Source organism: Arachis hypogaea, chromosome 6 (genome assembly GCF_003086295.3).
Source record: "Arachis hypogaea cultivar Tifrunner chromosome 6, arahy.Tifrunner.gnm2.J5K5, whole genome shotgun sequence".
In the NCBI taxonomy this organism is placed as follows: Eukaryota; Viridiplantae; Streptophyta; class Magnoliopsida; order Fabales; family Fabaceae; genus Arachis; species Arachis hypogaea.
This window is the reverse complement of record NC_092041.1, coordinates 24,049,467-24,121,555: the sequence shown is the minus strand read 5'-3', so window position 1 is coordinate 24,121,555 and position 72,089 is coordinate 24,049,467. Positions and strand designations below refer to the sequence as shown.

Below are 72,089 nucleotides of genomic sequence, written 5' to 3'. Positions count from 1 at the left end.
TACATCCAGAGCTTTCCAGCAATATATAATAATTCATACTTTATTCGGAAATTGACGACGTAACTTGGCGTTGAACGCCAAGTACATGCTGCTGTCTGGAGTTAAACGCCAGAAACACGTCATGATCCGGAGTTGAACGCCCAAAACACGTTATAACTTGGAGTTCAACTCCAAGAAAAGCCTCAGCTCATGGATAGATCAAGCTCAGCCCAAGCATACACCAAGTGGGCCCCGGAAGTGGATTTATACATCAATTACTTACTCATGTAAATCCTAGTAGCTAGTCTAGTATAAATAGGATAAGTTACTATTGTATTAGACATCTTTTGACAGTTTAATCTTTTGGACTTTGTAGTATTTGATCATTCGGTCTCTTGATCATTCAGGGGGCTGGCCATTTGGCCATGCCTGAACCTTTCACTTATGTATTTTCAACAGTGGAGTTTCTGCACACCATAGATTAAGGGTGTGGAGCTCTACTGTACCTCAAGTTTCAATACAATTATTATTACTTTCTATTCAATTCTCTTTTATTCTTATTCCAAGATATACGTTGCACAACACTTTGATGAATGTGATGATCCGTGACACTCATCATCATTCTCACCTATGAACGCGCGTGACTGACAACCACTTCCGTTCTACCTTAGGCCGGGCGCATATCTCTTAGATTCCCCAACAGAATCTTCGTGGTATAAGCTAGATAGATGGCGGCATTCATGAGGATCCGGAAAGTCTAAACCTTGTCTATGGTATTCCGAGTAGGATTCTGGGATTGAATGGCTGTGACGAGCTTCAAACTCCTGATGGCTGGGCGTGATGACAAACGCAAAAGAATCAAGGGATTCTATTCCAACCTGATTGAGAACCGACAGATGATTAGCCGTGCTGTGACAGAGAATAGGAACGTTTTCACTGAGAGGATGGGATGTAGCCATTGACAACGGCGATGCCCTACATACAACTTGCCATGGAAAGGAGTAAGAAGGATTGGATGAATGAAATAAGAAAGTAGAGATTCAAGAGGAGCACAACATCTCTATACGCCTATCTGAAATTCCCACTATTGATTTACATAAAGATTTCTATCCCTTTTATTTTCTTTTTATTATTAGTTTTCGAACTCATCATAAACCAATTTAATCTGCCTAACTGAGACTTACAAGGTGACCATAGCTTGCTTCATACCAACAATCTCTGTGGGATCGACCCTTACTCACGTAAGGTATTACCTGGATGACCCAGTACACTTGCTGGTTAAGTTGAACGGAGTTGTGGAAAGAAAAAGCTTCTCTAACAGTGCCTAGAACTCTTGTATCACAATTTCGTCCACCAAGTTTTTGGCGCCGTTGCCGGGGATTGTTCGAGTATGGACAACTGACGGTTCATCTTGTTGCTCAGATTAGGTAATTTTCTTTTCAAAATTTTCTTTTCTTTTTCGTTTTTTCAAACTTTATTTTTGAAAAATATAATAAAAATACAAAAAAAATCATAAAATCATAAAAATCAAAAATATTTTGTGTTTCTTGTTTGAGTCTTGAGTCAATTTTTAATTTTGGTGTCAATTGCATGTTTTTAAAAAAATTTATGCATTATTTTCGAAAATTCCATGCATTCATAGTGTTCTTCATGATCTTCAAGTTGTTCTTGACAAGTCTTCTTGTTTGATCTTGATGATTTCTTGTTTTGTGTTGTTTGTTGTTTTTCATATGCATTTTTCGTTTGTTAGAGTCCATGCATTAAAGATTTCTAAGTTTGGTGTCTTGCATGTTTTCTTTGCATCAAAAATTTTTCAAAATTATGTTCTTGATGTTCATCATGATCTTCAAAGTGTTCTTGGTGTTCATCTTGACATTCATAGTGTTCTTGCATGCATCTTGTGTTTTGATCCAAAATTTTCATGTTTTGGGTCATTTTTGTGTTTTTCTCTCTCATCATAAAAAAATTCAAAAATCAAAAAAATATCTTTTCCTTTTTTATCTCCTAATTTTCGAAAATTTGAGTTGACTTAGTCAAAAATTTTAAAAATTAGTTGTTTCTTACAAGTCAAGTCAAATTTTCAATTTTAAAAATCTTATCTTTTCAAAACTTTTTCAAAAATTAAATCTTTTCCTTTTTTCTTATTAATTTTCGAAAAAATTTTTTAAAATATTTTTCAAAATCTTTTTCTTATCTTTTACATCATATTTTCGAAAATTAGCTAACAAGTAATGTGATTGATTCAAAAATTTGAAGTTTGTTACTTTCTTGTTAAGAAAGGTTCAATCTTTAAATTCTAGAATTTTATCTTTTAGTTTCTTGTTAGTCAAGTAATTAATTTTAATTTTAAAATCAAATCTTTTTCAAAATATCTTTTTTATCTTTTTAATCATATCTTTTTATCTTATCTTTTATATCATATCTTTTTCAAAATTTTATCTTTTTCAAAAGATTTGATTTCAAAATATCTTATCTAACTTCTTATCTTCTTATCTTTTCAAATTTGATTTTAATATCTTTTTCAACTAACTATTTAACTTTTTGTTTGTTTCTTATCTTTTTCAAAATCAACTAACTACCTATCCCTCTCTAATTTTCGAAAATATCTCATCTCTTTTTCAAAAATTCTTTTTAATTGTTTTAAATTTTAATTTTAATTATATATTATCTTTAATTTTCGAAAATCACTAACCACTTTTTCAAAATTATTTTTGAAAATTTTCTATCTCTCCTCTTCTTCTATTTATTTATTTATTTACTAACACTTCTCTTCACTTCTCTTCATCTCAAATCACCACCTCTATCCTTACCCATTCTTCTTCACTCTTCTTCCCTTTCTTCTTCTACTAACATAAAGGAATCTCTATACTGTGACATAGAGGATTCCTCTTTCTTTTCTTGTTCTCTTCTTCCCTATATGAGCAGGAACAAGGAAAAAGACAAAAGCTTCCACCTCTGAGTCATGGGAGATGGAAAGACTCATCTAAAGGGTTTATAGCTCAGTGGTAGAACATTTGACTGCAAATCAAGAAAATCCAAAAGGAGAGTGCAAGGCCATTGATGTAATCAATATGGCCGAATGCACAAGGGAGGAGGAGGACGAAAATCCTAGTGAGGAAGACCTCCTGGGACGTCCCTCAAGCAAGAAGGAATTTCCTATTAAGGATCCAAAGGAATCTGAGGCTCATATAGAGACCATAGAGATTCCATTAAATCTCCTTCTACCATTCATGAGCTCTGAAGACTATTCTTCCTCTGATGAGGATGAAGATGTGACTGGAGAGCAAGTTGCTCAAAATTTAGGAGCTATCATGAAGCTGAATGCCAAGTTGTTTGGTAATGAGACTTGGAAAAGTGAACCTCCCTTGCTCATTAGTGAACTAGATACTGGGATTCAGAAAACTCTACCTCAAAAGAAACAAGATCCTGGCAAGTTTTTAATACCTTGTACCATAGGCACCATGACCTTTGAAAAGGCTCTATGTGATCTAGGGTCAGGGATAAATCTTATGCTACTCTCTGTAATGGAGAAGCTGGGGATCATTGAGGTACAACCTGCCTTGTTCTCATTATAATTGGTAGACAAGTCATTGAGACAAGCTTATGGAATAGTGGAGGATGTGTTAGTAAAGGTTGAAGGCCTTTACATCCCTGCTGATTTCATAATCTTAGACACTAGGAAGGAAGAGGATGAATGCATCATCCTTGAAAGACCTTTCCTAGCCAGAGCAGGAGCTGTGATAGATGTCAATAGAGGTGAACTAGTCCTTCAATTGAATGGGGACTACCTTGTGTTTAAGGCATAAGGCCATCCCTCTGTGACAAAAGAGAGTAAGCATGAAGAGCTTCTCTCAGTTCAGAGTCAAGAAGAGCCCCCACAGTCAAACTCTAAGTTTGATGTTGTGAGGCCACAACCAAACTCTAAGTTTGGTGTTAAGATCCCATATCCAAACTCTAAGTTTGGTGTTGGGACTATACAACATTGACCTGATCACCTTTGTGGCTCCATGAGAGCCACAGTCAAGCTATTGACATTAAAGAAGCGCTTGTTGGGAGGCAACCCAATTTTATTTATCTAATTTTTATTTTATTGTTATTTTGTGTTTTATTAGGTACATGATCATGAGGAGTCACGAAAAAAATCATAAAAATTAAAAACAGAAGCAAAAAATTCGCACCCTGGAGGAAGCACAGGCTGGCGTTCAACGCCAGTAAGGTGCATCTGGCTGGCGTTCAACGCCAGAACAGAGCATCAATCTGGCGCTGAATGCCAGAAACAAGCAACATTCTGGCGCTGAACGCCAGGAATGTGCCTGAGAGGACAAGCTGGCGCTGAACGCCAGTAACAAGCATGAAACTGGCGTTCAACGCCAGAAACATGCTTTACATAGGCGTTGAACGCCCAGAATGTGCACCACACGGCGTTTAAACGCCAGAATGGTGTGCAAAGCCAATTTACATGCCTATTTGGTGCAGGGATGGAATTTCTTGACACCTCAGGACCTGTGGACCCCACAGGATCACCTCAGGATCTGTGGACCCCACAGGATCCCCACCTACTATATTCCTACCTTACCTCCTAATCCTATTTTGTGATTTCCCCATGTCACACTTCCCAACACTCTTCACCAATCACCTCAATCCCTCTTCCCAATCACCTCCCTCACCACTCACATCCATCCACTCTTCCCCATAAACCACACCTACCTTCAAAAATTCAAAAACATTTTCCCACCCATTCCCACCCTAAATGGCCGAACATTCACTCCCCCTCTCCCTATATCTACCCTTCCATTCTACTTCATTTTCACACAACACAACCCCCTCTTCTTCACCTTGGCCGAACCTACATCTCTCCCTCTCTACCATATTCTCTTCTTCTTCTTCTTCTCTTCTTTCTTCTATTGCTCGAGGACGAGCAATATTTTAAGTTTGGTGTGGTCAAAGCACAATCTTTTTTGTTTTCCACTACCATCAATGGCACCTAAGGCCGGAGAATCCTCTAGAAAAGGAAAAGGGAAGACAAAAGCTTCCACCTCCGAGTCATGGGAGATGGAAAGATTCATCTCTAAGAGCCATCAAGACCACTTCTATGATGTTGTGGAAAAGAAGAAGGTGATCCCTGAGGTCCCTTTCAAGCTCAAGAAAAATGAGTATCCGGAGATCCGACATGAGATCCGAAGAAGAGGTTGGGAAGTCTTAACCAACCCCATACAACAAGTCGAAATCTTAATGGTTCAAGAGTTCTATGCCAATGCATGGATCACTAGGAACCATGATCAAAGTATGAACCTGAATCCAAAGAATTATCTCACAATGGTTCGGGGGAAATACTTAGATTTTAGTCCGGAAAATGTGAGGTTGGCGTTTCACTTGCCCATGATGCAAGGAGATGAACGCCCTACACTAGAAGGGTCAACTTTAATCAGAGGTTGGACCAAGTCCTTACGGACATATGTGTGGGAGGAGCTCAATGGAAGAGAGACTCCAAAGGCAAGCCAATTCAACTAAGAAGACTGGACCTCAAGCCTGTGGCTAGAGGATGGTTGGAGTTCATTCAACGCTCCATCATTCCTACTAGCAACCGATCTGAAGTTACTGTGGATCGGGCCATCATGATTCATAGCATCATGATTGGAGAGGAAGTAGAAGTTCATGAGGTCATCTCCAATGAAATCTACAAAATAGCCGACAAGCCCTCCACCATGGCAAGGCTAGCTTTTCCTCACCTTATTTGCCATCTATGTTACTCAGCTGGAGTCATCATAGAAGAAGACATCTCCATTGAGGAGGATAAGCCCATCACCAAGAAGAGGATGGAGCAAGCAAGAGAGATCCCACACGGTTCTCAAGAGATGCATGAGGAAGCTCATCATCAAGAAATCCCTGAGATGCCTCAAGGGATACACTTTCCCCCCAATAACTATTGGGAACAACTCAACACTTCCTTGGAAGATTTGAGCTACAATGTGGGACAATTAAGGGTGGAACATCATGAGCACTCCATCATTCTCCATGAAATAAGAGAAGATCAAAGAGCAATGAGGGAGGAGCAACAAAGACAAGGAAGGGACATAGAAGAACTTAAGGACATTGTTGGTCCTTCAAGAAGAAGACGCCACTAAGGTGGATTCATTCCTTGTTCTTATTTCTTTCTGTTTTTCGGTTTTTAATGTTGTGTTTATCTATGTTTTGTGTTTCTACTTCATGATCATTAGTATGTAGTAACTATGTCTTAAAGCTATGAATAAATTCCATTAATCTTTCACCTCTCTTAAATGAAAAATGTTTTAATTCAAAAGAACAAGAAGTACATGAATTTCGAATTTATCCTTGAATTTAGTTTAATTATATTGATGTGGTGACAATACTTTTTGTTTTCTGAATGAATGCTTGAACAGTGCATATTTTTGATCTTGTTGTTTATGAATGTTAAAATTGTTGGCTCTTGAAAGAATGATGAACAAAGAGAAATGTTATTGATGATCTGAAAAATCATGAAATTGATTCTTGAAGCAAGAAAAAGCAGTGAAAAAGAAAGCTTGCGAAAAAAAATGGCGAAAAAAATAGAAAGAAAAAGAAAAAGCAAGCAGAAAAAGCCAATAGCCCTTAAAACCAAAAGGCAAGGGTAAAACGGATCCAAGGCTTTGAGCATCAATGGATAGGAGGGCCCAAGGAAATCAAATCCAGGCCTAAGCGGCTAAATCAAGCTGTCCCTAACCATGTGCTTGTGTCATGAAGGTCCAAGTGAAAGCTTGAGACTGAGTGGTTAAAGTCGTGATCCAAAGCAAAAAGAGTGTGCTTAAGAGCTCTGGACACCTTTAACTGGGGACTCTAGCAAAGCTGAGTCACAATCTGAAAAGGTTCACCCAGTCATGTGTCTGTGGCATTTATGTATCCGGTGGTAATACTGGAAAACAAAATGCTTAGGGCCACGACCAAGACTCATAAGTAGCTGTGTTCAAGAATCAACATACTTAACTAGGAAAGTCAATAACACTATCTGAAATTCTAAGTTCCTAGAGAAGCCAATCATTCTAAACTTCAAGGGAAAACGTGAGATGCCAAAACTGTTCAGAAGCAAAAAGCTACAAGTCCCGCTCATCTAATTAGAATTAATATTCATTGATATTTTGAGATTTATAGTATATTCTCTTCTTTTTATCCTAATTGATTTTCAGTTGCTTGGGGACAAGCAACAATTTAAGTTTGGTGTTGTGATGAGCGGATAATTTATACGCTTTTTGGCATTATTTTTAGGTAGTTTTTAGTAAGTTCAAGCTACTTTTAGGGATGTTTTCATTAGTTTTTATGTTAAATTCACATTTCTGGACTTTACTATGAGTTTGTGTGTTTTTCTATGATTTCAGGTAATTTCTGGCTGAAATTGAGGGACTTGAGCAAAACTCTGAAAAAGGCTGACAAAAGGACTGCTGATGCTGTTGGAATCTGACCTCCCTGCACTCGAAATGAATTTTCTGGAGATACAGAACTCCAAATGGTGCGCTCTCAACGGCGTTGGAAAGTATACATCCAGAGCTTTCCAGCAATATATAATAATTCATACTTTATTCGGAAATTGACGACGTAACTTGGCGTTGAACGCCAAGTACATGCTGCTGTCTGGAGTTAAACGCCAGAAACACGTCATGATCCGGAGTTGAACGCCCAAAACACGTTATAACTTGGAGTTCAACTCCAAGAAAAGCCTCAGCTCGTGGATAGATCAAGCTCAGCCCAAGCATACACCAAGTGGGCCCCGGAAGTGGATTTATACATCAATTACTTACTCATGTAAATCCTAGTAGCTAGTCTAGTATAAATAGGATAAGTTACTATTGTATTAGACATCTTTTGACAGTTTAATCTTTTGGACTTTGTAGTATTTGATCATTCGGTCTCTTGATCATTCAGGGGGCTGGCCATTTGGCCATGCCTGAACCTTTCACTTATGTATTTTCAACAGTGGAGTTTCTGCACACCATAGATTAAGGGTGTGGAGCTCTGCTGTACCTCAAGTTTCAATACAATTATTATTACTTTCTATTCAATTCTCTTTTATTCTTATTCCAAGATATACGTTGCACAACACTTTGATGAATGTGATGATCCGTGACACTCATCATCATTCTCACCTATGAACGCGCGTGACTGACAACCACTTCCGTTCTACCTTAGGCCGGGCGCATATCTCTTAGATTCCCCTACAGAATCTTCGTGGTATAAGCTAGATAGATGGCGGCATTCATGAGGATCCGGAAAGTCTAAACCTTGTCTATGGTATTCTGAGTAGGATTCTGGGATTGAATGGCTGTGACGAGCTTCAAACTCCTGAAGGCTGGGCGTGATGACAAACGCAAAAGAATAAAGGGATTCTATTCCAACCTGATTGAGAACCGACAGATGATTAGCCGTGCTGTGACAGAGCATAGGAACGTTTTCACTGAGAGGATGGGATGTAGCCATTGACAACGGTGATGCCCTACATACAGCTTGCCATGGAAAGGAGTAAGAAGGATTGGATGAATGAAATAAGAAAGTAGAGATTCAAGAGGAGCACAACATCTCTATACGCCTATCTGAAATTCCCACTATTGATTTACATAAGTATTTCTATCCCTTTTATTTTCTTTTTATTATTAGTTTTCGAACTCATCATAAACCAATTTAATCTGCCTAACTGAGACTTACAAGGTGACCATAGCTTGCTTCATACCAACAATCTCTGTGGGATCGACCCTTACTCACGTAAGGTATTACTTGGATGACCCAGTACACTTGCTGGTTAAGTTGAACGGAGTTGTGGAAAGAAAAAGCTTCTCTAACAGTGCCTAGAACTCTTGTATCACAATTTCGTCCACCACCCTCCCTTCTCTGTGTTTGAATTTTTCTTCTTCTTCCTTCATTCTTATTCTTCTACTCACATAAAAAAATCTCTATACTGTGACATAGAGGATTCCTCTTCCTTTTCTGTCCTTTTCTTTTCATATGAGCAGGAACAAGAAAAAATCCATTCTTGTTGAAGCTGATCCTGAACCTGAAAGGACCTTGAAGAGGAAGCTAAGAGCAGCTAAAGCACAGTACTCTGAAGAGGACCTAACTGAAATTTTCGAACAGGAAAAGGATATGGCAGCTGAACCCAACAACAACAATGCAAGGAAGATGCTTGGTGACTTTACTACACCAAATTCCAACTTCCATGGAAGAAGCATCTCAATCCCTGCCATTGGAGCAAACAAGTTTGAGCTTAAGCCCCAATTAGTTTCTCTAATGCAACAGAATTGCAAGTTTTATGGACTTCCATCAGAAGATCCCTTTCAGTTCTTAACTGAATTCTTGCAGATCTGTGATACTGCTAAGACCAATGGAGTTGATCCCGAGGTCTACAAGCTTATACTTTTTCCTTTTGCTATAAGAGACAGAGCTAGAACATGGTTGGACTCTCAACCTAGAGATAGCCTAAACTCTTGGGATAAGCTGGTCACGGCTTTTTTAGCCAAGTTCTTTCCTCCTCAAAAGTTGAGCAAGCTTAGAGTGAATGTTCAAACCTTCAGGCAGAAAGAAGGTGAATCCCTCTATAAAGCTTGGGAAAGATACAAGCAACTGACCAAAAAGTGTCCTTCTGACATGCTCTCAGAATGGACCATCATGGATATATTCTATGATGGTCTGTATGAATTGTCTAAGATGTCATTGGACCATTCTGCAGGCAGATCTATTCACCTGAAGAAAATGCCTGCAGAAGCTTAGGAAATCTTTGAAATGGTTGCAAATAACCAGTTCATGTACACCTCTGAAAGGAATCCTGTGAGTAATTAGACACCTCAGAGGAAGGGAGTTCTTGAAATTGATGCTCTGAATGCCATTTTGGCTCAGAACAAAATGTTGACTCAGTAAGTCAATATGATTTCTTAGAGTCTGAATGGATTGCAAAATGCATCCAACAGTACTAAAGAAGCATCTTCTGAAGAAGAAGCTTATGATCATGAGAACCCTGCAATGGCAGAGGTGAATTACATGGGTGAAGCCTATGGAAACACCTATAATCTCTCATGGAGAAATCATCCAAATTTCTCATGGAAGGATCAACAAAAGCCTCAACAAGGCTTTAATAATGGTGGAAGAAATAGGTTTAGCAATAGCAAGCCTTTTCCATCATCCTCTCAGCAATAGACAGAGAATTCTGAGCAGAGCCCCTCTAGCTTAGCAAACATACTCTCTGATCTATCTAAGGCCACTCTAAGTTTCATGAATGAAACAAGGTCCTCCATTAGAAATTTGGAGGCACAAGTAGGCCAGCTGAGTAAAGGAGTCACTGAAACTCCTCCTAGTACTCTTCCAAGCAATACAGAAGAGAATCCAAAAAGAGAGTGCAAGGCCATAACCTTACTTGGTGTGGCCGAACCTAGGGAGGAGGAGGAGGACGTGAAAAGAGTTCCCAATTGAGGAACCTAAGGAATCTGAGGCTCATCTAGAGACCATAGAGATTCCATTGAACCTACTTCTGCCATTCATGAGCTCTGATGAGTATTCCTCCTCTGAAGAGGTTGAAGATATTACTGAAGAGCAAGTTACTAAGTACCTTGGAGTAATCATGAAGCTGAATGCCAAGTTATTTGGTAATAAGATTTGGGAGGATGAACCCCCTTGCTCACCAATGAACTGAATAACTTGATTAGGCAGACATTACCTCAAAAGAAAGAGGATACCGAAAGGTTCTTAATACCTTGTACCATAGGCACCATGACCTTTGAGAAGGCTCTGTGTGACCTGGGGTCAGGCATAAACCTCATGCCACTCTCTGTCATGGAGAGGCTGGGAATCTTTGAGGTTCAAGCTGCAAGAATCTCACTAAAGATGGCAGACAAATCCATAAAAAAAAGGCTTATGGACTAGTAGAGGATGTGCTAGTGAAGGTTGAAGACCTTTACATCCCTGCTGATTTCATAATCCTAGATACTGGGAAAGATGAGGATGAATCCATCATCCTTGGTAGACCTTTCCTAGCCACAGCAAAAGCTGTGATTGATGTTGACAGAGGAGAGTTGGTCCTTCAATTGAATGAGGACTACCTTGTATTCAAGACTCAATGTTCTCATTCTGTACACATGGAGAGGAAGCATGAAAAGCTTCTCTCAATACAGAGTCAAACAAAACCCCCATATTTAAACTCTAAGTGTGGTGTTGGGAGGCCACAACCAAACTCTAAGTTTGGTGTTGAGAGGCCACAACCAAACTCTAAGTTTGGTGTCGGGAGGCCCCAACCAAGCTCTGATTATCTGTGAGGCTCCATGAGAGCCCACTGTCAAGCTATTGACATTAAAGAAGCACTTATTGGGAGGCAACCCAATTTTATTTATCTATGTTATTTTATGTTTTCTTTAGGATGATGATCATGTGGAGTCCCAAAAACAACTTCAAAAATCATAACAAATTTAAAAACAGCATTAAAAATAGTACACCCTAGAGGAGGAACTTACTGGCGTTTAAACGCCAGTAAGAGTAGCAGAATGGGCGTTAAATGCCCAGTCTGGCACCATTCTGGGCGTTTAACGCCAGAAATAGGTACCAGACTGGCGTTTAACACCATAAAAGGGCACAAAACTGGCGTTAAACGCCAAAAACAAGCAACAGCCTGGCGTTAAACACCAAGAAAGGTATAAAAGCTGGTGTTTAACGCCAGAAACAGGCAGCAGTCTGGCGTTATACGCCAAGATTGCACAATAAGGGCATTTTGCACGCCTAAAAGGAGCATGGATGAAAAATTCTTGACCCCTCAGGATCTGTGGACCCCACAGGATCCCCACCTGCACCACCTCTCTCTCTCCCCCTCACACATCTCTATAACACTCCACCCAAAACACCACTCACCAATCAAATCCTATCCTCTTCCTTATATTCTCTTCACCAATCACCTCCATATATCTTCCCCAAAAAACTCACCTACCTCACTTTCAAATTCAAATACTTTTCCCTTCTAAACCCACCCAATTTCATTTGGCCACTCTCCCTTTCTTTCCCTATAAATACCCCTCTTCACTCTTTTATTTTTACACATCACAAACACTCTTCTACCCCCTTGGCCGACCCTCTATCTCCCTCCATCTCCTCCACTTTCTTCTTCTTCCCCTTCTTTCTTTCTTCTTTTGCTCGAGGACGAGCAAATCTTTTAAGTTTGGTGTGGTAAAAGCATTGCTTTTTGTTTGTCTATAATCATTTATGGCACTTAAGACCGGAGAAACCTCTAGAAAGAGGAAAGGGAAGGCAAAAGCTTCCACATCTGAGTCGTGGGAGATGAAGAGATTCATCTCAAAGGTCCACCAAGACCACTTCTATGAAGTTGTGGCCAAGAAGAAAGTGATCCCTGAGGTCCCTTTTATGCTCAAGAAGAATGAGTATCCAGAGATCCGACATGAAATTCGAAGAAGAGGTTGGAAAGTTCTCACTAACCCCATTCAACAAGTCAAAATCTTAATGGTTCAAGAGTTCTATGCCAATGCATGGATCACTAGGAACCATGATCAAAGTATGAACCCGAATCCAAAGAATTGGCTTACAATGGTTTGGGGAAAATACTTAGATTTCAGTCCAGAAAATATAAGGTTGGCGTTTCACTTGCCAATGATGCAAGAAAACACACGCCCCTACACTAGAAGGGTCAACTTTGATCAAAGGTTGGACCAAGTCCTCATGGACATATGTGTGGAAGGAGCTCAATGGAAAAAAGACTCAAAAGGCAATCCGGTTCAATTGAGAAGACCAGACCTTAAGCCTGTGGCTAGAAGATGGTTGGAGTTCATTCAATGCTCCATCATTCCTACTAGCAACCGATCTGAAGTGACTGTGGATCGGGCCATTATGATCCATAGTATCATGATTGAGGAGGAAGTGGAAGTTCATGAGATCATACCTCTAGAACTCTACAAGGTGGCTGACAAGTCCTCCACTTTGGCAAGGTTAGCCTTTCATCATCTCATTTGTCACCTATGCAATTTGGCTGAGATTGACATAGAAGGAGACATCCTCATTGAAGAGGATAAGCCCATCACTAAGAAAAGGATGGAGCAAACAAGAGAGGCCACTTATGGACCTCAACAAGAGCATGAGAAAATTCCTCAACATAATTCGAATCAGGTGGGTTCAAATTATACACAAACACACGCACACACGCACACACTAATATTTTTTGTGGTATAATTTAAATAAATTTATTAAAAAATATTCATGATAGCTCATTACTCTTCGAAAAAATATTAAAATTATACTACAAAAAATATTTTATTCTATGCAAAATAATTTAAAAAATGGCTTAAAAGATGTTAGGAGTACTATAAAAATTTGTAATGTCCAAATGAATTAGGACATTAAAAAAATACTCTACATAGTCAATAATAATTTAGAAATTAAAGAAAATATATTTTTATCATGTATTTACCTAAATCACTAGAATATTACAAACTTTTATAGTACTCATAACATCTTTTAAGCCATTTTTTTTAAAATTATTTTGTATAGAATAAAATATATTTTTTAATTGTTTTATATGGAATAAAATATTTTCTTTCATTTCTAAATTATTATTGACTATGTAGAGTATTTTATTTAAAATTTGAGTACATGCATGTATTTACCTAAGTCATTAGAACATTACAAATTTTTATAGTACTCCTAATATTTTTAAGCCATTTTTTTAAAATTGTTTTGCATAGGATAAAATATTTTTTGTAGTATAATTTAAATAAATTTATTAAAAAATTTATTAAAAAATATTCATGAGCTATTAAAAATGGACAAAAGAGTATTGTATGAAATTCGAATTGATAGTTCATTAATATTTTAAAGAAGTCTCGTAATTAAATATTTGTTAGCTTTTTTTTAATGTATGAAATAAAATATATATTTTTTAATTTTTAAATTATTAATTTTTTAAATAAATTTTTTAATAAATTATTAATTTTTTTAATGAATTATTAATTTTTTAACAGCATAATTCGAATTACTTGAAAACACGTGCGTGGATGTAGTTTAAATCACCCTAATTCGAATTAATGTGTGTGTAATTCGAACAGGTTGATTCGAATTAGTGTGTGCGTGTGTTTGTGTATAATTCGAACTCAGCTGATTCGAATTATGTAGAAATGGAGTTCGAATTTAGCTAGTTCAAACTACATATAAATGTACATTGGTAGATTCATGAAGTAATTTTCGTTTGGCTGTAATATTTGGCTCCCCTTGGTTTATTATTGTCATTTGTCCTTTTTAATATATTAATAGTTACATTTCTATTCAATTCAATAAATAAATAAAGTGTAAAAAATAAAAATTTAAAATATGTATTAATTGTCTAGAATTTAATTTAACTATAATATTTTATATTTAATTAAAATATGTAAAGATATTTATTTTATTAATTAATAATATAAAATATATTTATTATGTAATACATGCGATACATGTAAATTCATCGTCTAATTTCCAGAGTACGATTAAAACATATTTTTATTATTCTGTTAAAAAAATCAACTATTAATTAAAAGTCATTTAATTTTGATGGGAATCATCCGCTAATTAGTAATTAGAAAGAACCACTTCTGTATACCAAAAAGGAAAAAGAAAGGGCCGCTTCTCAAACGTTCAAAATTTCGAAACCCAAGCCTCTCTCCCTCCTTCCTCTGTTTCCTCATTCTCCTCCCTCTTTTATTCTTCACTTCGCCGCCGATTCGCACCGATGATCTCCGAACCGGAAAGTTCTCTCAGAAAGAGAGATGTCTCTGACCGACGCCTCAGCATCATCGACGTTTCCTCTGCAGACGATTCCCTTCTCGATTCAAATCCCCTCAATCACCATCCTCTAGGTCATACTTTTCATTCTCTTTTCTTTCATCTCTTGTTTTATAACTAATTTTACTTGAAATTCTATTTGTTTTTATCTTCTAAATTGTTGTTTGCTGTGAAATTGAACCAAGCTCGTTGATACTCTTCTTTTGGATTTATCTCATTCATTTTAGAATTGTGTGTTTCAGAAAACCAACAGCACACTGATTTTTTATACACTCCGAACTCCAAAAAGTTTGAGGATGCCGCCACAAAACTCAAAGAGTGGGAGCGAGAGCCCTGTTCGAACGAAACTTCCGATGTGGAGAAGCCGAAGAAGAACAGCAAGTGCAACTTGCGCAAGAGTTTAGCTTGGGACAGTGCTTTCTTCACTAGCGCTGGTACATTTTCTTTAGCACTCTTGAATTTCTTATTCATTTGTTAACTTTTTGGGTGTGCTTCGGTTTCAGTGTGATTTTAAGTGTAAGTGATGCTTCTATTTGATGGATAAATTTGAAGGGGTTTTGGATCCGGAGGAGTTGTCGAGCATTATTGAAGGTGTTGAGAAGGAGGAAAAACACGCACTACCGGGAATTCAAGAGGATGTGTATAAATCATGTGACTCACTCTCCACATTAGGGAGTGAGAGCTTGACATTGGAAATGGAAAGTCAAGAGGGAGATTTATTTGAAGACGTAAGAGCTTCAATTCAGAAGTCTAGTGACAAGAAGTTAAGCCTCGCTAGTGGAAAGAGCAAAGTAACATCAGCGGTATCGGGGTTGCAAACTGATGAGGGCAAGTCTTATCATGCACTAAACCTTTTTGTTTTCTCTCTTTTTGCCTTAGCATTCTTGCAATCTTTTTTTTCCCCCTAAATATTCACATTTAGATATATTGTGGTTTGAGGTGTTTGAAGCCTAAGACATAGAATGAATATATGAGAAATGTTTTTTTTTTTCTCTTGGATTTGACAATTCATGTTATTGCATGTTTTGAATATGGTTTTATTTATTCCACTTTGTTTGTATTCTAGGATATTTATCATGAGTTAGTTGAACTGATTGTTTCTTGATTTTGTTTTCAGCTTCAAAAAGGATTCACATAGCTTCTCGCAACAAGGTAACTTGCACTACTGATAGAGTAGAATAGTATGGGATGGGAAAGTATTAACCAATATAACTATCCTCAGTTACCTCCATTTCAAACATAAGAATGCTTGAGGAGAAATTTGTGCAGTACCCCCAAGCACTTGGTTTATTTCAAGAAATGCTATGTTTGTGTCTATGATTGGCTGTTATCCAATTGCCTACCATATTTCTTATTTCTAAACCTCAAATTAAGTTGTATGTGCCATGAACAAACTCTTAAAGAAGGTTGAGGTTGCTAGGTAGAAACAAATCAATGGCATGATTATTTAACAGTTTGCAATAACTTTCCATTGATTTTAGATAAAGGCTCCACCTACTTCTAAAAATCCAAGTGCAGCACAAGGATTAGGGAAGATTACAAAGAGAAATCCTACTTTTCCACAACTTCCACAGGTATGCCACTAAAGAAAACCATTGAATAGAACTAGTACTTTTTCTTATTGAGAAAAAGAAATGGCTAACTGATGCATTGGCAGAGATAAAAGCTTTGAATTCATGAAATGAAATTTGAGTTTTTTATACCTATTAATTTTCATATTTGAAGAAGCCTGTTGCCACAAGGAGAGAATCATCTATATCGAAGCAATCAAAGGTACCTGGAAAACCTAGTCCAATTTCAACTCTATCATCCAAGAGGGTGTCACTTGGTGAAAATCTCAAGGCAAAACGAATAATTGGTGGTCAGAAATTGCTTCAACACAATTTTTTTAATTTCTCATTTTGGCAAAAGTATGCCTTCTTTCTGAGTTATTGTTCATGTTTTTATTTGATCTCTTCAGGCAATGTCCATTTGGTGCCCAAAGCATCTGTTGTTCGAGATTCTCATGGCATTTTGCCTAAACCCTCTGTATCATACAAATCCCCTTCAGTCCCGTCATTATCATCCAAGACAAAATCAGCAACTTCCACATCTGCTGGAACTCTAAAGCCACCTTCATCTCGCTCAGCTGTTAGTACTCCATCAAAAATTGCTTCAACAAATAAGACTGAGTATGGGCCTTCAAATCTCTCAAGTCTGATGTCTGTGAATAAGCATTCTTCTAGTGTTTCACCTGCTAGCTCTATCAGTGACTGGTCTTGTGAGTCATCATCATCAGCTTCCATGGCTAAAAATGTGTGTAACTCAAGGACCAGAATTGAAAGTAGCTCTAGTAGACAGATCTTATCAGACACTGATGTTGAGCGAACAAATTCTCAGAATCTTCAGAACGATTCAAGCATAGAAGGTTTGAAAATTCAACATACTATGTTTGGCAGTTCAAGTGCTAGGATTGCTCCCGGAGAAACTGTTCTTCCTCCAGCTCCTGTGAAACCTTCGGGTCTTCGACTTCCTTCACCCAAGATTGGCTTCTTTGATGGGGTGAGTTTTGCATTCTATCTGTTTTAGTACCGTTTAGTTGTTGAAATTTATAAAACTGGCATCATTATTATGATGAATATTGTAACATAATTTACTATTGTTATTGCAGTTGCCATACATCACTAAATTATGATTTTTTATCTATTTCTTTTTTCATGTCTGCCTGTTATTGCAATGCATTGCTGAGATTCCCTACCATTATGCAGGTTAAGTCATCAGTGCGCACTCCACGTGGAGGAATGCAACCACACTCTGTTATACCTCGTGGCTTGCCAAAGCATGCAGCAAGAAATCCAAGTGACAGTCAAAAGAAAACAAAAACTGGAAAGCTGCCAGTGGCTAGATCTATCGTGTCAGCTGAAAACAGAGAACCCACTTACCAGCAAAATTCACTTCCAGCTCCTCTTCATGAATCGTTAGATATTGAAATGAAGATATCTAGTGCTTTGCAGAATGTCGAAAGCTCTTCTGAAACGCCAAAGGAAGTTCAATTGGAACCACATCTTACAATTGGGTCAGGTAACTTGAAGGCCAACAATATGGTGGCCAAAGTGCATCTTGTTGGCATACATGACGATGAAATCACTCTTACTAATGGAGGCCATAATACTTGTGTTTCAGGTGCTGTTGATCTTAAAAATGATTTGCATCCACTAGAAGGTGTCCATAACAAGGAAAATGTTCAATGTGATTATCAGATTGATTGTTTGAGCAAACAAGTTGGACTTATGGACATAAATTTCCAGACACAGGAAAAGCTCACTGGTGATTCTCTATCTTCCTCCCAGAATGATACTAGCTTCCAAGATAAATCCAATGGTTTGGAGCTATCAAGTCGGAAGGAGCTTGTTGATTGTCCCAAAAGGGAAGAATCATTAAAAAGTTCAGCTACTCCCTGTCTTTCAGTTTCCCAAACCAGCTTTGAACTTTGATTTTGCGTTCTCAACAAGAGAACTTTTGATGTCAAAGATTCCTTGTGCAATACGGATAGACACTCAACTACAGATTTATATTATGGAAGAAAGTAGCTAATGTGATTTAACGAAGTTGAAACTATTTGAAATTGCTGTTTGTTGCTAAAGGTGCAACTGGAGAAGTATTGATTTATTGATCATTGATGATATGTCAAAGTCATTGATAGAAAGTCTTTTTATCATATTGGCTATATGCTCAACCAACGACTTGAATTTGATGGGTCTCCTCCATGTCTCAAATACAGAGAGAAATTGTAGTGTATTTGTTTACCATGTGCTTTTTGGCAACTTGCCGTAGCAAGTACATCTTGAGCACTCATTGGCTACGTTTGAGTATGCATCTAAGTATCTAACAAACACGTGGTTTTTTTTTAAGTTAATTCAAAATTTCGTTTATATGTATATAGTTTAACTGTATAAGACGTCAAGTTGATTATTTAGACACTGCCGGTGTGCCCATATCCATATCCAATCGAATACAGGTATCCATATCCATGTAACTTGCAACTTAGAGCAGTGTCATGTAATCCGAATTGGATTTCATTTTTTGAATTCGTAGTATGAAATTCTTGTTCTCATTGATAATATGGATCAAAGTCTTATCTTGTTTTAAACATGACTATGTCATTCTAAATTGAAATCATTATAAACTCCGGCACTTTAAAATGGTGATATACTGATGTGTTCAAAATTTTTAAAATCTAGCTTGAAGTACTTGTGTATTTTTTCTTGTCATCAATTTATATATTTTTTTTTCTCGCATCATTTTTCAGCATTCATGTTAGGGTTGTAGACATAGTTGTAAAAGATGAATTGGTGATCAAACAGATCAGGTTATTAGTTTACTGGTTTATTAGTTCAACTGATAAGTTATTGGTTGAACCGATAGAATTGGTCTTACGTAAATAAAAAATATAAAATAATCAAAAGTCTAAAATTAAATTTTAAAATAGATATCTTCACTAATATTTTAAAAACAAATAAGTTTTAACAAATTATAATCAACAAGTTATACACTTATAATCCAGTTATCATTAAATGAGTATATAAAATTTTAATATTTTTCATAATAAAAATTTTTTAATTTTATTTTCATACTAAAGTAACTATTTTTTATTTCAATAACTAACTAATTGATTTATATTTATTATATTATTTTTGATATTTTTATTTATATGTTTAATAATATTTATATTAATAATTATGAATAATAAAAAATATAATTAATTTAAATATAAATGAGTATAAAATTAAAATAATATTAATAAAATTATTGTATATTTTTATTAGATAATTAATAATTAGCATATAAAATACTAAGGGAAGCATGTAAAAACAACGAGGACCCAAGTTCAAGCCACATCTTCAACAATTTCAAAATTTTTTTAGAGCGATTCGGTTGGACCGATTCTCACCGATTTTAAGCAGTTCTCATTGGTTCTAATTTTTAAAGGGTTATATTACTAGGCTGGACCGATTAAGGGTCTGGTTCACCAATTTTCTAGTCGAATCGGTCGATTCGATCCGGTTCTTATAACACTGGTTTTATAGATTTATATAATTGTGAGTATAGTTTAAAAGTTTGTAATTAAATTTTTATTACATAAAAAATCCTAGTTAGATCTTTTTTATTTTTTTTGTTAAAAGATACTTTTTACTTTTAGAATATTTGTTTTGGATTGTAGTGCTAGTTTGGATTGGTTTTTTTTGAGTGAAAAAGTACTTTTTTTTAAATAAAATAATTTTATTCAATTTAAAATCTATTTGAATATGTCTTTTAAAAAAAGCACCTTTATTAAAAAAAATTATTTGCTTGTTCTAAAAATTAACAATATCTTACTTTAAAAAAATAATAAGCAAAAACGTTTTTAATACTTAAAAATTCTTTTTAGAAAGCCTATCCAAATTTAAAATAATTTATGTCGATTAGAAAAATATCTTTTTTAAAAAATGAAAAAATAAATACTTTTTTCAAAATCCAATTGATGGAGGGATAATTGTCGGTCTAGAATTTCTTAATAGAAAAGTACTTCGTTGTAAGCATAGTCCAAACCAACAATTTATCCCCAATTAAAGTTTAAAAAAGTTTGTCACAATACGAATCAAAATAACCGAGAGTATTAATCCCGGGTCATTCTCCCTAAGAATTGCAATGAAGTGCTCAATTATTGGTTATGAGGAGAATCGGGATTTTGAGTTGGCAATTGACAAGAAATGTAAATAACAAAAAAGTAAATGGCAAATTAAATCAACTAACAAAGAAAGAAAATTCAAATGGTGAAAAGGTCTTGGCAAAGGTTGATGGTTAAGTATCTCTATCCTTGTTACCAACTATAATATGATCATTGTAAGGATTAATCCCATTTAGTCATCCTCTAATAATTGGAGGAAAGTCAAATGAGATTCATTAATCCTAATCCATAAGTCCTAGCCATCTCACTAATTGAATTAGTGAAGACTAGTATTAATGGAAGCAAATTATCAATTACTTGGATATTAGTAACTCAAGATCACCCAAATTACCAACCCAAGCTAAGAAAGAAAAAATCTAATCTATAGCTAAAAGAAATATTTCATCAAACACCTAGAATGTAATAAAAGTAAACATCATAAATTGCAAGAATTAATAAAAGTCATGACTAACACAAGTGAGAAATCTAATAGCAACTAAAATAAACAACATGAGACATGAAAATATAAAATTGCATTAAAAGAGAATTAAAATTGACAAGAGAGTTCATGAAATAAAATTGGCAAAATAAGAAAATTAATAAGAGAAATAGATAAACTAAGATACTAGAACATATAAAAGTGATAGAAAACTAAATTGAAATAAGAATAAAATCTAGAACTAAGAAGAAATTGAAATAAGAACCCTAAAATCTAAAGAAAGGAGATAACCCCTCTCTCTAGAATTCTACATTTATCTTAACTAAAACTAATCTAATGTGTGTCTTCTCCCTATCCTCCTTCATTCCTAGTCTCTTATCTTCAATTTGGGCTTGAAAATGGGCCAAAAACTAACTCAAAAATCGCCCTAATGTTTTTCCTTTAGTGAGGCATGCACGCGTACGCGTCGTCAAACTTTGCATGTTTTCATTCTTAAGGCCTAAGAAGCATGTTTTCATTCTTAAGTATAAATTAGGAAGGATTCATAAAACAATGCAATTTATATGAATAAGTGTGAAAATAGTTGACAAAATCTACTCAATTCAATCCAAAATAAAATAGTGGTTTATCACCAATCCAAACTGATCCTTAGTGTTTGACGTAAAATGAATATGAAATATTTTAAAAATAAATATTGATTATTGCGTTTTATTTTTGAAAATAACTAATAAAAATCTAATTATAAATTTTTTAGTTATACTACACATACAAGCCTTTTTGGCAACCAAGTCCAACCAAATTGGCCGAAGCCCAACAAAAATCAACTTCGTAATAGAGAGCGTGTAAACATGCACTCGTGCGATTGTTCAGTAGTGCGAACATTAACATCAAAACGCTTCATCTCTCTCAATGAAAACCGAAACGATCAAATTACAAATGACGCTCAAAATCTTTCAAAATCTTTGCGAAAACTCAAGGGAATCTCGAAGCTACGTTTGAAACCTTCATCAAGAAACATAAGAGAGAACTAGAAAGATTATTGAAGGTACTTTTTGCTAATTATCTAGTTTTTTCACTTTTCTCTTTCGCATTTTTTATCGCGAAACACTATATAATCATATTTCTGTTTATTTAGTAGATTCATTTTATGTTCTTGCATTAAAGTAGATATTGCTGTTCTCGTTAAACTGTTCATTTGGTGATAATTGTGTTATGTCGGTGTAAAAATATTATTGTAGTGTTTCTCGTAAGTTTAACCTAAATTTGCATGTGTTGAGAGATTTGAATGTGTTTTTGTGCATGTTTGAGTGTTTGCATATTTTGAACTGAGCTTGTGTGTAGTAGTCAGTAACTTTTGGTGCATTTCGTTTGAATAGAGGTGCAATTGTTGTTGTTGTCCTCTTTTTGTTGTGTCTAGGCAACATAATATTGTAGTATTTTTTGTGTCTTTTTGTGCATGTTTGAGTGATTTGCATCTGTTTTTGTTCATATTTAAGGGATTTGCATATTTTGAAATTAAATTTGAGGGATTTGTTCATAAATTTATTGTTACTAGCCCATAAAATATTGTTGTAGTGCTTCTATTATCATTTTGTGCATATTTAAATGATTTGTATGTCTTTTTGAACTAAAATAGTGGGATGTAATTAAGAAATACTTTCGGTGTATTTGGTTTAAGTTTCGGTGCATTTCATGTAAATTGAACTGCACTTAGTGATGTTACCTATCAAACTAATTTTTTATTCCTAGAAGAAAAAATGACAATAAAGAGAATTGCTAAGAGGAGCACTACAAAAAAGAAAAGGCCAAAATATCAAGTAAGAATATATATATATATATATATATATATATATATATATATATATATATATATTAGGACAATCCATTTTTGTTTTATAAATATAGTTATGTAACATAATTTTCATTTATTTATAGAAACTCATGATTTGAGGTGCTCAACAAAATCCATTTCTAATATATTCAGCAAGATGAGTGATGGCAAGAATGCTATTGTCGACAAATTGGGATTTGTTGCTTTGAGACATATTCCAGCCTATACTGTGCCGCATAAGCTCCTGAAAGAATTGGCATATTCATTTGATTTATACAATAGCACACTAGACATACGATACGGTGTAATCAAGATCACCCCTAAAAAGATAGGAGATGTCCTTAACTTCAATATATCTCATAAAAATCTACTTTATAATCTATTCTATCAATCAAATTTCGATTTTTTTACATTACTTATGTGTTATTGAAATATTTTTGCTACTGTTGTAGGGGAGTGCTATTCAAACAAAATAATCTATAATGAAATTAATGAGTAGCAGAAAGAAGTTGTTGAAAGCTTCAAAGGTTGTTCTTTGCCACTTTTGACAAAGTCTTTGCTTGACATGAGTGTTGATGGACCAAAAAATCAACTGAAATTCAAGATAACATTCATCCTTTTCATTCAAAGATGCTTCTTGTTGTCAACAATAATAAGCAAAAATTTTTCGGTTCATATGCCACTCATTCTTCATGTGGACACAATACAAGAATGGAATTGGGTTACTCATGTGCTCAACTTTTTCGTTAAAGGCATCAGAGGTCACAAATTGAAAAATAAATTTACAGTTAATGTCTGCTTCTTTGCACTGATGATCATATATTTTAATAAATTCACACAAAAATAGCAGTGAATAGAACTCCTGGACTATCATAAGTGCAACATTGGACTAGGAAGAAGCTGGTTAAAAGAATAGAAAGTGAGACAAAGGATAAAATATTAATTCAACAGAAATAATTCCGTTTAATTTCAGTGCATTTATTTAAAATATATTATGCTAATTAAATATTTTTCCATTTTAGGGCCTTATAAGAAGAGCACGAGTGAGGGACCAATCAAGAAAAGAAAAAAAAGAAAAGAAAGAAAAAAAAGCAACCAAAGAAGAAAAATGTTATACTAGACTCATTCAGAAAGTGAAAGTGATTCTGATTATGAGTCTGATTCTAAATATGAATATGAGGAGACACCAAAGAGAAGAAAACAACTCCAAAGATGGGCAAAGATGTTAGCGTTATTTTTTACTGTCTTTTGTAAATATTTATTCTATTTATTTACTCCAAAAAAGAGGGAATTAAACTCTGTTGAGTTAAGAAATTAACTAAATTAATTGATGATGACAAATATTATTTTATTGGACTAATTACCAAATTAATGTTGATTATTTCTAATTAAGTGTTGCAGGCCAAAGAAAAACAAAAAAAACAGCCCAATAGGATGGAAAATAAAACAAAAGCTGATGGGCTACAAAACAATAACAGCTCGAAGGTGATAAACAGAAAGCAAATAAGTTGAATGGTAAGTGAATATGATCCAAGCCTTAGGTATCCCTTTCAAGCTGATATCTCCATGGTGTAAAGCAAAAAGAATAAGCTGGGCCGAGTTAATCAAACCCACCCTAAACCCAAGCTTCTCAAAGCTGATCCCTCCAAAATGTTGCCTCCAAAGCAACGTTCACTTTTTCTCTTTGGTCAAAACTCAGAGAAGAACGAGAGAGAGCTTTGTTCCTAAGTATTCACCAAAGAAGAAAGAAAGAGAAGGGTTAAGCAAAAAAGGTTGAGGTCTAATCACCCACATCAAACCATATCAAAATAAGTCAGAAGCTAAAGGTGATTCATTTCCTTCTACATGCATTTTATTTTCTTCTCTTCATCTTCAACTTTTTGCCAATCCAATTTGGGATACATGAAAAAGATGATCTCTGATAAACACTGCTGTGAATCAAAGGCCAAAATTATTTCTTGGGGACCAAGTAGTATCTCAAGGGTTCAGATCTGGTTTACTATTGAAAGGCTGTTTCTCTTTGCTTCCTTGAGACTTTCGGTCAAGCAAGAGAAAGTCAGACTCAAATTTCTAATTTAGGGATTAACTGGAAAAAGTGATATGGTAAGTTGGTAGCACACAGCTCAAGGAGTTGATATAAGAGAGAGCAACTCAGTAACATGCAAGGAGATACAAAAAATTTTTTTTTGTTCATATTGAAACAAGGAGAGAAAACCAACGTTTGAGGTTTATGTTCTGAGAAGAGTTCTCTGAAGAAATTCATCAACTTGGACAATGCTTCCTAGTTAAAGGAGTATTCCGCCAGAATGAGGAACTAAATCAGAGGCAAGCAAATCTGGTTTATCACATAGCAAAGAGGCTGTTGAAGCATCAATCTCCTTCATGTTTTACATATTGTAATTTTTTTTAATGTTTATCTTTCTGTAATTTCTTGAGGTAAAAGGCAAAGTGAGAGAGCTCAAGTAAAAGCCTAAGAGTGAAAAGAGGCAGAGAGAAATACTTGAGTGAAAAGCCTAGAGTGATTTCAAATTTCTTTAGGTTGATTTTGTGTCTTGTATCTTGTACCAGTGAGGTATCCCTTTCTTAGTTGGGTGAGCACTAAGAGTGAAGAGTTAGGTATTAGCATAACCAAGTCAAGTTAGGTTAGAACTTGAGAGTGAAAGGATTATGTCAATCCTGTGGAATTGGTGTATGTAATACTTTAACTATAGTAGAAATTTCACCACTGTTGTGGTGGAGAATGGATGTAGGTTGCATTACACAAGGCAACTGAACTAGGATACATGATGGTGTCAGCTTCCCTCTTCCCTTCTCAGTTCTGTTTTTTTATATTCAGGAGACAATGAAATTGTTTCATAAATTTTCTTCTGCTGAGTTCAAACAGAATCAGACTGAAAGTTTAAGTTAAAAGGATTATTTTATTAAAGTCAAAGAAGGTCATAGATTCATCCTCCCTTCTCTAAGCCTTCTACAACCTTCAAACTCCATATATTACCATCAGTGGCCAAAGAATAAAGTATTGATCTTCTTATTATTCTTTCCAATTGTATTGTTATTTCTGTTACTGTCGTATTAAATCTATTTTACTGTGTCATTTTATTTTTGTTTATCAGTTGGAACTGCATAATATATGTGATAAAATGGCTGGAGATTATCAATCCAAAAAAGACCAAAAAAGAAAAATATGAATGAAAAAATTAGAAACAAGTATGTATTAATAAACATAGTTGGTTTCTCTACTTCTAAATTAACACATACTAATAAATTTGTTTCAATTGTGGAAAGAAGTTGATAATTTCAGGCGAGAATATGCTCTTATTCTCTTTCACAAAATATATCAGTTCAGAGACAAAGCAATTGCTGAATCTAAAGCCATAAGACTCTAGAAGATATGCACCGAAAGTTGTTTCACAAAAGAACCGAATTATACCTGAATCAACAACACAGAAGCCAAATAAGATATACACCGAAAGTTGTTTCACAAAACACATAAACCAAAACAGCAAATTACCTATTTGTATTGTAAGTGATATCGAATGAAATAACATCTTCAAAATACGCACAAGCAACCCTACTTCTTACATCAGCCCAAAAAGCAATTTTGATTGAGTGATCATCCTCAAGTTCAAGCTTGAAAAAGTTCTGATTCTTCTCTTTCATTCTTAATTAGTATTTTCCAAATTGTTTGGCATCTAGTTTGGAAACATTACGGACTTCCCTTGTAATGTAATTTCTCACATCTTTTTCAATAAAATTTAATTCACGGTGACTTGATAAACCACTATTTTATGGTATATTTTGGATTGAATTGAGTAGATTTTGTCAACTATTCTCACACTTATCCATATAATTTGCATGTTTTTAATTTTCCTTCCTAATTTTGTGCTACGATTGAAAACATGCTTCCTAGACCTTAAAATCGCTAATTTTTAATCCTCTTTTATTACCATTTGATGCCGTGATATGTGTGTTAAGTGATTTCAAATTTTATAGGGCAAGAACAACTTAGAAGATGGAAAGGAAGCATGCAAAAGTGGAAGGAACACAAAGAATTGAAGGTTTGAGAAGCTGGTACCAACGTGTACGCGTGACTGAAGCGTGCGCGTGACCAAGCCATAGTCTAACCAAGGCGTACGCGTCATGACTCCTTGCTATGGACAAATTATTGATATGTTTTGCTCGGTCTGATTTCAGCTTTGTCGTTATTATCAATTGTACGACATACAAACATGCTTAATTGCCCGTGTTGTAAATGATGCAAAACAACCTTTGAAATAACCCAAACACCAACGTCCTTCAATAGATGTATATAAATTTTTGCAGTACAATTTAATATAGCTGAGGGATTTGTCTTCTATGTTAGAGATATATTTGATTTTCATTTTTCCTCTCTATTACATGTAATCAATTGGTTCTTAATTTCATTTTTCTTCTTATTTGTGTTTCGAATTTTCGTAGAAAAACCTACAAGTTTTGAATAATCTTTGTAGAATTTTTTCGCTTATTCAAGTATGTTAAAATTCATCCCAAATTTTGGCACAAACTGCTCATCAACATCACAAAAAAACTGAAAAACACCGAAAAAATTGTTCTTGATTAAACCAAAATATTTTTTCAAATGCACCAAAACTAGGAATAAAAACAGATTCAACAAAAAAATTTAAAAATCCTACATTGCATTCAAATTCAAATCATCAACCATAAACACCAATTTTCACAAACAAAAATGAAATTATTCAACTACAGGAGCATCAAATACTAACAAACTACATTAATGAGGTCCGAACCAAACCTCATCCACTTGATTCGTTTCAAAATAATAATCCAATTTGCTCTAGTTCAACTAACAGTCTGGACTTGTATCATTCATTGTCTTCGAAAACGAAATACCTATTCAAACCTAATTTTATAGCTTGATTTAAAAAAACTGATCCAAATCTTCAAATCAGATCAAAGAGCATTGATCATGAACGATGAGAATGCATAGAATGAAGGGAACACAGAGAAGGAAGAGAACACAGAAAACGCTAAGAAAATTTGAAAAAGAAAACAAAATCCACATAGAAAAGACAGTTGTATATAGTCACGCGTTAAGTCAAAAGGCTGTTAAAGGTAGTGGCGCGTGAAGCTGAATTAGGTTATAGCAATTTAGTTGGCTAAATGACTTGGATGTAGAACTTGGATTTGGATCCTCTAAGTTTGAATTTCACTTTAGAGAGTAAAGTGTGATCTTCTACCTTTGAATAGTTTCTCTTTCATATTTATTCTTAGTCCCACCTATGAAATTAATGGTGAGAAATCACACTTTACTCTCTAAAGTGAAATTCAAACTTTAGAGGATCCCAATCCGTAGAATTTTATTGTAAATTTTTATCTAATATAAAAGCTTAATTATAAACTTATAAATTGTAAAAACCTAATTAAAAATGGTTAAATCATAGTTACTAGAACCGAACCGATAATTAACATGGCCTTAACTAGGTCATTGGTTCAACCGGTGAGTCACTGATTTACCCGATTGATCCGATCCTAATTAGATAAAAATATAAAATTATAAAAATAAAATTAAAATTAAAAGTTAAATATATATTTTCAAAAATATATTAATAATTAAATATCAATTCTTAGATATAATTTATACTATAAAAAGAGATAATAAATTAGTCACTAGTATAAAATATTTTTTCAATTTAAATGAACAAGAAAAAAATAAAAGATAATATAAGCAATATCAATATATTAATATATTTGTATACCATGTATTGTTACTTGTTTGGTATCCATGTGAATCCATACTTAAAAGGATAAAAAAAATAAAAATTCATTCATGGTTTGTTATATATATATATATATATATATATATTTGTCATATTTATTAGTAAGAAACAAGTTGGCATAGTGACAAAAGGGAGACTGTATGCAAGCTGCCTTGCTGTTGAACCTTACCTTCAACATTTTTGGGGTTGTAGTGGAGGGAGCTCCTACGATGGTTCGGCAGCCCGCGGATGCACCGTGGACCCGCGGTAGATTTAGTGTGGTCTGAAGCATAAACTGACCAATTTTTAACGGATTTGACCACTATTAATCGGTTCGAATACAAATCCGGTTTAATTTACTAACCGAATCGGCCAAACTATCAATTCACCAATTTTCCTATCGAATCACCCGATCTAGTCCGATTCTGATAATTATGTGTAAAATAATAGAGATTATTAGAGAAATTACACCTAAAAAATTGTGCTTATTGATTTTTGAAATTATATTTCTTTTACTTAATTTTTTTTTATTCAGTTACTCAAGGTAATGAAAACTATAACCACAAAACCTGTCCATATTTAAAGAGTAAACTTATAATTGACGTACTAAACAAGAATGCTTTTTCAAAAACTGCTATAAGAAAAATAAATTATGACCAATTTCGTCGGTTTCCAAATATACAAGATGTTGAAGCTTTTTCTTAAAAGAACAAAGAAATAATCCAAGCTTGCAAAGATGGCCAAGTAAATACCCAAGGGAATTACCAAAATGTCAGACTAAGTTAAATTTCATTTTAACAGGCCAAGACCCATGATAAAATATTGGCACACAACTAAATTGATGAATAAAAATACAAGAGCTTTACTTAAATATATGTTCTTGCTGTCAAACATACCTAATGTTGACTTTGGAGCCAACATAATTCCAAGTTCCAGTTTGAGCCCGGATTATATAATTGAAACATCTGTTGGAAAAGGTTGTACTAATTTCAAATATCATTTTTACGAACATATAAGCAGTAATACAACGAGGTAAGTCTCAAAGTGGTCCCTGAAGTTATCCTCGAACCTCATAGTGATCCCTGAAGTTAAAAATTATTCATATTCATCCCTGAAGTTGCACTCCGGGACTCAGACTCATCCTTCCGGCCAATTTCGTCCAGCTGGCGCAACCGGAAAGCTGATTTGGACTTGTTGGTGACACACTGTCCGCACAATGGCTAACTGACATGGCGACATAAACTGTTTTGACTCAATTTGATTCCCAAATTGAGGTTAAAAACCCTAATCCCCAATTAACTCTCTTCTCTTGAAAGCCAAAATTTAATTTATCATTTGTCAAAACCAAGAGCTTCTGCAGCATCACAGACCAGCTTTCTTCATCTTCTTTTGATTTCGGAAGATATGAAAGGCAATATGCAAGTTTCTGGATGTATAATTCCAAGCAGAAGACAGTATACATCAGGATAAGAACATTTTAAATTTGTTGTCTTTATCAGAGAAAATTTTCTCCAACAAGTGCCAACTAATGAACAAAATAGACATTAAACTAGAAAATGAAAATAAATGGGGAAAACACTCATCAAGGAGGGCTCGCCTGCTCGGAGAAATATTAATGCAAAAAGGCTGCTTTTTTCTAAATTGCAGTCATGGCAGCGCCATAACAAAATGGCGTGGCAGATTTTGAACCCGCAAGAAGCTGTCGCGGCAGCTTCGCCACAGCATTGCTTTCACCGCAGTTGACCCTCCTCCGCTCCAAGTGGTTTTGCTTTTCCAACTTTCCCTCTTTTTTCAAGACTGTTCTGTTACAAAACATTAGTTTTTTTTTTCTTTTTCTCTTTGTTCCTCTCTTCCATTCGCTCTCTATGACTCAATTTATGAACCTCTCTTCTTCTATGTCCTTTGTTTTCTGGTGTTTCTTTTGAGTTTTTAGTATTTGACTATGTCATAGTTGTCATTTAACCTCTATATCTTATGTCTTTAAACGTATACCACATTTCTTTCTTGCATTCTTCTACTGGATACCTTTTCTGTACCTCTCTTAAAAACTACAGGACTCTGTTAGGTCACAAAAATGGCTGCAACAAGCATAAGCAGGGAAATACATCCTCTTAAAAATCTTCTGTAATACCATCTGTGCACTGTTATATTTACAATATAATCATATCATAGAACAGGCTCTTTGAAATTTGATGAAACCATTACCTTTGCAATATCAAGACTGCATTCGTTGGACTCTTTGGACGAAAGTTTTATAGCAATAGCACATTCAATCTGCATAATTTCACATCACAAATAAAATCATTAACACGTCAGTAAGAAAACTCTAATGCTTTTCAGGTACAGTTTTTCTACTGATAAAAGCTACAAACTAACCAGAAACGCATACAAATATGACATCACCAATTGTTTTAATCTTTTAAGGCATAGAGATGGCATAGAGATGTAACGATCTTGCATTAGAATAGAAAAATCTAGTTCAACATAAATGCATATGTAGGTGTAAAACACAACCACAATCAACGTCTAAAGGAAACTGTTTAACAATAAATTTAATATGAAAATAAAAATGGATTAGAACTATTTCATAAACATAATTCTATTTGATGAAATCATGTCCTTTTGTCAAAATCATCAAAATTTGAATGCTTACTGGTCAAGTTTTTTCAAGCTACATATACATTAGAATAAAGCATGTAACCAATGTTAGAAGGGAAATAGTAACTTACACTTTCATAATGATTCTAATTAATAGTAACTTACACTTTCATAAATGATACACGAGAAATTTTACAGAAGATCATATCCCGTTAAGGTAATTTGTAATTTTTCATATCCTCATATCCCGTTAAGGTAATTTGTAATTTTTCATATCCTGTTATCGGCTCTAAAACGCGAATATCTGTTTCTATTCATTCTCCTCATGATGCTTCAAAATGATCGTGTGCGCTAATCATAACTTGTGGTTTTTGAAGATAGAGAAGACACTGTAGGAGAAGCAACAGAGAAGAGTCACAACAGAGAAGAGTCACCTCTGGTGCGATAGAGAAGAGAGGAGAAGAGAATCAATTGGGGATTATGGTTTTTAACTTCAATTTGAGGACCAAATTGAGTCAAAACAGTTTATGTCGCCACGTCAGCTAGCCGTTGTGCTGACAGCGTGTCACCAACGAGTCCAAATCAGCTTTCCGATTGCGCCAGCTGGATGAAATTGGCCGGAAGGACGAGTCTGAGTCCCGAGTGCAACTTCAGGGATGAATATTTGTAATTTTTAACTTCAAGGATCACTATGAGGCTCGAGAGTAACTTCAAGGACCACTTTGAGGTTTACCTCGTAATACAACTGCAGGAAATTATTCTTCGCCAACTTTAGATAAAGACCCCAACAATAATGATACGTTCCACTCAATCTGAGATTTCAAGATAATGTTGTTACCAGAAGGGATAGATGGCCTAAGCAGGTTTTTTTTTACAAATAAAATGCGCAACAAGCAAGGAATAACTAACGAAAGACTACGGCTTGGATATGAATCAAATAAAGTTCCAAAAAATAACTATCAAGAGATACAGAATTGTTCATAAACTCATCCAGTCTAATGAAGCAAAATCCATAATCATCTTTGGGAAACTATATAATAAAAAACAGATAGGAACCATCCAACAAATTTAAGACCTTGGCTTCTCCTTCTTCTCCTTGAAAAGAGCAAGGAGTGACACACCAGAGACCTTCACAACCTTGAACCTAACACCGGGAATATCACCAACGGCATGACCTTTTCTTCCGAATCCAGCTATCAAAACTTCGTCCTACACACATAAACAAGGCCCATTATACAATGAATTCCACTTCAGTAACATTGTATAGGATGAAGCAAAGAGGATAATCAATATAGCAAAACTACATGACCATGATTACTCACATTCTCTTCAATGTAGTTTAAGCAACCATCATTTGGTACAAATGCAGCAATCTTCTTCCCATTCTTGATGAGTTGAACCCTCGCACATTTACGAATGGCAGAATTGGGCTGCTTAGCCTCAATACCTCTGGACACAGAACACAGCAGTAATTTCTAAATATCAAATGCTAACTGTAGAATTATTCAAGATGCACAAAACCAAATAAGACTTACATCTTTTCAAGAACAATACCCTTGGCATGGGAAGAACCAGCAAAAGGTTTCTTCCATTCATTACCAAGATGAGATTTCTTGTATGATTTGTCTGCCCACCGTTGCCTTCTGCGGTGGGACTTCAGCTTACGGGCAGCTCCCATTCCACGCGTCTTCCTGTCAAATTAGTAAATAAGGATTTAATTACCCACCATCCATTGATTTAGAAATCAACACCACTGTATCTTAACAAGTTTAAGAGACCACCATCTCCAAGGCTGCATTTGGTTATTGTTTTTAAGCGCATAGGTACATACACAAATACACAAAAGATACATAAACATAAAGATACACAAATTTTGTAATGTGTTTGGTAATAATGTACAAGATACATATAATCCAAATGTCAATTTTCTTGTGCATTGTGTCTTATGCATTGGTAATTTAAAAAATAATTAGGGATAAAAGGTCAGATTTTGTGTGATATGCATTGTGTCTCAGTGTCTTATCTTTAAAGAAGAACACTAAATACATGTATTCTGTGTGTATATGTGTACTACCTACCGTGTCCATCAACAGTGTATGTGTAACAATTAGTGTCCATGTCTCAACAAACAAACACAGCCTAAAAGCATGGATAAATTAAGATAGCTAACGAAAACTCTGGAAATTTATTTCCATTCATCTCTGCACAACGTGCATAAACACATCCCTATACCTTGTTCAAAGCACACTCTTGGAATATAGTGCCACAATAATATAAGGGAAAAGCACCAACCAAAATAAAACATGAAAATCGAATGCAAGAACTGTATCACACTTCAAACTCCCTATATAGCTCCCGATATTTTTATTAAACAAAAAGGTAACATTTTGCATATGGGAACAAACCGTGAGAAACTTGCCGCAATGAAATTCCTATAAAACTGACAACAAAATAAGTAAATGGATCGCACACATTAAAAGCCAATAACTTTCTAATTACCAGATTCATCAGGCTCGCCATTTTGAGGCCAGATAAACAAACAATAAATTTGAAGTACAGTGCTAGCTAAACAAATAGCAGTGATGAACCGAGTAAAATATTTAAAAAAAGAAATAACATCAGTCATGGAAGAAAGCAATTCGTGTAGAAGGTAATAACAAAAACGAGATTGACATTTGTGCGGAATGTATTATTACCCCATGATTGATTGACGGTAGCTTTGTTCTGCTGCTGCGAGGGCGTCGAGAAGAAGAAGAAAATGCAGTTCAAACAGCAGCCGCAGCGATAAACCCTAGCCCTAAATTTGGTGTGTTATGTTTTTATAGAGAGAAACACTTTTGGGTTAGGAACATGGGCTTGTTTTGAAAACAAAAATACTTTATTTTTCTATTGGGTTTCAGGATCTGTCACTTCACTCTATTTCTTAACTTTGAGTCCAGAAGGCTCAAAAAACTATTGGGCCTATCACATAATGGTCCATTTTAGGACTTCAGACCTAGTAGTTGCTAAGTAAGTGCATGCGAGTGTGTTTGTATGAAACAAAAAAAAGTTGGTGCGATCTAATATTTTTTAGTAACTATCTAAATTATTTTAAAAAATTTTAAAAATAAATATTTTAGTTTCTAAAAAAATTAAAATATGACAATATTTTTAAAGTTTTATTCTAACACACAAATCAATTTTTAGTTTATTTTTCGACGGAATAATTATCGAAATCAGTCCCTAATAATTTTAAAAGCAGACATTTTATTCTCCAAAAAAAATTTAATATACAAATCAACTTTCAATATCTTTTTTCTATTAGAACAGTTCTTATCTATTTTTCGACGTAACTCACTAACAGAAAATATAAATTTAACATTTTCTTTGTTAACATAATTTTTGCACATATTATAAATTAAAAAAATATTAATGTGCCACATGAATGTATATGTTAAATTAGTTTAATTATAAAGTATAAATTCAGTTAACTTCTTAAATTAATTGAAAATTAATGATCAAATTAAAATTTAAATAAAAAATAAAAGAATAACTTTAATTATATTTAATTTCTAGCTATCACAGTAATATCAAATGGTTTTTAACCTTGAGTTTTCTTATAGATTAATAATCTCTAGAAAAATTATAAAATACAGATGCTAACTTATAAAGATTTACAGAAATTTCTTCGGCATACATATTTGGTTGACATGTAGATATTTGTTTCCAAGAAGGAAACAGCTTGACAGGCTCTTTGTGAAGAGTGTGGCTGACTTGGAACCTTGGGTGAGCGAACTGACATTATGTGAGAAAAAGTGTAATAGTGTAAGTGTAACTGTCTTGCCTTGGCCTCCATTTTTTCTAAGTGACCCATTTAAGTTTTATTGGCTTGTCTATGGTGTTTTGAACTGCTCTTTTTTTTTAATAAACTCGTTAAGGTGTTATGGTCTATCCTATTCATAAAAAAAAAAAAAAAACTGAAAAAGTTGAATTTAGTTAACAAAAAAAAAATTGAATATACTAAAAATATTGGAATTCTTCTTTCTTTATATACTAAAAGTCAATTTCTAACTAGACAAAGAAAAGTTTCAATATTCACATAATAGGATATTAAGTTTAATATTCATAATTTTATATATACAAGATCTAAAATTAAATATTCAAATATTTTAATAGTAATTAAAAATATAAAATAAAATAGATAAATAATTAAAAAATAAAATAGAATAATTTTAAACTGTTTTGACCTAATTTATTATTGTCTCTCAAAAATATTTTATCAGTGAACAAAATCTTGTGTGTATATATGTTAAATAAATTGATTTATTGTGCAAGTATTAAAAAGTTGACAAATAGCACACCAAATATTATAGTTTCCATAAGCATCAACTTCATTTTGTTGCAAGATTTTTCTGCTCATCCTAGCAGCAAAGTCAATTCCCTGATTTTGAGAAGATTCGTGACATTATGCGATGCTCGTGAAGGATAGAGCTAGTGTTGATTCAGAGAACGACGAATTGTGTGGCTGATTTCTTGGCCAAATGCTATTAAGGAAGGTGTCTATCATGCTGAATGGCTGGTACTGTGAGATGGTCTTTAATTGCTTCTTCTTCTTCTTCTTCAGAACATGATACCTTAATTGTTCTTTGGTTCTTTAACTGCGTTTTTTGCTTTTTCTTTTTTTATTTAGAGTCACAAAAAAAATCAACTTCATTAGTTAGTTAAAATAAATTTTGAATAATTATCTAAATCAGTTTCTGAAATTTTTAAAATTTAACACTTTAGTCACTGACTTAAATTTTAAAATATTAACACCAAATAAATTTAGAAAAATATTTCCAAGTAAACAAGATCTTTTTTCTTGGTATAATTACTAAATGTCGTAGTACAAACAGCTTTTTTCCAACATCACTGTTATAAAATTTTACTCTACTTATAAGAATACCATTAAAAATCAATTTATCAATTCTAGCTGCTAAACTTCTCTATACCCAACAAGAGAGACTACAATATGAGAAAAAATAATATCTCACTTATTAAGTGCAATCCTGTTCGCAGATAGATAATAATCTGTACAAAAATTCAAATAATAACCATGTAACCATAAAAAATTACTAGAAGGCGAAAATTCAAGTACTATGTACTAGCAAGATTACATTAGGTAACACTAACAAATTTTACTATTGTTTGTTATATTGTTGACAAGTTCGTCTCTAACACCATATCACTATATATTAACTATGCTGGTTAAAACAGTGGATTTGAATTTGAGACAGGAAATGAAAAGAGGTAAGGTGCCATCTCAATTTTAGACCGGACACGCGCTATTGCTCTCTTATACAGCACCAATTGTCAAACTCAGAACATAGCGCAGCAATATGAACAAATTCTTTTTCTTTTTCCTTTTTCCAAATTTTTTTCTTCGCAATCATCTGTTTTTGACTTTTTATTTTCCTAAAATAATAAATACTATATTTTCCTAAAAATAATAAATACTAATAAATAAATCAATTTGTTATTTCACATACAAAATATTAGAACATAGCACATTCCATGAACAAACCTGAAGGCTATATCCAAAAGAAGTAACAGGCCAAAATTCTAGTTGCTTCTTACATGAACCAATGAAAAAATCAGCAAAAAGTTATCATGTGAAAGTTAGTTTAGTCATTAACTTCTAAATAATTTCATTGAAAAATAAATAAAACAGAAAGTACTCTACCAGCTTATGAATGCTTTGTTGAGTTCCAAAAAACTCATCATGGTTAGGAGCCATAGAATTCAAGAGATCTTACAAGGTATAGATGTCAACTGATAATTGTATATTCCAATCTGTGTGAATAATTGTATATTCCAAGGGTTACCAGATAAATACAGTTACTAGATGCCAAAGCTAATCAATCGGTGGGCAGAGCAGCTCTTACCTTCGACTCACAAGCACGGCGGACGATGAGAGACGGCAGGCAAAGCACTACTGAACACAGTAACCACGATGACAGGTCGAGGCACCACGACTACGCGACTACGACGAAGAACGGCGATTGGCAAAAGGGGAGATGACCTTGACCACAACAAACAGTCATAAATCTCGAGCGTCACTGACAGCTACATTGACAAGACCGGATGCGGCGCTCGCATTAGAGGAAGCTCGAGTTTGTTTCATGAGAGGAGAAGAGTGACCTAAAAATCCGACCTGCATCCGTTTCATCCATTTCTTTTTTGGAGCGACCAATAAGGCCCAATTTGTGAAGCTGGCACCTATGGAACCCAGCACAATGAGATCCCATTCCAATTAGTCGACCATCCCATGAGCACCCGCAACTTGTTGACAACCTGCTTTATTCTACAAAAGGGAGACAACACGCGTCAACAGGAGATGCACTTTGGGAATAAGACACCATTCCCCCTTGAGAAAATACATTTGACAGAGAAATAAAATTGACACAATCACAACACAAGAATTTAACGTGGAAACTCCAATTACCGGAAAAAAAACTACGGCCGTTGTCAAATGACAACCAGAGAATATCACTATGTGAAAATTGTTACAACACATAAACTTCTTTCTCTCTAACACCGGCACCCCAGTACACCTACACTCTCTCAAAGCAAATATCTAACTACACCTCACAACACTCTCTAATCAAAGAGTATAGAGGAAAAGAAAAGTCAGATACAAGCTTTAAGTGTTTCCGACTGGTGCAAAAACAAATGGAGAATTTAGCCTCATATTTATAGCCTAGGCCACCCACTCCATTTGTTATCCTAAGCAATGTGGGACTAATTCAACCAAATCCTAACAATCTCCACCTTGATTGAAATAGTCACACATCTTCACCTTCCATTGTCAACACCGACAATTCTTTGCTGCCATTGTCTATACCGACAATCATAGTTCAGAGAACTATCATACTCCACCATGAAAGTATACTCACTTGGAATTAGACCACTCCAAGCATTTTGCCTTAGTACAGATCGAAACCTTGCTGAAAATTTATGGTGCAACTTCCAAATTAGCTTTTCCTGGAAGTTCTTCAGCCATCGACCTAACTCCGCCACACACCTTGCATCTCAACGCCAACCAATGCCCGTGTGCAATTGTGGACCCGATTGCCACAACTTATCCTTATCCATGGTAGTGCGGTAATACCATGAGGATACTTCTTGTCTTCAACGCCTTGTGCAAACCTGATTGTATCAACACATCCTTGACTTGTATTTGCCACAAGCCAAAAATGATTCTTCCATCAAATTTTTCTATTTCACGCTTCACAGCATTTGAATATTCTGACATTGTTGCAACTGTATACTAGAATAGTATAACTCAACTGTAGACCGTGCACTAGGAAGGGTCCCCAGGAAAGAGAGGTGGGTCACAATGAACACACTTAAATACCAAGTCTTTCCTTAGCCAGAACCTTTCCAAACTGCACTCTCACAGTGTCACACTGCCTTCCAGTAACAACAACAGCAACCAAATATCAACCTCAAGCGACAGGACAAAATTATTTTTTGATGTGGAAGGTCAAACTAGGCTGCAACCACAGAGCATACTAAGATTAAATCCCACCGAACCGAAGCTCTGATACCACTTTTTGGGAATAAGACACCATTTCCCCTTGAGAAAATACCTTTGACAGAGAAATAAAATAGACACAATCACAACACAAGAATTTAACGTGGAAACTCCAATTACTGGAGAAAAAACCACGGCCGTTGTCAAATGACAACCAGAGAATATCACTATGTAAAAATTGTTACAATACATAGACTTCTTTCTCTCTAACACCGGCACCCCAGTACACCCACACTCTCTCAAAGCAAATATCTAACTACACCTCACAACACTCTCTAATCAAAGAGTATAGAGGAAAAGAAAAGTCAGATACAAGCTTTAAGTGTTTCCGACTGGTGCAAAAACAAATGGAGAATTTAGCCTCATATTTATAGCCTAGGCCACCCACTCCATTTGCTATCCTAAGCAATGTGGGACTAATTCAACCAAATCCTAACAAAAAGGTATATCTATAAATCTGTATGAACTTACATCTGTACAGTAGCGCAACCATATTCTCTAATAACTTTATTCAACAACAGCATCATCATCATTATAATAACCTAATTTTTAGCACCTCATGATCGTACTAAAAGTTTAGATGTTACTTACCTCGTACCTTTTTATTTTATACTATCTTTATTTAATACGGATCCAAATTCTAATAAAAAAAACAAAAGGTTTTTGCTTTAAAACTCTTAATCACAATATATATATATATATATATATATATATATATATATATATACTCACATAACAATATATACATAGACTTATTCCAAGATTCTTAAATACAAGTTCTACCCCTCTAAAAATCAAAGACAATAAATGGTGAAGGAAAATTTTAAGGCTAAACCAACCACAGAAGATGCTGATACATATGTACATAAAGCTCTGGTGTTCAGCCGCGGCTCCGCACTAATGATTCTTGAACCTGTTACTGAAACAGAAGATCTGTAGGGAGTGAGAACGTCATCCTTGCATGTTCTCAGTAGGGAAAGTGAATGCCGTAAAAGTAATGAACAAAATGCGAATAATTGACTTTACTCGATAAAACTATTCTTTTATCAAGCATTTGAAAATACTTTTTAATTTTACTTTTGACAATTAACTGCTTTCATTAAAATTTATGAACTTAAAACAAAACTCATTTACAATAATAATTCTTAAACACTTTAATACATAAACTAATAGTACCAAAGATCTAATTGGACACACAAGCAAGACAGAATAAGACAACTAGTACAATCACAGAGAAAATACAACAAGTAAAATAAAACCAAATGCAAATATGCAAACAATATGATGCATGTCTGTCCTAAGCAGGCCATGAGCTCACACGTCGGTTGTCTACCTGCCACCCGACATTACTCAGAGAAAACTCCGAATATAGTTTCTACCGTGTCAATCAGGCACAATTATCATCATGGGTATGTCAGTTGGGATATCTTGACATCACGGTAGAAACAGGCTATCAGTTAGGCGAATATTCCCGCATTAGCAATCTTATGCTATCAATTAGGCGGGCCCTTTTGCATTAGCAATTTGGCACAAGACCCATTCACATTCCATATGCTATCAGTTAGGCAGACATTCTGCCATTAGCAATCTTAGGCTATCAGTCAGGCGGGCACTTCTGCATTAGCAGTTTGGCACAAGGTCCATTCGACATACACTTTTCAAGATTCATTATCCATTTCAGTTATCTTTGTCATACATGGCTTCTTATTTTCTTTCTCTTTATTATGCCTCCTCTCACCAATTATATACACATATCTTCGCATCACCTATATTATTAAACATGCCTCTGCATCACTGTTTAATCACACATACCTCTGCATCACCAATTAACCTTAAACCTTCCTTACTTGTCCTAATAATACTGATTTAGAACCCAAAACTTGGTGTTGAGGTAATTTGGTCACAGTTTAAACTTGTACTATATTTCTTAAAAAAATGCCGTTATTGTTTGTGAGAAAATACAGAAAAAATAGCAGGGACCATTGTTATCAAAACTAGACCGAACAAGGTAAGGAATCTGTAAGAATCGGTCGAACCCAGAGTGAATCGGTAGAAATCGGTCAAACTCGGTAAAGATCGATTTGACTAAACTGTTTTAATTTCAAAATTTCCTCGAAATGAAACAAATAGAGTTTGAACCCCTCCCTCAAGGAGATAAATGGAAGCCACAACCACCAAGCTAACTTGCTTGTTACTAATATATATACAAATTATAATACATTTTGATATCTTTTAGCAAATAATTTACTTTTATTTAATTTATTTTAAGTTTAAATATAAGCTCACTCATTCTTAAATTAATTATATTTTTATTTAACAGTAATTATAAACTCACTTATTATTTTCTTCTCATAATTATATAATATTTATTAATATTATTTTTCAATAAATAATAGATAATAGATATAAACTAATTAATAATTTATTAAAAAAATAGTTATTTTAATATAAAAATAAAATAAAAGTATTTATGATAGAATAAAATTAACAAAATACCTATTGTTTCTGTTCCATATTGTTTAGAATAGCTAGATATTTTTAAAATATTAGTAAAAATATATATTTTAAATTTTTTATTCTATATTTTTTATTATGTTTTGTTTTTTATTTACATAGGACCGTGTTAATTGGTTCAACTAGTGACTCATTAGTTGAACCAATGACCCAGTAACTCAATAATTTGATCGATTTGATCACCAATTTGATTTTAATAACTATGGTAGGGACAATAAATTTGTTAAATTCACTAAAAATTCAATTCTCTTTGTGAGTGAGGAGAAAAAGGCGGCAAATAACAAAGAAATTGTGAAAAAAGGTGTCTAAGATCGAATTTACTTTACTAATTAGGTTTAGAAAATAAAATTGGTAATTGATAGTTTTTTATCAAAAGGTTAAGCCCAGTAAATTTTGTTTTTTTTTTTTTATTTCTTTATTTATATATAATTTGTATGTTATTCTTTTCTTTTTCTACGTTCTTTATTTCTACAGGATTTTATTTTTTTTATTCTTTTACAACATAAAACTTGTATTTTTAATTCAATGAAATGAATTGAATAAAATAATGGCAGTGGCACTAACACACGTCAAAATCAAAATTTGATTATACTTATTTGTGAGGCATTTTTTAATTATTTTTTATAATAAATTTATACTTATTTTAAGATAATAATATAATACATCTAATTTAAATTAAATATGTATTAAAACTTAAAAGATATGGAATATGCTTATTTATCAAATAAAAAAATAATAAATTAAAATCTATTTAAATTACTAATTTTCTATAGCAATTATTTTTTATTATTCTATAACATAAACTATATAATATTATGAAATTTATATATGTATAAATCTGAATTTTTTTAAATAAATATTTTAATTTTTTTATTTACCAAAATATATAATTTGTAGATAATTTACTATTTTATGTATTATTATTTATCTCATTTACAGTATAAACGAATTAGTAATATATGTATCACATTTACATTATAAATGAGATAAGACACGTACATCGATGAATATGTCATGGGTGCACATGTATTGTGTAACAATGATTATCTCATTCACAATATAAATAAGATACGTGTATGACTAATTCATTTATACTGTGAACGAAATAAACACAAACGGCGTCTATATGTGTGACTCGTTCGCAACGCCTTTTGAATGTCACTTTCATCCATTTCTAACCTCTCTTCTCTCTCTTAGACCATTTTCTTGAGATATTTGAGTGGAACACACTCAATGGCGCGCGTAAAGGTAAGGAATGACGATATCAACCGTTTGAGCACGACGTGACATGATTGACTTTTAGGTTAGTGTTGTTATGTTTTATTTTGAATTTAAAAAATCATAAAATTATATTTATTGTACTAATATGTATGATTAGAGTAGCCTTGTCCTTATTTTAAATTAAAACAATATAAAATTATATTTAGTGGACTATATGCAGCATTCATCAAGTATTGTTTACTCTCTATGGATTTGAAACGAGTTATAAAATTTGCTGACATGTGTCTGACACAGTACTAATGAAAAGCGCTAGGTATCCTCCAACTACTACATTAGCTCTCAATGCAACTTTGATCACTTGAGATCTATCAAATATAACCAATAGTCCTTCTTGTGGTGTCACATGTCTCCTTAGATTATTAATCCTTAGATTGTTAAGGAAGAACAACCACGACTCAATCGTCTCATACTCTACGATAGCAAAAGCAACATGGAGGATATTACTGTTACCATCTTGTTCCACGGCAATTAGTAACACATCGCCATACTTGTCATACAGGTGTGTGCCATGCATCCACAGAGACAAAGGACTTGTAACACTTGAAAGCCTCAACACATAGAGAAAAATCTCAGAATACCTTGTCAAATTGGCTGCAATCGCGCACCAACAAATGGCCATCATAGTACGGTACCACACTCAAAACACTTATCGTGTCGGGACAACAACTTTGCAATACTTGCAACAACCTCAGAACCTTATTGTACGACTCCTCCCAATCACCATAGATCTGGGCAATTGCCTTTTACTTGGTCAACCAGACCTTCCTGTATAATGATTTTTAGTGATAGCTTTGTCTGATTACACCTTGTAAGACAAAGATAGATACAGATGGATTAGACTGTATGACACTGCAAATGAGGTTGTTGTACAATTGTTGATGATCTTGAGGCATGGTAAGGACTAGACAAGTGTGCGATCCTCCAAATTTGCACACTTTCCTATCGAATTTATATAAAATGGGATCATTATACGTCCGTCCTAAAATAATAATCATAAACAAGAATAGTGTAACTTTAGACATCATAAAGCGACTTACCAATATCCAAAATTTTGTCGGAGTACAACATGGAGACTCCAAGAACATTCTGCTACAGATTGTCTGCAATGTACCTAGTACTTTGCTCAATCAGACTCAACAACCCTATACTCGACACTCCTCTGAATGGAGAATGTTGTAATTCTTCACACCTAACATGACATCCTCCCTGCTCTTGAATCTATGCCCAATGCGAAACTCCACACCGTTATCTGTGTTGTAATCATCTCCCCCTGTATTGGAAAATGGAGTATCCGTATACATCGCGTCAAGATTCAATGTGTGATAGTGGCTAGTTACAATCAACAATTCCAGAACTGGTTTCGGGGCAGCAGAAGATACCAAACTATTCCACCGACTGAATTCTCTGGTACAAACTCTTCCTCATCCCCAAAAGAACCATTTTTGTTGCTGTCGGCGACATATTCTTCATCCAACTCCTTACTATCCACTCCCATGTGATCCACTGGATTAGTGGTGTGCGAAATTAAAACTCGCACAACTTCATCGACAAGTGCATTGTGTCGTCCAAGTAATACCTTAGGTGAGTGAAGGTCAATCCCACAAGGATTGTTGGATTGAGCAAGTAATAGTCATCTTGCAAGATTTAGTCAGGAAAATAGAAAAGGAGTTAGTGTTGTTGCAGGAGCATGAAACAAGAAGGTAAAGAAAAGCAATTAAAGATTGGTAAAGAGATAATATATAGAAACAGTTAAGGCCTCGAAGATGCTTATTTTTCCGGATTAATACTTCTTACTGACTATCTTAACAATAAATGATTCATTCCATGGCAAACTGTAACTGATTAAATCCCAATTCCTTAGCAATTTAATCTCTTCTTATTCTCTTCAAAAGTTAGGGTCAGTGATCATTCAATTCAAACGAGGGTGAAGCTTAGCATTCTAGTTTAGCACCACAAAAACCTCAATTACCCAAAGCTAACTGGATTTTATGTCACATATCCAAATTAGTCTAGGTAATTTGCAGTTTAGGAGAAGTGTTTTCAAGTTGTAGCTCAAGTGACCTTGGTCAGAGTATCACAAGAACTCATATAGAAAAAGTGGTCATACTTCCGTTCCACCCCAGATTCATTTAGATGAAGAACAAAAATACATCACAGAATGGAATCAAACATATATTGAAATAGAAAAGTAATAATATTAATCCATAGGAATAAGCAGATCTCTTAACCTTAACCTAGGAGGTTTAGTTATACTCATGCTTTACAGAGAAAACAGAGAAGAAGATCTGAAGTAATTTTGATTCCTCTCCTCTCGGGAGGCATATTTCTCAGGAGAAAGGAAGTCCCCTATTTATAGTAAAAACCTCTAAGACTAAACCTAAAAGATATTAATTTAAATTTAAAAGTGACAAGGATAAGATAAGCTAAGGAGTGCTAAAATCCACTTTGGGGCCCACTAGGAGTAATTTGGGCTAAAGACTGGCATTCAACTTGGATTATGGGCATTGAACTTCGCTGGTCCTGCTCCGTGGCTAGCGTTGAATGCCAGTTTTGGGCGTTCAACTTGGGAGATCAGTCCTTCTTGGGTGTTAAATGCCCAGGCTTGGCGTTTAACGCCAGTTTTGGCAGTCATTCTGGAAGAAAAGTATAGACTATTAAATATTGCAGGAAAGCTCTGGAAGTTAGATTTCTAACATCGTTGAGACCGCATCAATTGGACCTCTATAGCTCAAGATATGCTCATTGGAATACAAGGAGGTCAGGATTTGACAACATCTGCTATCTTTTCTTTGTCTCTGAACAAGGTTCTGCCAAATTCGCCCAAAATTCACCTAAAATCATAAAAATAACACAAAAACTCAAAGTAGCATCAAAGATGAATTTTATACTTAAAACATAGTAAAACTTGAATAAATATACTAAAAACGACTAACAAATGCAATGAAAAAAGATATAAGATGCTCACACATCAACTAGCAGACTACAGAGGTGATGGTGCAAGAGATGGGTTATCTTGGACCAAATTCGAGTGCCCAGAACCACCACCACCTAGATCACCAACCTCCGCAGAAATCTCCATCGCTAGTTGGGCCATGATTCTTCCATAGACATCAAACATCAGGTGCACATGCTCATTGCTATCTAACAAAAAAAATATGAAACCGAAATACTTTATTTTCCATTAGTGCTAACAACCTATACCCAATTCTTCTAATCTCTTTTGTCCCATTATCACCCAAGCTCGTCAATATTAGACTCTTCAACTTAGATAAAGAACTTAATCGACGAGTGCGCAATAGGATAAGACTATCACACTCGAAAATAACCCTATCGTCACTGTTTTTCATGTGACAATTAGAATACACTCACTAAAATATATTTATCACTACATTTTTACTAAACCTAGTGAAAAAAACAAAGAAGAAAAAAGGGTAAGAAGAAGTGAAATACTTGTGATCAAGGCTAATACTTGCGAATTCTTTTATAGTTGAGTTAAATTTGTCATACTATATCTCATTTATAGTGTAAACGAATTTTAGCTACTGCGTATAATGTGTGCACCCATTTTTTTTGTTTTGTTTAAGAAACGTGTCTTATCTCGTTTACAATGTAAACGAGATTCATTTACACTGAAACGAGATAAATAATGATACATAAAATGATAAATTACCTACAAATTATATATTTTGATAAATAAAAAAATTAAAATATTTAATTTAAAAAATGTATAAACCTTGATATTTGATTATTTTCTTTTTAATATAGTTCTTGTGTTATACTTATTTGAGATTATGAAACTTCAATTGGTTTTGTACTTTTAATTTATGTAATTTTTAAATTTATATTAGCATATTTTTATGTTTTTTATATATTTAAAATTTACATATTATTTATTATAATACAATTATTTCAATTGAATTATGATTGACTCGGTTAAACTTCTAAACCGACAACAACTAGATTGATTCGATAACCAATTCGATTTTCAATACTTTGAATTGAATAAAAAATGCAGATATAAGTTAAAGCTCTTGAATGTCGTGAATACATACTAGTTAAAGATTTATTAATCTAAAATTCGAAAAAAAAATCAAAGATAAAAAGGATGAGTACTACCTTTTTCTAAACAAAGAATCTCCCTTTGTTTATTTGACACAGTAAAATCTTTGTTCAGAAAAAAAGTTTTTATTGTACTAATATGTATGATTAGAGTAGCCTTGTCCTTATTTTAAATTAAAAAAATTATAAAATTATATTTATTGGACTATATGCAGCATTCATTAAGTATCGTTTACTCTCTATGGATTTGAAACGGGTCATGCAGTTTGCTAACATGTGTCTGACACAGTACTAATGAAAAGCGCTAGACATCCTCCAACCACTATCATTGGCTCTCAATGCAACTTTGATCACTTGATATCTATCAAATATAACCAATAGCCCTTCTTGTGGTGTCACATGTCTCCTTAGATTGTTAATCCTCAGATTGTTAAAGAAGAACAACCACGACTCAATCGTCTCATACTATACGATAGCAAAAGCAATAGGGAGGATATTACTGTTATCATCTTGTGCCGTGGCAATTAGTAACACACCGCCATACTTGTCATACAGATGTGTGCCATCCACGGAGACAAAAGGACTTGCAACACTTGAAATCCTCAACATATAGAGAAAAATTCCAGAATACCTTGTCAAATTGCCTGTAATCGCGCACTAACAAGTAGCCATCATAGTACAGTACCACACTGAAATCACTTATCATGTTGGGGCAACAACTTTGCAATACATGCAACAACCTCAAAATTTTATTGTACGACTCATCCCAATCACCATAGAGCTAAGCAATTGCCTTTTACTTGGTCATACAGACCTTTCTGTATAATGATTTGTAGTGATAGCTTTGTCTGACTATACCTTATAAGACAAAGATAGAACAGATGAATTAGACTGTATGACACTGCAAATGAGGTTGTTGTACAATTGTCGATCGTCTTGAGGCATAGTGGGGACTAGACAAGTGTGCGATCCTCCAAATTTATACACTTTCCTATCGAATTAATATAAAAAGGGATCATTATATGTCCGTCCCAAAACAATCATTATAAACAAGAATAGTGTAACTTTACACATCATAAAGCGGCTTACCAATATCCAAAATTTTGTCAGAGTGCAACACGGAGACTCCAAGGACATCCTGCTACAGATTGTGTGCAATGCACATGGTACTTTACTCGATTAGACTCAACAACCCTATACCCGACACTCCTCCGAATGGCAAATGTTGTAATTCTTTACACCTAGTATGACAGCCTCCCTGCTCTTGAATCTATGCCTAATGCGAAACTCCGCACCGTTGTCTATGTTGTAATCATCTCCCCCTGTATTGGAAAATGGAGTATCCTCATGCATCGCATCAAGATTCAATGTGTGATAGTGGCTAGTTACAATAGACAATTCCGGAACTGGTTTCTGGGCAGGCAGAAGATACCAAACTATTCCACCGACTGGAGCCTCTTGTGCAAACTCCTCCTCATCCCCAGAAGAATCATTTTCGTTGCTGTTGGCGACGTATTCTTCATCCAACTCCTCGCTATCCACTTCCATGTGATCCACTAGACTAGCACACTGCAGATGTGATGGTGCAAGAGGTGGGTTATCTTGGACAAAATTCGAGTGTCCAGAACCACCACCACGTACGTCACCAACCTCCGCAGAAAGCTCCATCCCTTATTGGGCCATGATTCTTCCATAGACATCAAACATCAGGTACACATGCTCATCGCTATCTAACCAAAAAATATGAAAACGAAATACTCTATTTTCCATTATATCTAACAACCTATACCCAATTCTTCTAATCTCTTTTGTCCCATTATCACCCAAGCTGGTCAATATTAGGCTCTTCAACTTAGACAAAGAACTTACTCAACGAGTGCACAATAGAATAAGACTATCACACTCGAAAACAATCCCATCATTATTGTTTTTCATGTGACAATTATAATATACACTCATAAAAATATACTTACCACTACATTTTTACTAAACCTAGTGAAAGAACAAAGAAGAAAAATAGGAAAGAAGAAGTGATATGCTTGTGACCAAAGTTAATACTTGCAAATTCTTTTATAGTTGAGTTAAATTTGTCATACTATATCTCATTTACAGTGTAAATGAATTTTAGCTAATGCGTATCACGTGTGCACCCGTTTTCTTTGTTTATGAAACGTGTCTTACCTCGTTTACAATATAAACAAGATTCATTTACATTAAAAACGAGATAAATGATACATAAAATGATAAATTACCTACAAATTACATATTTTGATAAATGAAAAATTAAAATATTTAATTAAAAAAATGTATAAACCTTGATATTTGATTATTTTCTTTTTAATATAGTTCTTGTTATACTTATTTGAGATTATGAAACTTCAATTGGTTTTGTACTTTTTAATTTATGTAATTTTTAAATTTATATTAGCATATTTTTATGTTTTTCATATATTTAAAATTTACATATTATTTATTATAATACAATTATTTTAATTGATTCATAATTGAACCGGTTAAACTTTTAAACCGACAACTAGAATGATTCAATAACCAATTCGATTTTCAAAACTTTTGAATTGAATCGAAAATGCAGCTATAAGTTAAAGCTCTTGAATGTCGTGAATACATACTAGTCAAAGATTTATTAATCTAAAATTCGAAAAAAATATCAAAGATAAAAAAAGGATAACAAAGAATCTCCCTTTGTTTATTTGACACAGTAAAATCTTTGTTCAAAAGACAAGTTTTTATGTATGCATTTCTGATGTTACAACCATGCAAGTTTCTCTATCTTCTACCTTTATATTTGTGTAAAAGATATAATATTCAAAACACACTCGATAATACAATACATTATCGCCATAGACCCCACTACCCCAGCATGTTTTAACACTGACATTAGTCTCAGTTAATATTAGGACATTAATTAGTATTGCCTTTCATTCATATCAATTAATCATCTTGCTACTTGCTACATACTATTGAGGAATAAGAATGTCATGACATGAAAACAGACTTGATGACTGCTAGTTCTAGACACAACAAAATAAAATGGGGGGTGGGTCCCCATCAACCACTTAAACTATTAACTGCATCATCATTAATAAGCCGCTTCATTTCATGCGGGGGTTCTATGTATCTACAAAAGAAATATCTTTCACGATATTTTGTCATAGATTTCCCCCAAGGAACTGCTTAACATGGCCATGTCTCAAGAAAAACCAACCAGTACCTGACAAAGGCAAATAAAATAAAATAAAATAAAAAAATGAAAGGAGTAACATGGCATGAAAAACATTGGTGAAAAAAGCTACAAAGCACAAAAACTCATGCAAATACTGATACCATTGTACATGACTTGATATTGTTTAAAAGTTACAAGATACGATATGATTTTAGCATAACTCATAAAATGGGTAAAATAATTAACTAAAAGAGGAATACTAATCTCAGCATTAATGTAAGCTATTGTAACCATAGCACATATGCGGCAACTATTTAGGGTAAAGGTGCATCATAGATTGAATGATGAGAAAATACCCGGAACCACTTAAGCTATTGGTGATTCTTCCTCCATAACACTCCAATCCTCTTCCTTAAGCTACTTTTCTTCTTTGGTGACTCTTCATCAGTGTCTTCTAAATAAGTTGTACTCAACCTGCCGGTAACGGAATTGAAGCTACAATCAAGTGAGCCATTTCTCTCCACAAATTTCCCATTGTTGTTTCCAGAAGCAAGCATAGACGCTGCAGCTTCTGCTGCCTTTCTCCACTGGTCCGACTGAACCTTCAGTCTCCTCAGTTCAGCCTCCAACTCCAAATTCATGACCTGTGCGGCATCCAACTGCTCTGTAACACGTGCCACTCTCAGCTTACTTTTATCAACTTCTTCAGTTATGTAGTCAAGTTTAATCAATGCCTCCTTTTCCGCAACCCTTGCAGCTTCAGCTGTAGCAACAGCCTCTTCAGTAATTCTATTCTTCTCCAATTCCTTTTTTATTTCCATCTTGAGCATACAGTTTTCTGCGGTTATAGTTTGCAACTCAGTGTCTCTGTCTAATATTTTTGCCTTCAAATCCGCAATGTCAGCATCCAATTTCTTAAGCTCCATGGCAAGTTCAAATTCCCTTTCTCTAGTTTGGTTTTCCTTGATCCTAGAGTTGAGCCCTTCATTCTCCTGCGAGATACTCAGCAACCAAGATTCCTTTTCCATCAAGTTTGCCTTTAGTTCTTCAGCAGCTGCTGTAGCTCTCCTCAGTTCCTCACTTAATTCAGCTTCTCGCTGACCAGATTCAGATTTAGAACGTTCAAGTTGTTCATAAGCATTTCTAATCTGCAATGTGCTTTGGATATACTCTTCTTGGAACCTTATCTCGGAGGCATCCAATGCAGATTTCAACTGCTCTACTTCAGACTGTGCAGAGCTAAGCTCAGCTTTGAGCCGGTTTATCTCCTCAACTTCACCGTTTTCCCACACATGTCCTTGTTCTTCAGTTGGACCTAATATAATTTTGTTAGCACCACTAACCAAATTAGCCTCTAGTATGCTCACAAGTCCCTCCAATGATTTTATTTGAGTTCTTGATTGTTCCAACTCTGAGGCAACAGATTCATACTCTTCTGTAGCTTTCATGCCATCTGCTCGGAGTGCTTCCATGGTATTATTTGCAGTTTCCAATTGCATTTGCATTTTGCCAACCAACTCCAAGGCCCGGGATTCCACGACTCTGCAATCACTTACTTCGTTTTTAAGATTTTCAACAACAGAGAGAGCATTGGCAAGCTCCATCCTCAAATCCTGAATCTCAGCATAAGCTGCATCTTTGTTGTTTGACTGAGTAGCTTCGGAGTCTACCCTTTCAAGCTGCGTTTTCAGTTTGTGTATTTCGTTCATGGCAGATAACAAAGCAGCTGAGTCCATTGATTGCTGCTTCTGGACAGCCTCTAGTTCTGACTGCCATGCTCGATCTCGATCTTGAGAAATTTTATGGAGTTCTTGCAGCCGTGCTTCCTCGGAGGCAGAAAGGTCCATAAGCTGCTGATTAGATTCCTCCAGCTCTTTTGACAGGGCTAAAAGCTGCTTCTTTGCCGCCTCGGCTTCCTGTTGAGCTTTTCTCTTCCATAATTCGGATAAGTTAAGTTGATCCTTTGATTTCTTCAGATCTTCTTGAAGCTGAGAAATCTGAGATTCCAATTCCTGGACCTTACTAGATCGTTTTTTCTAGACACAGATGATTAAGAGGGAAATTATATAGTGATTGAGAAAAAATGAAAGCCATCAATGACAAATAATTTAGACTTATATATATACAAGCATAATAGATTAATGAAGAAATCAAATAACATTTAACAAGAACCATAAGACAATTTAGAGTATACTGCCAAAGAAATTATTGATAATGAAAGTTTAAATCAGAATGGCATTTAGACTGCGCCATAAGTCAACTTCAAATACCTCAGTTATTGGACTTTGTGGTGAACGATGCTCGATGACCTTGGGACTCCTATCTTTTAGGGACTTTCTTGCAGGGTTTGGAGAGGAAGAAAGCGAATCGGAATCGGAGTTTGGTGTTTTCAACATGCGAGCAGTCCGAGGGGTGTTTACAGGGGATTTCCTTTGGGGCATTTCGGATGAATTAGTTCTGCTTAAAATCAGCCGTTAGACAGTTAGTATGCATAAATAAAAGCAGAATATGGATCAAGAACCGTCTTGATATAGCACATCAATCTACATGTGTAGTCAGGATATACAAACATAATTTAAACACCACAATTAAGATAAATGTGTTGCTATTTCAAGGATGGACAATAAACAATATAGCTTTTTATTTTTTAACCCAAAGGAACACCAGCTAATATATCTTAACTTTTTTTACATGGCATTAATAAATTTTAAAACGTTCACTCTATTCACAATCCGCATCTAGATTCTGCATGACAAATGTCTAGAAGAAAAATAGAGCTTCACAAGCAAATAATGATACAATCACGGGATAGTAAGAAATACTAAGACAAGAACGATAAATTAATAGCAACTTTTTTTGTAGAAAAAAGGAAAAAGAAATCTTCCACTGAATACCTTTAATGCCGAAACTCAAAACATCCCAAATTGAAAACATTCAAGCCAATTGACAATGTAATATTTTCCATCTTAAGTTAAACTAAAACTTTTCAACACTTGGCCATACTGTATTTTTAACAATATTAAAGAGCCATATATTATTGCCTCAAGAACAATAAGAACTAGGAGAAGTTCATTTAGACGGTTTCATCTTTCTGTCTACCAAAACACAAAGAAGAATCCATTTATAAACATCTCTGGAAAAAAAATAAATTAGTTTGTCAGGGATAAAGTTACATGAATCCATCCAAAATTAGTTTTACTTTCCTTTTTTCCCAGCCAGAGGAACAATCCTTAATCTACATACATAGACTCGTTAATCTTGGGCTACCCAGTACTAATTCCACATTGATACCAAAATTCAGTCATAAGACTGCACAAAAGATAGAAAACAGTGAAAGTGTCAAATGATGACAATCTTACCTTGCTTTTGGTGTATGCATATTTTAACCTCCCAAATGAAAAAGAAAGGCAAATTCAACGAACCCTGACCCACTCTTCCTGCAATACGAATCTGAGTAAGAACAAAAAAAAAAAAAGATGAAAAGGAATTTGATTTATACGCAACAGAAAAAAGCAATAGATCACAATTGAATGGCTAATCATCAGATTCAATAAAAGTAAAATAAAACAAAAAAAAAACTAACAAACAAACAGCATATAATCCCTTCAAAGAAACTCCAAGTAAGCTAACTCCACTACTACCTACCAAATCTAAACACAACCAAATAAGCAAAAGAAAACCAAAACAGAAAACATCACACTAGAGCTTTCAAATAACTGCTATCATTAACAGAAAAAAATCATTTCCAACGCAAACATTTTTACCCTTTGGTCTACTACTGAATGCTGCACCAAAATTGAATACGCTAAGACTTATTAATTACGGGCACACACCAGTGACCACTCAGAAAACCACAGTTTCACATCTCTTTCATGTTTCAGCATTGCAGAAACAGATATTTTCTTCTTCTTCTTTTTTTTTTTTAAATTCTTTCAATCTGCAACTTAGCCACAGGAACAGTGCTCACGTGTTGCACATAGTATATTTTCGGATTCCTCGACAAACCATTTTCAAAGTGGAAGATTATATATGAAGCTCACAAAAGTAAAGAACGGATTATCTGGCTCCATTTTCTTTTCTTTCCTCTCTTCTTTTTGGTTTTTCATTTAAGTGAAACTCCAGTTTGTGGGGAAAAACATAACTTCGAAGCGTTTTATGAATGCTAAGAATGATATCTTCCGAAAAGAAATGAAGAATCCCAGATCTAAAACATGCAGTGTGAAATAAAACACAAGATGCAAGGGAACATAGAACAAACATGTAAAATGCAAAACAAAGCACGGGGAGAGAGAGAGAGAGAGAGAGAGAGAGAAAATGAATGCACAAAGCTCAATGCATAAGTAGTAATAATGATGAAGATGATGATTCTTTCCTAAAAATATAAGCTTGAGAAAAGAGGGGAAGGGGGTGCAGAAAGGAAACAAAAATAAACGAAGGCAATAGCCAAGAAGAAGCAGCCAAAAAATGTAAATGAAAGAGAAGGAAGTTGAGTGAGTGAGACAGAAGTAGAATGGTCTTACAGTGAATGGAAATGGAGGAGAGGGTGTTAGTAATGACTAAGCATTGGAAAATGGAAGGAAGGTGGTGGTGGTGGTGGTGGCCGAGACTGTTGGCGTTCTCGATTGACAGACAGAGTGAGTATGGTGGTTGTATGTATTGTGTGTCAGGTGAGGGAGAGCAGGCAACAGCTAAAAGACGTTTCATGCTGAACCCTCCATTAATGCTACGCATTCCTTTCCTTCCACGCGCCCTTCACTGCTATCTACTCTCTTACATCCAATTGCGCCATTACATCTAACTATCTCGGGTAACCATAGAAGAATAAAACTTTATATGAGGTGAAACCCATTTTGGTCCTGAGTTGAAACCATTTTGGTTCCTGAAATTATAGATCGGCCTTAATTTTGACTTTTTAATTTATAGTTACTCAATTATTATTCTCAAATATTGAATCGTACTCTATGTTTGTTTTTATAGTTATTTTCGTTAATAAAAATATGATGTGACATGTTAAGGTGATAGAGTATGTATCTACGTGACATTCAACTTGTTAGAACAGATGTGTGATGAGTGAATAATGTGACAAAAGTTGAAAGAATTCAATTTAATCCCACCATAAATGATAAAACTCTAATTTGCATCCCTCCTTTCGAATACATTCGAAACTGTGTTGGAGAAATGATGAGTTCAGAAAGCCAAGCTGCAGGAAATTCTGCACGATCACGTTTTCATGGGGCTTCCTTGAGGAACCTTACTCGTGGGAAATTGGGGAAGATTCCTAATTGGTGTGGTAGTGGAATGCGTCAAGTGCTTCGATAGTCTGGGACGAATGCTAATCCTGAAAGACGTTTTTATGGGTGTCCAAATTATAATGTAAGTTCTCAATGTCGTCTTCTTCATCTTTAATGTGTTGCTACTAGTATTTGTGTTTGATGAGTAATCTTAAAATTTTTTTTTGTTAGTTGATGTGAAATTGGCAGAGTTCTGGAAGAATGTGGTGTGATTTCTTTATGTGGACAAATGGCGAAGAAGAACAGAGTTTAGTGGACAAAACACAACCTACAAGCAGTGATGATAGTTGGAAGATGAATTTAGCATGGAGAATTACTTCAATGGAAGTTGAAATTAGCTATTTGAACATATGGATTAGTATTTTAAGGTTGGTTATTTGTTTAGTTGTGTTTGTAACTATTATGTATGGTGTAAGCATGATTAAATTTTGATTAAAAGTGTGGACCTGAAGGTGTGTACTCTGAGGGTGAATGAAAGCATTGTATTCAGATTTCTATGAAAAAGAAGCATGGTGTTAGCTCTTTTGGTACGTATGTAATGTTGCAATAGTGAGGAAGTAAAGCTAAGTATTAAACATACTGGTACCATTCATAAACCTGAAATAAAGTGTCTACATTTAGAGTCCAAAAAAAGGCATGCATAGTGAATATCCAAAAGCATTGCTTGCCAATAACTGAACAAATATCCAGCAAGTCATGAACAAAATACATTAAAAAATTCTTCAACAAAATAACCAAGTATTTGGACACACAACCATGTTCTAGTAACACAAGATAAACATAATTAAGAAAACAACTACCATAACTATAATAGTCCATTACAACTAAACATCATTCATTTCTTCCTAGGAGGTTTGAATGCTGGCTTCACTCCTGGTGTTGGGACAAACTTCATGAATTCAGCCATCCTTGAAGATGTTCCAGTACTTGCTCCTTACAATAGATCAATACTTGATGATCCAGGGGTTGGAGATGCTTTCCTCTTAGATTGTAATTTGTTGGGCCTTGTTGCAAGAATTACCTATAATTGCATAAGTAGAATACAAGTCTCCGTCAATCAAAGTAACAATTAATTTAAACAGATATTTAAAATAAACGTTAAAAACACAAATAATAGAACATATTGGATTCTTACTTGTTCCTGATCTCCATTATCTGGTTGTGAAAAAGGTGTATGTGATAATACAATCTCTAAAGGAGCATTAGCCATTGTTGGGGCTGCAGAAGTGGCAACATCAGTTGCTAGAACAGGGTCACCCTCTGCTTCTCCGTCTTGTGCAGACCGACCCTCTATGGTTTCATTTGTATTAGAACCCTTTTTTTCTCCTTAGCTATTACATCTGCTACAGCAGCAGCAGCAAGGGCAGCTGCAATGTCATCAACTTTTTTGTGGGAACAGCTTTTCTTTGTGTGACCTTTTGTCCCACAGTAAGCACAAGAAAACTCCTTGTACTTTCTAGGTAGTTTTGTTGCATCTGTCTTACTCTTCTTACCTCTTGAAGGCTCTTCATCTACATCCTTCCGTCGTTTCTGCTTCAAAGGACCTGCTTCCTCCGAATCTTGGGAGCCAGAGGCCTACTGTACTGAGACTTCTCCCACATTGCTTGTCTAGGGATGGGATTCAAAGAATGCTTATATGTTTCTCTATATGAGTCCATTGTCAACCACTTGTGACAATAGTCTCAAGATTCCCATTGAGTTTAGCTATTGCAGCATATGCATGGACACATGGCATGCCTGAAATTCAGATTACATCTAATCAGAAAGGATGCTTAGTCACAAGCAGTTTATATTCAATCAAAGAAGAATTTGTTCCAGCACTCCTTCAAGTTGTCATATACTAGAACCTTATAGTAATCTCTTATTGAGAACACGTCCAATGTACCTTCCTCTAATCCAAACAACTGTTCAATTTGATATTTGACATACACCACTTCTCCATCTTCTTTCGTCTCAAAACTTCCTCCATGGTGGATTACAATTGTTATATCATTATCCATCTACATTGCAAAATAACAAAAATCTCAACAATCATTTTAAAAAACAAAACATATTGGCTTAACTGACTTCAAACTCCAAACAGGACAATAGTTTATCATTCATTTTTAAACAGCAAATTTTTTAAACACAAGAAATAACACACACATAATAACATTTATCCAGAGAAAATAAAAGATAAAATTGACATTCTCTTCTTCAGCAAAAAAAACCTAGCATCATTCACATGCAACAACTTCCAATGCCCTAAATATAACCAGCACCTTGCTTCGATAATAGCAATGCAATACAAAAATAGAAAGAAAAGCCAAGAACAGAGTATCAAGAAATTTGTGAAAAAAAATAAAGCTTTACTTCCTAACCTGATCTTCGTCGTTTCTTTCCACGGCAATGCTAGTTGATCAGCAACCTCACCCAACAGTCCAATACACCACGAATGTTATTCTGATTTTCCTTTCTCACAGTCAAGCATGCGAGAAGAACAAAAACGTGGAGAAGAAGAATAAAAGAAAAAAAGAACGAAGAAAAAGGGTCATGTTACGTCTGTGTCATCATCTATATGTTGACCCAACTTTTTTAACCCAACAAAGCCTTTAAACGACGTCGCATTAAGTAAAAATTGGGAGAAAACATAAAACGACGTCGTTTTAGGGTTTCCTACTTGTCAACTTAACGTGCTACATCAGATCTCCGTTAACAGAGATAGCTACAGGGGCAAACGTGGGGCACGATTCAATATTTGGGGGATGTTAATTGGGTAACTATAAATTTGAGGGTCAAAATTGAGGCCGTCAAAAATTTCAGGGGTTAAAATAGATTTCAACTCACTTTATATACTAGCAAAATATATAATTAAATCTAACTAAATTATTATAACTGTTTTTAAATTACACACATTTTCTTTTTTCGTTTTTTTTCTCTTTTTCATCTCCTTTTCATTTTTCTTCTTCTTCTTCTTTCTCTTTTTACTAGCATATTTGTTTGTTTTTTTTCTTTTTCTTTTCTTTTGTTATTGTTGTTACTACTACCATCACTACCTTTTCCTTCTCATCTTCTTTCTTTTCATTTGATTTCTTTTTTTCATTCATTTTTCTCCTCCTTTTTCATCATCATTATCATCGTTATTATTATATCTTCATCATCATCATCATTGTTATTATCGTCATCTTTTTATCATTATCGTCATTATTATTATCGTTATTATTGAATTTTTGTCATATTAGTGACGTTATCTGATCCAAAATTAATTTAGATGTGTTTTTGTTCATGATTAAATCTTGTTTGTGTACTTGTTTTTGAACTAAGTTTATGTGTCGCAATCATTAAGTAATTTGATGTAAAAAACTATGGAACTTTTGTATATTTGTTAAAAACTTTTGGTGTATTTTTATTCTGATAAGTTCTATATAATTCAAAATTCAACACAATGATAAGGGATCCAACCCTTCCTTCTTCAAGGTGAGGGAGAATATTATCTACAATCCAATCAAAAAGCACATAATTTATCCGATTATTCCTTCACATTAACTTGCTAATGAGATGCTGCAGTACTAAAGTGTTAATCATTCCATAACTACTTGGTCGAATTGTTATTCATCAAATTATCATTTACTCATTGACCAGAATTAAACAAGGATATATAGCTTGAAAACGTAGGACAAAAATTTGTTGTTAGGCCATGATAAATTACTCTAAGTCTTACAACTGCTTCTTCTTCTTTTTTATCATCATCATTTTCTTTTTTTTCTTATTCGTCTTTTCCTTCTTATTTTATCTTCTCAAGTTTCTTCTTGTTTTACTCTCTTAATAATAAAAAAATAATGAATCTACATTTATTAAACTAAAAAAAAGAAAGAAGTAAAAAAAGAAGTAAAAAAGAAAAAGAAAAAATACAGCATTAAAGAAGATATTTTTGTATTTTTATAGCAAAGTTTCAATATAAAAACTAAGAAATTTATGTGTATTTGTTAAGAAATTTTGGTATATTTTTATTCTGATAAGTTCTGCATAATTCAAAACTCTTCCTCTTCCTCCTTTTCATCTTCTGTTGCTTCTTCTTCTTCTTTTTCATCATCATCTTTTTTTCTTATTCATCTTGTTCTTTTTATTTTACATTCTCAAGTTTCTTCTTGTTTTACTCTTTTAACAAGAATAAAAATAAAAAAATCAAATAAAGAAGAAGAAATGCATAATTGATGAGAGAAAATTGACGGTAAAGAATTTCTACAAAAATATCTCGTTGCAAGTATAGTTCTAACCCAACAATGAATCCTCTCATCAAATTTAATATGGTTGCTACTAGTTCAACCCCAATAAAATAACCGAGAGTATTAATCCCGGGTCGTTCTCCTTAGGAATTACAATTAAGTGCTTTATTATTGGCTATGAAGGAATGTTTTGGGGTATTTGAAATAAGGAACAAGAAATATAAATAGCAAAAGAAGTAAGCTAATAACTAAGAAGCTCTTGGCAAGAAATGAGAACTAGAAGTCATATCCTTGTTATCATCATCAATTGTGACAAGAATTGTCCATTGCTCCACTTAGTTAACCTCTAACTATGAAGGAAAGTCAAGTGGATAAAATCAACTTGAGTCCACAAGTCCTAGTCAAATCCTAAGGAAAGACTAGCTTTAGTGGCATTCAAGTCAACTAGCAACTTCCAATTATCAATCAACAAAAGAGTTTGATAACTCAAGAGTCTCCAATTACTCAACCCAAGCCAAGAGGAGAAAATTCTACTCTAAAATCCAACCAAGCATTTTATCAAACACTTGGAAGGTATAAAAGGAAAGTGGTGGACGAAATTGTGATAAAAGAATTTCAGGCACTGTTAGAGAAGCTCACAACTCCGTTCAACTAACCAGCAAGTGTACTGGGTCGTCCAAGTAATAAACCTTACGTGAGTAAGGGTCGATCCCACAGAGATTGTTGGTATGAAGCAAGCTATGGTCACCTTGTAAATCTCAGTTAGGCAGATTAAATTGGTTTATGGGTTTTCGAAAATAGAAATAAGAAAATAAATAATAAAAGGGATAGAATACTCATGCAGATTCATTGGTGGGAATTTCAGATAAGCGAATGGAGATACTATATGGCTCAAGGACGCCTGCTCTCCCACTGCTTCGACTCAATCCTTCTTACTCCTTTCCATGGCAAGCTGTATGTAGGGCATCACCGTTGTCAATGGCTACATCCCATCCTCTCAGTGAAAACGTTCCTATGCTCTGTCACAGCACGGCTAATCATCTGTCGGTTCTCAATCAGGTTGGAGTAGAATCCCTTGATTCTTTTGCGCTTGTCATCACGCCCAGCCTTCAGGAGTTTGAAGCTCGTCACAGTCATTCAATCACAGAGTCCTACTTAGAATACCACAGACAAGGTTTAGACCTTCCGGATCCTCATGAATGCCGCCATCTATCTAGCTTATACCACGAAGATTCTGTTGGGGAATCTAAGAGATACACATTCAAGCTCTGTTGCATGTAGAACGGAAGTGGTTGTCAATCACGTGCGTTCATAAGTGAGAATGATAATGAGGGTTACTTATCATCACATTCATCATGTTCTTGGGTACGAATGAATATCTTGGAATAAGAATAATAGGGATTTGAATAAAAGACAATAGACTTGCATTAATACTTGAGGTACAGCAGAGCTCCACACCCTTAATCTATGTTGTGCAGAAACTCTACCATTGAAAATACATAAGTGAAAGGTTCAGGCATGGCCGAATGGCCAGCCCTCTCCATGATCAAGTGACCGAATGATCAAGAGATTAAACTGTCAAAAGATATCTAATACAATAGATAAATGTTCTATTTATAATAAACTAGCTCCTAGGGTTTACATGAGTAAGTATTTGATGCATAAATCCACTTCCGGGGCCCACTTGGTGTATGCTTGGGCTGAGCTTGATTAATCCATGAGCTGAGGCTTCTCTTGGAGTTGAACTCCGAGTTATGACGTGTTTTGGGCGTTCAACTCCGGATCATGACGTTTTTCTGGCGTTTAACTCCAGACAGCAGCATGTACTTGGCGTTCAACGCCAAGTTACGTCGTCAATATCCGAATAAAGTATGGACTATTATATATTGCTGGAAAGCTCTGGATGTCTACTTTCCAACGCCGTTGAGAGCGCGCCATTTGGAGTTCTGTAGCTCCAGAAAATCCATTTCGAGTGCAGGGAGGTCAGATTCCAACAGCATCAGCAGTCCTTTTGTCAGCCTTCTTCAGAGTTTTGCTCAAGTCCCTCAATTTCAGCCAGAATTTACCTGAAATCACAGAAAAACACACAAACTCATAGTAAAGTCCAGAAATGTGAATTTAACATAAAAACTAATGAAAACATCCCTAAAAGTAGCTTAAACTCACTAAAAACTATCTAAAAACAATGCCAAAAAGCGTATAAATTATCCGCTCATCACAACACCAAACTTAAATTGTTGCTTGTCCCCAAGCAACTGAAAATCAATTAGGATAAAAAGAAAAGAATATACTATAAATTCCAGAATATCAATGAATATTAATTATAATTAGATGAGCGGGACTTGTAGCTTTTTTGCTTCTGAATAGTTTTGGCATCTCACTTTTTCCTTTGAAGTTCAGAGTGATTGGCGTCTCTGGGAACTCAGAATTTTGGATAGTGTTATTGACTTTCCTAGTTAAGCATGTTGATTCTTGAACACAGCTACTTATGAGTCTTGGCCGTGGCCCTAAGCACTTTGTTTTCCAGTATTACCACCGGATACATCAATGCCACAGACACATAACTGGGTGAACCTTTTCAGATTGTGACTCAGCTTTGCTAGAGTCCCCAGTTAGTGGTGTCCAGAGCTCTTAAGCACACTCTTTTGCCTTGGATCACGACTTTAACCACTTAGTCTCAAGCTTTTCACTTGGACCTTCATGACACAAGCACATGGTTAGGGACAGCTTGATTTAGCCGCTTAGGCCTGGATTTTATTTCCTTGGGCCCTCCTATCCATTGATGCTCAAAGCCTTGGATCCTTTTTACCCTTGCCTTTTGGTTTTAAGGGCTATTGGCTTTTTCTACTGCTCCTTCTTTTTCTTTCTATTTTTTTTCGCCACTTTTTTTTTTTCGCAAGCTTCCTTTTTCACTGCTTTTTCTTGCTTCAAGAATCAATTTCATGATTTTTCAGATCATCAATAACATTTCTCTTTGTTCATCATTCTTTCAAGAGCCAACAATTTTAATACTCATAAACAACAAGATCAAAAATATGCACTGTTCAAGCATTCATTCAGAAAACAAAAAGTATTGCCACCACATCAATATAATTAAATTAAATTCAAGGATAAATTCGAAATTCATGTACTTCTTGTTCTTTTGAATTAAAACATTTTTCATTTAAGAGAGGTGAAGGATTAATGGATTTTATTCATAGCTTTAAGGCATGGTTACATACTAATGATCATGAAGTAGAGACACAAAACATAGATAAACACAACATTAAAAACCGAAAACAGAAAGAAATAAAGAACAAGGAATGAATCCACCTGAGTGAGGGTGGCGCCTTCTTGAAGGTCCAATGGTGCTTTTTGAGCTCCTCTATGTCTCTTCCTTGCTTCTGTTGAATGATTCCTAGTAATTTTGGTGTTTCTACCCTTAGTTGCTTCCAATATTTGTGTGGAGGATAACTTATTCCCTGAGGTATCTCAGGGATCTCTTGATTTGCAGCCACATGTTCTACCACTGAGCTATGACGGCTTATAGTCTTTCCATCTCCCAAGACTCAGAGGTGGAAGCTTTTGTCTTCCCTTTGAGGTTTCTCTGGCCTTAGGTGCCATTAATGGTAATGGAAAAGCAAAAAAGCTATGCTTTTACCACACCAAACTTAAAATATTGCTCGCCCTCGAGCAAGAAAGAAAAGAAGAGTAGAAGAAGAAGAAGAGAAGATGGGAGAAAGGGGAAGAAGTAGGTTCGGCTATGTGGGAGAAGGAGGGGTTGTGTTGTGTGGAAATGAAGTAGAATGGAAGGGTATTTATAGGGAGAGGGGAGGGTGGGTGTTCGGCCAATTTGGGTGGGAATGGGTGGGAAATTGAATGTGAATTTTATGAAGGTAGGTGGGGTTTATGGGGAAGAGAGGGTTGATGTGAATGGTGAATGGGGTAATTGGGAAGAGGAATTGAAGTGATTGGTGAAGGTTTTTGGGAAGTGTGACATGGGAAAGAGTGAAATGAGATTAGGATTAAAAGAAAATGTGGGAATATGGTAGGTGGGGATCCTGTGGGGTCCACAGATCCAGAGGTGAAAAGAAATACCATTCCTTCACCATATAGGCATGTAAAATGCCTTCGTGCATCATTCTGGCGTTCAAACGCCCATTGGTGCACATTCTGGGCGTTCAACGCCCATGTAATGCATGTTTCTGGCGTTGAACGCCAGTTTCATGCTTGTTGCTGGCGTTTAACGCCAGCTTGTCTCCTCCAGGCACATTCCTGGCGTTCAGCGCCAGGATGTTGCTTGTTTCTGGCGTTCAGCGCCAGAATGGTGCTCTGTTCTGGCGTTGAACGCCAGCCAGATGCATCTTACTGGCGTTGAACGCCAGTCTGCGCTACCTCCAGGGTGAAAAAATTTTTTTTCTTCTGTTTTTGACTCTGTTTTTAATTTTTTTGATTTTTTCGTGACTCCTCATGATCATGTACCTAATAAAACACAAAATAACAATAGAACAAAATAAAATAAAAATTAGATAAATATAATTGGGTTGCCTCCCAACAAGCGCTTCTTTAATGTCAATAGCTTGACAGTGGCTCTCATGGAGCCACAAGGTGATCAGGTCAATGTTAGTGTGTAGTCCCAACACCAAACTTAGAGTTTGGATATGGGGTCTTAACACCAAACTTAGAGTTTGGTTGTGGCCTCACAACACCAGACTTAGAGTTTGACTGTGTGGGCTCTTCTTGACTCTGAACTGAGAGAAGCTCTTCCTGCTTACTCTCTTTTGTCATAGAGGGATGGCCATGTGCCTTAAACACAAGGTAGTCCCCATTCAATTGAAGGACTAATTCTCCTCTGTTGACATCTATCACAGCTTCTGCTGTGGCTAGGAAAGGTCTTCCTAGGATGATGCAATCATCCTCTTCCTTCCTAGTGTCTAAGATTATGAAATCAGCAGGGATGTAAAGGCCTTCAACCTTTACTAGTACGTCCTCCACTATTCCATAAGCCTGTCTCACTGACTTGTCTTCCAATTGTAATGAGAACAAGGCAGGTTGTACCTCAATGATCCCCAGCTTCTCCATTACAGAGAGTGGCATAAGATTTATCCCTGACCCTAGATTACATAGAGCTTTTTCAAAGCTCATGGTGCCAATGGTACAAGGTATTAATAACTTGCCAGGATCTTGTTTCTTTTGAGGTAGAGTTCTCTGAATCCAAGTATCCAGTTCACTAATGAACAAGGGAGGTTCACTTTCCCAAGTCTCATTACCAAACAGCTTGGCATTCAGCTTCATGATAGCTCCTAAATATTGAGCAACTTGCTCTCCAGTCACATCTTCATCCTCTTCAGAGGAAGAATAGTCTTCAGAGCTCATGAATGGCAGAAGGAGATTTAATGGAATCTCTATGGTCTCTAGATGAGCCTCAGATTCCTCTGGATCCTTAATAGGAAACTCCTTCTTGCTTGAAGGACGTCCCAGGAGGTCTTCCTCACTAGGATTTTCGTCCTCCTCTTCCCTAGTTCATTCGGTCACTTTGATCAAATCAATGGCCTTGCACTCTCCTTTTGGATTCTCTTCTGTATTGCTTGGGAGAATACTGGGAGGAGTTTCAATGACTTTCTTACTCAGCTGGCCCACTTGTGCCTCCAGATTTCTAATGGAGGATCTTGTTTCATTCATGAAACTGAAAGTGGCCTTTGACAGATCAGAGACAATATTGGCTAAATTAGAAGTGTTTTGTTCTGAACTCTCTGTCTGTTGCTGAGAAGATGATGGATATGGCTTACTATTGCTCAGCCTGTTTGCGTCCACCATTGTTAAAGCCTTGTTGAGGCTTTTGTTGATCCTTCCAGGAGAAATTTGGGTGATTTCTCCATGATGGGTTATAGGTGTTTCCATAAGGTTCACCCATGTAATTAACTTCTGCCATGGCAGGGTTCTCAGGATCATAAGCTTCTTCAGAAGCTACCTCTCTAGTACAGTTGGATGCATGTTGCAATCCATTCAGATTTTTAGAGATTATGTTGACCTGTTGAGTCAACATTTTGTTCTGAGCCAATATGGCATTCAGAGCATCAATTTCAAGAACTCCTTTCTTCTGAGGTATCCCATTATTCACGGAATTCCTCTCAGAGGTATACATGAACTGGTTGTTTGCAACCATGTCAATGAGTTCTTGAGCCTCTTCCGGCATTTTCTTCAGGTGAATAGATCCACCTGCAGAATGGTCCAATGACATTTTTGAAAATTCAGAGAGACCATAATAGAATATATCTAATAGGGTCCATTCTGAAAACATGTCAGATGGACATCTTTTGGTCAGCTGCTTGTATCTTTCCCAAGCTTCATAGAGGGATTCACCCTCTTTTTGTTTGAAGGTTTGAACATCCACTCTCAGCTTGCTCAGCTTTTGAGGAGGAAAGAATTTATCCAAGAAGGCAGTGACCAGCTTATCCCAGGAGTCCAGGCTATCCTTAGGTTGTGAATCCAACCATATTCTAGCTCTGTCTCTTACAGCAAAAGGGAAAAGCATGAGTCTATAGACTTCAGGATCAACTCCATTCGTCTTTACAGTCTCACAGATCTGCAAGAACTCAGTTAAAAACTGATAAGGATATTCAGATGGAAGTCCATAAAACTTGCAGTTTTGTTGCATTAATGCAACTAGTTGAGGCTTAAGCTCAAAGTTATTGGCTCCAATGGCAGGAATGGAGATGCTTCTTCCATCAAACTTGGACGTTGGCTTTGTGAAGTCACCAAGCATTCTCCTTGCATTATTATTATTATTTTCGGCTGCCATGTCCTTCTCTTGTTCGAAAATTTCTGAAAGGTTGTTTCTGGATTGTTGTAATTTAGCTTCTCTTAATTTTCTCTTCAGAGTCCTTTCAGGTTCTGGATCAATTTCAACAAGAGTGCCTTTTTCCCTGTTCCTGCTCATATGAAAGAGAAGAAAACAAGAAAAGAAAGAGGAATCCTCTATGTCACAGTATAGAGATTCCCTTATGTTAGTAGAAGAAGAAAGGGGTTAGAAGAATGGAGATGGGGATTCGGATTTTTGGATAAAGAGAGGTGAAGAGAAGTGTTAGTAATTAAATAATTAAATAGAAGAAGAAAAGAGAAGGAAGATTTCGAAAATAATTTTTGAAAAAGAGGTTAGTAATTTTCGAAAATCAAAGACAAAATATAATTAAAATTAAAATTTAAAACAAAAAGAATTTTTGAAAAAGAGAGGGAGAATTTTCGAAAATTAGAGAGGGAAAAGTAGTTAGGTGGTTTTGAAAAAGATAAGAAACAAACAAAAAGTTAGTTAGTTGATTGAAAAAGATATTAAAATCAAATTTGAAAAGATAAGAAGATAAGAAGTTTAGATAAGATATTTTGAAATCAAATTTTGAAAAAGATAAGATAAAAAGATAAGATTTTTAAGAAAAAGATATTTTGAAAAAGATTTAATTTTTAAAATTACTTAACTAACAAGAAACTACAAGATAAGATTCTAGAACTTAAAGATTGAACCTTTCTTAACAAGAAAGTAACAAACTTCAAATTTTTGAATCAATCACATTACTTGTTAGCTAATTTTTTTGAAAATTTGATATAAAGATAAGAAAAAGATTTTTGAAAATATTTGAAAAATAATTTTGAAATTTTCGAAAATGATAAGAAAAATGAAAAAGATATGATTTTTGAAAAAGATTTTAAAAAGATAAAATTTTTAAAATTGAAATTTTGACTTGACTTGTAAGAAACAACTAATTTTAAAAAATTTTTGACCAAGTCAACCCAAAATTTCGAAATTTTGGAGGGAAATAAGGAAAAGATATTTTTTTGATTTTTGAATTTTTAAAGAAAAACACAAAAATGACCCAAAACATGAAAATTTTGGATCAAGACACAAGATGCATGCAAGAATGCTATGAATGTTAAGATGAACACCAAGAACACTTTGAAGATCATGATGAACATCAAGACATAATTTTGAAAAATTTTTGATGCAAAGAAAACATGCAAGACACCAAACTTAGAAATCTTTAATGCATGGAAGATATGAATGCAAAAGTGCACATGAAAAACAACAAAAGACACAAAACAAGAAATCATCAAGATCAAACAAGAAGACTTGTCAAGAACAACTTGAAGATCATGAAGAACACTATGAATGCATGAAATTTTCGAAAAAAATGCAAGAAAAATTTTAAAAGCATGCAATTGACACCAAACTTAAAAATTAACACAAGACTCAAACAAGAAACACAAAATATTTTTTTGATTTTTATGATTTTCTAATTTTTTTGTATTTTTATTTTATTTTTTTTTCGAAAAACATTTTTGGAAAAACGAAAAAGAAAAGAAAAAATTTTTGAAAAAGTTTTTGAAAAGAAAATTACCTAATCTGAGCAACAAGATGAACCGTCAGTTGTCCATACTCGAACAATCCCCGGCAACGGCGCCAAAAACTTGGTGGACGAAATTGTGATCACTATTCTTTGAGTTTCATTCATCAACTTGGTGCTGTAGTTGCACGTAATTGTAAAATTATGGAATTTGAAATTGGCACGAGTGGACACAACTCCGTTCAACTAACCAGCAAGTGTACTGGGTCGTCCAAGTAATAAACCTTACGTGAGTAAGGGTCGATCCCACAGAGATTGTTGGTATGAAGCAAGCTATGGTCACCTTGTAAATCTCAGTTAGGCAGATTAAATTGGTTTATGGGTTTTCGAAAATAGAAATAAGAAAATAAATAATAAAAGGGATAGAATACTCATGCAGATTCATTGGTGGGAATTTCAGATAAGCGAATGGAGATACTATATGGCTCAAGGACGCCTGCTCTCCCACTGCTTCGACTCAATCCTTCTTACTCCTTTCAATGGCAAGCTGTATGTAGGGCATCACCGTTGTCAATGGCTACATCCCATCCTCTCAGTGAAAACGTTCCTATGCTCTGTCACAGCACGGCTAATCATTTGTCGGTTCTCAATCAGGTTGGAGTAGAATCCCTTGATTCTTTTGCGCTTGTCATCACGCCCAGCCTTCAGGAGTTTGAAGCTCGTCACAGTCATTCAATCACAGAGTCCTACTTAGAATACCACAGACAAGGTTTAGACCTTCCGGATCCTCATGAATGCCGCCATCTATCTAGCTTATACCACGAAGATTCTGTTGGGGAATCTAAGAGATACACATTCAAGCTCTGTTGCATGTAGAACGGAAGTGGTTGTCAATCACGTGCGTTCATAAGTGAGAATGATAATGAGGGTTACTTATCATCACATTCATCATGTTCTTGGGTACGAATGAATATCTTGGAATAAGAATAATAGGGATTTGAATAAAAGACAATAGACTTGCATTAATACTTGAGGTACAGCAGAGCTCCACACCCTTAATCTATGGTGTGCAGAAACTCCATCGTTGAAAATACATAAGTGAAAGGTTCAGGCATGGCCGAATGGCCAGCCCTCTCCATGATCAAGTGACCGAATGATCAAGAGATTAAACTGTCAAAAGATATCTAATACAATAGATAAATGTTCTATTTATAATAAACTAGCTCCTAGGGTTTACATGAGTAAGTATTTGATGCATAAATCCACTTCCGGGGCCCACTTGGTGTATGCTTGGGCTGAGCTTGATTAATCCACGAGCTGAGGCTTCTCTTGGAGTTGAACTCCGAGTTATGACGTGTTTTGGGCGTTCAACTCCGGATCATGACGTTTTTCTGGCGTTTAACTCTAGACAGCAGCATGTACTTGGCGTTCAACGCCAAGTTACGTCGTCAATATCCGAATAAAGTATGAACGATTATACATTGCTGGAAAGCTCTGGATGTCTACTTTCCAACGCCGTTGAGAGCGCGCCATTTGGAGTTCTGTAGCTCCAGAAAATCCATTTCGAGTGCAGGGAGGTCAGATTCCAACAGCATCAGCAGTCCTTTTGTCAGCCTTCTTCAGAGTTTTGCTCAAGTCCCTCAATTTCAGCAAGAATTTACCTGAAATCACAGAAAAACACACAAACTCATAGTAAAGTCCAGAAATGTGAATTTAACATAAAAACTAATGAAAACATCCCTAAAAGTAGCTTAAACTCAGTAAAAACTATCTAAAAACAATGCCAAAAAGCGTATAAATTATCCGCTCATCAGAAAGCATAATAAAATGACAAGAAATATAAAATCTAACACTACCAAATGCAAGGAAATAACAATAACAAAGCAATCAAACAATAAGGAAACATAAAACATGGAATTGCATTAAAGGAAATTAAAATAAACAAAGTGCTCATAGACATGAAAGTAGCAAAATAGAAGAAATTAACAAGAAGAACTAAGAGAGCAAAGATGTAGCAACAAAGAATTTAAGAAAAAGTAAATGGAAACAACAATTAAAATTAGATTTAAGAAAATCCTAATCTAAACCTAACCTAATTTCTAGAGAGAAGAGAGAGCTTCTTTTTCTAGAATTCTACCTAAAGTATGGTGAAAACTCAAACTAACACTACTTGGTTTAGCCCCCTTCAATCCTTGGGTTCAATAGCATCAGAAATGGGTTGGATTGGGCCCAAAATGCTTCAGAAATCGCTGGCCACAAATTGCCTTTAGTGAGTCACGCAGATCCTGCGACGCGCACGCATGGGTCACGCGTGCGTGTCGTCTAAATGCAAGGCAACCATAGAAAATTTTATATCATTTTAAAGCCCAGATGTTAGCTTTCCAACGCAACTAAAATCGCCTCATTTGGACCTCTGTAGATCAAGCTATGATCGATTAAGTGCGAAGAGGTCAGGATTGACAACTTTGCGATTCCTTCATTTTTTCTTGAGTTCTCCATTTTTACATGCTTTTTCTTCATTCATTCAACCCAATCTTTTCCTTTTAAACCTGAAATCACTTAACAAATATATCAAGGCATCGAATGGAATCAAGGTAAATTAAATTTAGCTATTTTAAGACCTAAAAAGTATGTTTTCACTCTTAAGCACAATTTAAGGAGAATTTACACAACCATGCTATTTTAGTGAATAAATGTGGCAAAAGTTGATAAAATCCTTTAAATTCAACACAAGATAAACCATCAAATTGGGTTTATCAAATCTCCCCACACTTAAACAATAGCATGTCCTCATGCTAAACTAAGAAGGACAAGAAAAGGGGTATGAACATTTATTCAATGCAAAGAAACTATATAAATCTATCTATATGCATGCAACTAAATGCAATATGACTCTATCTACTTGGTTAGAAGTAAATCAATCTCCAAGACATACATGGACAAAGTAGGGTCAGGTAGTATGATGATTCATGGATCCTACCAATTCAAATATCAAAATGAAGTACAAACAGACTTGCAAGAAGAAAGCTAATGAAAGTCGGGAACAAGGAATTGAGCATCAAATGCTCACCGAAAGTGTTTGCACTCTAGTCGCTCGAGTGTATAGGGTTGATCACTTAATTCTCTTCTACTCATGCTTTCCAAGATTTATTTTTCATCTAACAATCAACAATTATTCAATGCATGCATACATTTATCATGAGGACTTATTCATAGGTTGTAATGGGGCTAGGATCAGGGTAGGATTGTATATGGTAAAGTGGACTTGAATTTTGAATCTTTATTAACTTAAACTTTCCCACCTAACCTATATAACAACCTATACAATTCAAAGCTAACCTAACTACCCATTCTTCACTTTTTTCACACACTCATGCATTTCTCTTTTCAATTCACATCCCATATGCATTGATATTATTGAACTTTACCTTGGGGCATTTTGTCCCCTTTTTATTGCATTTCTTTTTCTATTTGTTTCTTTTTCTATTTTTTTCTTCTTTTTATTTTTCTTTTGTTTTTCTCTCTTTTCTTTTTTTTTTGATGAATCTTATACAAAGGTACCAATGCATATGGTTTAAACATTTAATGCATGAGTATGTACCAAAATTCTAAAATTTTGACAAAAATATAAAAATACCCTTTTATTCCAACCAATATTTCCAATTCTCCGAAACTTGATGATAAACACTCTCACTAGCCTAAGCTAATCAAAGATCCAAATAAGGGACATTTATTGTTTTTCACTTAAGGCTTGTAATGTGCTAAAATTAAGAACAAATGGCTTTAGCATAGGCTTAAAATTGGCCAACAATGGAAGATAAAAGGTAAGGCTATTTGGATAAGTGAGCTAAATGAAATGATGGCCTCAATCATATAAATACATTCATACATGGAATAATGGACATAAAGAATCAAACAAATCAAAGATTACAATCATAGAAAGAGAGTAATACACACAAGAATGGAAATAAGTGGTTAAGGCTCAAATCTCACATGCTTGTGTGTTCTTAGCTCAAAAACCATGTTCCAAAATACATTCTTCAAGCAAGTTCAACCAAAAAATTTTTTCAAATTGGTAGGGTGCCCTAAAATAGTTTTCTTGGAAAAGAAATAATCACCCTAACCAAGTAGTCCTAACAAGAAAGAAGTGGTAAAATATGTACAAATTCTAATAAACATGCAACCTATCATGCAATGCAACAACTAATCCAACAAAGAAAACTAAGAATTGGTGTTGAAAGGAAATTGTTACCCACGGAAGTTGGTCGCGACCTCCCCACACTTGAAGATTGCACCATCCTCGGTGCATGCAAAGAAGAGCAAGGTGCACAGGTTGGTACAATTGATGAGCTTCCTCAAAGGATTGTGCGTATGAACTTGTTTATTGCTCCATTCCGAAGCTTTTTCCTTCCTCCCTTTTTGGTGGCCAACCTAAAAGGAGAGAAAAAGAAAGAAAAGTAAGCCTATAACAAAGATATCAAAGCAAAAAGAACATAGACAGGGGCTAATGCCAAATAAGAGTAAGATTCTCAACTACATGGTAGCTACAGCAAGTAAGTGAGAAAATAATTTAAGCTAAGACATATCAACTCACACTTGATGCAAGAGTAAAATC

General features: G+C 34.9%; 3 protein-coding genes and 2 long non-coding RNA genes across 8 annotated transcripts; 1 reads left to right on the top strand and 4 right to left on the bottom strand.

The window, feature by feature from the left end:
• Positions 1-14,559: 14,559 nt before the first annotated feature.
• LOC112696478 (uncharacterized) lies at positions 14,560-18,590 on the top strand. 2 transcript variants are annotated; one of them, XM_025749271.3, is made up of 9 exons: positions 14,560-14,834; positions 15,003-15,194; positions 15,313-15,588; positions 15,878-15,912; positions 16,242-16,334; positions 16,486-16,621; positions 16,721-17,301; positions 17,508-17,820; positions 17,923-18,590. In XM_025749271.3, exons 1-9 carry the CDS (start codon positions 14,708-14,710, stop codon positions 18,231-18,233), a joined length of 2,064 nt encoding a protein of 687 aa, XP_025605056.1. In that variant the 5' UTR covers positions 14,560-14,707; the 3' UTR covers positions 18,234-18,590. The 2 variants fall into 2 exon arrangements, with proteins under 2 accessions (XP_025605056.1, XP_025605057.1); XM_025749272.3 differs by having other exon boundaries at positions 14,570-14,834; positions 16,489-16,621.
• A 10,643-nt stretch (positions 18,591-29,233) lies between these two features.
• Positions 29,234-30,814, bottom strand: LOC140173438 (uncharacterized). Its single transcript, XR_011862253.1, has 2 exons — positions 30,678-30,814; positions 29,234-29,898 (listed from the first exon to the last, which is right to left on the bottom strand). It is a non-coding gene; the product is annotated as an uncharacterized lncRNA (long non-coding RNA).
• A 1,157-nt stretch (positions 30,815-31,971) lies between these two features.
• Positions 31,972-34,904, bottom strand: LOC112696477 (small ribosomal subunit protein uS12). Its single transcript, XM_025749270.3, has 4 exons — positions 33,767-34,904; positions 32,606-32,761; positions 32,393-32,519; positions 31,972-32,279 (listed from the first exon to the last, which is right to left on the bottom strand). Exons 1-4 carry the CDS (start codon positions 33,769-33,771, stop codon positions 32,139-32,141), a joined length of 429 nt encoding a protein of 142 aa, XP_025605055.1. The 5' UTR covers positions 33,772-34,904; the 3' UTR covers positions 31,972-32,138.
• Positions 34,905-35,276: 372 nt separating this feature from the next.
• On the bottom strand, positions 35,277-37,392 carry LOC112696476 (uncharacterized). Its single transcript, XR_003150722.2, has 3 exons — positions 36,974-37,392; positions 36,772-36,881; positions 35,277-35,725 (listed from the first exon to the last, which is right to left on the bottom strand). It is a non-coding gene; the product is annotated as an uncharacterized lncRNA (long non-coding RNA).
• An 11,999-nt stretch (positions 37,393-49,391) lies between these two features.
• On the bottom strand, positions 49,392-54,521 carry LOC112696475 (interactor of constitutive active ROPs 2, chloroplastic). Of its 3 annotated transcripts, none has more exons than XM_025749267.3 (5): positions 54,184-54,468; positions 53,023-53,100; positions 51,934-52,120; positions 50,020-51,699; positions 49,392-49,711 (listed from the first exon to the last, which is right to left on the bottom strand). In XM_025749267.3, exons 2-4 carry the CDS (start codon positions 53,040-53,042, stop codon positions 50,035-50,037), a joined length of 1,872 nt encoding a protein of 623 aa, XP_025605052.1. In that variant the 5' UTR covers positions 53,043-53,100; positions 54,184-54,468; the 3' UTR covers positions 49,392-49,711; positions 50,020-50,034. The 3 variants fall into 3 exon arrangements, with proteins under 3 accessions (XP_025605052.1, XP_025605053.1, XP_072052977.1); XM_025749268.3 differs by having other exon boundaries at positions 53,023-53,113; positions 54,184-54,463; XM_072196876.1 differs by lacking the exon at positions 49,392-49,711 and having other exon boundaries at positions 49,777-51,699; positions 53,023-53,113; positions 54,184-54,521.
• Positions 54,522-72,089: the final 17,568 nt, after the last annotated feature.

Excerpts from the sequence above, each read along its gene's own strand:
- LOC112696475 (XM_072196876.1), bottom strand. The coding sequence starts at position 53,042 with ATGCATACACCAAAAGCAAG. Across the intron at positions 52,121-53,022 it reads ATGCATACACCAAAAGCAAG|AACTAATTCATCCGAAATGC; the intron begins GTAAGATTGTCA and ends GATTTTAAGCAG. Across the intron at positions 51,700-51,933 it reads CACAAAGTCCAATAACTGAG|AAAAAACGATCTAGTAAGGT; the intron begins GTATTTGAAGTT and ends ATCTGTGTCTAG.
- LOC112696477 (XM_025749270.3), bottom strand. Across the intron at positions 32,520-32,605 it reads GGTATTGTTCTTGAAAAGAT|AGGTATTGAGGCTAAGCAGC; the intron begins GTAAGTCTTATT and ends TTCTGTGTCCAG. Across the intron at positions 32,280-32,392 it reads TAAACTACATTGAAGAGAAT|GACGAAGTTTTGATAGCTGG; the intron begins GTGAGTAATCAT and ends TTATGTGTGTAG.
- LOC112696478 (XM_025749271.3), top strand. The coding sequence starts at position 14,708 with ATGATCTCCGAACCGGAAAGTTCTCTCAGAAAGAGAGATGTCTCTGAC. Across the intron at positions 14,835-15,002 it reads CCTCAATCACCATCCTCTAG|AAAACCAACAGCACACTGAT; the intron begins GTCATACTTTTC and ends TGTGTGTTTCAG. Across the intron at positions 15,589-15,877 it reads GGGGTTGCAAACTGATGAGG|CTTCAAAAAGGATTCACATA; the intron begins GCAAGTCTTATC and ends TTTTGTTTTCAG.